Here is a 72089-nt window from a genome sequence, read left to right as displayed (position 1 = left end):
AAAAATCACTTGGATTCCTCTACATCAACAAAAAGAACATCGAAGAGGAAATCACCAAATCAATACCATTCACAGTAGCCCCCAAGAAGATAAAATACTTAGGAATAAATCTTACCAAAGATGTAAAAGACCTATACAAAGAAAACTACAAAGTACTAGTGCAAGAAACTAAAAAGGACCTATAGAAGTGGAAAAACATACCTTGCTCATGGATAGGAAGACTTAACATAGTAAAAATGTCTATTCGACCAAAAGCCATCTATACATACAATGCACTTCCGATCCAAATTCCAATGACATTTTTTAATGTGATGGAGAAACAAATCACCAACTTCACATGGAAGGGAAAGAAGCCCCGGATAAGTAAAGCATTACTGAAAAAGAAGAAGAAAGTGGGAGGCCTCACTCTACGTGATTTTAGAACCTATTATACAGCCACAGTAGTCAAAACAGCCTGGTATTGGTACAACAACAGGCACATAGACCAATGGAACAGAATTGAGAACCCAGATATAAATCCATCCACATATGAGCAGCTGATATTTGACAAAGGCCCAGTGTCAGTTAATTGGGGAAAAGATAGTCTTTTTAACAAATGGTACTGACATAACTGGATATCCACTTGCGAAAAAATGAAACAGGACCCATACCTCACACCATGCACAAAAACTAACTCCAAGTGGATCAAAGACCTAAACATAAAGACTAAAACGAAAAAGATCATGGAAGAAAAAATAGGGACAGCATTAGGAGCCCTAATACAAGGCATAAACAGAATACAAAACATTACCAAAAATGACAAAGAGAAACCAGATAACTGGGAGCTCCTAAACATCAAATACCTATGCTCATCTAAAGACTTCACCAAAAGAGTAAAAAGACCACCTACAGAATGGGAAAGAATTTTCAGCTATGACATCTCCGACCAGCGCCTGATCTCTAAAATCTATATGATTCTGTTAAAACTCAACCACAAAAAAACAAACAACCCAGTCAAAAAGTGGGCAAAGGATATGAACACACACTTCACTAAAGAAGATATTCAGGCAGCTAACAGATACATGAGAAAATGCTCTTGAACATTAGCCATTAGAGAAATGCAAATTAAAACTACGATGAGATTCCATCTCACTCCAACAAGGCTGGCATTAATCCAAAAAACACAAAATAATAAATGTTGGAGAGGCTGCAAAGAGACTGGAACTCTTATACACTGCTGGTGGGAATGTCAAATGGTACAACCACTTTGGAAATCTATCTGGCGTTTGCTTAAAAAGTTAGAAATAGAACTACCATACAACCCAGAAATCCCACTCCTCGGAATATACCCTAGAGAAATATGAGCCTTCACACAAACAGATATATGCACTCCCATGTTTATTGCAGCTCTGTTTACAATAGCAAAAAGCTGGAAACAACCAAGGTGTCCATCAACAGATGAATGGTTAAATAAATTGTGGTATATTCACACAATGGAATACTACACATCGATAAAGAACAGTGACGAATCTGTGAAACATTTCATAACATGGAGGAACCTGGAAGACATTATACTGAGTGAAATTAGTCAGAGGCAAAAGGACAAATATTGTATAAGACCACTATTATAAGATCTTGAGAAATAGTATAAACTGAGAAGAACACATACTTTTGTGGTTACGAGGAGGGGAGGGAGGGTGGGAGAGGGTTATTTACTGATTAGTTAGTAGATAAGAACTACTTTAGGTGAAGGGAAGGACAATACTCAATACAGGGAAGGTCAGCTCAAATGAACTGGACCAAAAGCAAAGAAGTTTCCGGGATTACCTGAATGCTTCAAAGGTCAGCCTAGCAAGGGCGGGGGGTTGGGGACTATGGCTTAAGGGGACTTCTAAGTTAATTGGCAAAATAATTCTGTTATGAAAACATTCTGCATCCCACTTTGAAATGTGGCGTCTGGGGTCTTAAATGCTAACAAGTGGCCATCTGAGATGCATCAACTGGTCTCAGTCCACCTGGATCAAAGGAGAATGAAGAACACCAAGGTCACACGATAACTATGAGCCCAAGAGACAGAAAGGGCCACATGAACCAGAGACTTACATCATCCTGAGACCAGAAGAACTAGATGGTATCTGGCCACAATCGATGACTGCCCTGACAGGGAACACAACAGAGAACCCCTGAGGGAGCAGGAGATCAGTGGGATGCAGACCCCAAATTCTCATAAAAAGACCAGACTTAATGGTCTGACTGAGACTAGAGGAATCCCAGCGGTCACGGTCCCCAAACCTTCTGTTGGCCCAGGACAGGAACCATTCCCGAAGACTACTCATCAGACATGGAAGGGACTGGACAATGGGTGGGAGAGAGATGCTGATGAAGAGTGAGCTACTTGTATCAGGTGGACACTTGAGACTGTGTTGGCATCTCCTGTCTGGAGGGGAGATAGGAGGGTGGAGAGGGTTAGAAACTGGCAAAATTGTCACGAAAGGAGAGACTGGAGGAAGGGAGTGGTCTGACTCATTAGGGGGAGAGTAAGTGGGAGTATAGAGTAAGGTATATATAAGCTTATATGTGACAGACTGACTTGATTTGTAAACTTTCACTTAAAGCAAAATAAAAATTATTAAAAAAAAAGATAAAGAATAAGGATGAATCTGAGAAACATCTCATAACATGGATGAATCTGGGAGGCATTATGCTTAGAGAAATTAGTCAGTCACAAAAAGAGAAATATTATATGAGACCAATACTATTAGAATTCAGGAAAAGATTTAAACACTGAAGAAAACATTCTTTAATCGATACTAGGGTGGGGAGGAAGGGAGAGAGGTATTCACTAACTATATAGTAGGCAAAAGTTGTCTTAGGTGAAGCAAAGAACAACACACAATACAGGGCAAGGGAGCACAACTGGACTAAACCAAAAGCTAAGAAGTTTCCTGAATACAACCAAACACTTTGAGAGACAGAATAAAAAAAAAAAACAAGTAGCAAGGACGAAATGGGCAGCTCCTGTCCAGAGGCAAGATGAGAATGCAGAACGGGACAGGAGATGGTTGAATGGACTCAGGAAATACGGAAAGGGGGTGTGTGCTGTCACATTATAGGGAGAGCAACTAGGGTCACATAACAATGTATGTTTTTGTATGAGAAACTAACTGGAACTGTAATCTTTCACTTAAAGCGCAATAAAATCAAACAAACAAAGAATTGGGCCTTGAATCTTTTCACCAAGTGGAAAGAGTCAGAGAAAATGCCTCCCAGTTTTGCATTCCCTAAGTGTCTGGCTTCCATCTGTGACATATTAAAAAGGGATCATGCTGTCTTCAGAAATGTCTGCCCATTGGAAGCTTTAATTAAGCTTGCAAGACGAAACAAGTGAAGGTGTTAAGGATAAAGGTAAAAATCATCGAACGAAATCTGGAGGGCATTGTGCTGAGTGAAATAAGTTAATCACAAATGGACAAATACTGTATGAGACGACTATTATCAAAACTCATGAAAAGGCTTGCACATAGAATGATACAATCTTTGACGGTTACTAAGGAGGGGAGGGGTGGGAAGGGAAAACCACCAACTAGGCAATAGATAAGTGCTGCTTTGGTGAAGGGTAAGACAGTACACAATACTGGGGAAGTCAGAACAAATTGACCAAGGTAAGGTCATGGAAGCTTCATAGACACATCCAAACTCCCTGAGGGATGGAATTACTGGGCTAAGGGCTAGCGACATCTTGGGGGACAGGTAGCTCAATTGGTATAACGTAGTTTATATTATATAGACAATATTCTACATTCTACTTTGGTGAGTAACGTCTGGGGTCTTAAAAGCTTGTGAGTGGCCATCTAAGATGCTCCACTAGTTCCACCCCTTCTGGACCAAGGGAGAACGGAGAAAATCAAAGACACAAGGGAAAGATTAGTCTAAAGCACTAATGGACCACAACCACCACAGCCTCTACCAGACTGAGTCCAGCACATCTAGATGGTGCCCAGCTACCACCACCAACTGCTCTGACAAGGATCACAATAGAGGGTCCTCAAAAGAGCTGGAGAAAAATGTAAAACAAAATTCTAACTGACAAAAAAAGCCCAGACTCGCTGGTCTGGGGGAGATTAGGAAAACCCGAGAGGATGGCCTCCGGACACCTTTTTAACTCGTAATGAAGCCACTCCTAAGGTTCACCTTTCAGCCAAAGATTAGACAGGCTCACAAAACAAAATGAGACTAAATGGGCACAAGAGCCCAAGGGCAAGGACAAGAAGGCAAGAGGGGACAGGAAAGCTGGTAATGAGGAACCCAAAGTAGAGAAGGGGATAGTGTTGACATGTCGTGTGGATGGCAAGCAAGATCACAAAACAATAAGTGTATGAATTGTTTACTGAGAAACTAATTTCCTCTGTAAACTTTCATTTAAGTGCAATAAAAAAAAAGTATTCAGAAAAGTTAAAGAAAAAAATGAAAGTCCAACAAAAGGCAAGAGGAATGTAGTTGGGAGAAGGGGATATATTTCATTAGAATTGGCAGATAAGGATTGAAATATACAAAATGAGCCATTCCGCCTACAACTCAATTGTTATATCTTAATCACGCTGTGAAATTCTACATCCCATTTACCATCCTGGGAAAGCTTTTCTCTGGGACAAATAACTGACTCAGAGAAACATTCTCCATCAACTAGCTGAGGCTCTTTCTATATTGCTATATTTATATGTACAGTTAAACCTGCAAACACCAGAACTCAATGGGGCTGCCTTGATTTTTCTGGGTCTTGCAAGTTTTCTGCCTTTGGCAGGTTGCAGCCACCACTTTTCTATCGCTCTCTATTTAGTGGAAAATATTTGCATTTTCCTTCTCTGAGAGGTTTCCACCTTATGCAGGTTCTGGCTTCCACAGAGTTTACTGTATATGTTTCTTCCCTTGAAAAAAAATTAACCAGTTCTTTGGGCATCACGTAAACACAAAGAACTTTAAACTGGTTAATACTAAATGGAGGAAATAGCTGAGAAAAACTAGATAGTGATAAATGTTATGAGTCTTGGGTAATCTACCTCTGCAATACGTTTTGAGTATATCCTCTGGTTTCTATTTTTGCTCTCCCAATCTTAGAATAGGGTCTTGTTGCCCAAGACATGGGTGGCTCTGGAAGATTCCCAACCCATCCTCAGCCTCCAGCTGTCCCCTCTTCTGGTCAATCCTTTTTCTACCTTTCTACCTTAGCCACAACCATTTCCCCTCAACTTTGGGACCACAAATTTAGAGGTCCCCAGCACTCCACAAAACAAAGTCCCAGATGCTCTGATGGAGCCAAGCTCTTCTATGGTCCAGTCCCAAGGTGCCTTCCTAGACCTCACTATTTACCCACAACAAATCACAGGGCTATTTCCAGTTTCCTGAAAAGCACCCTACACCTTCCCACTCTCTTGCCTTTTTGCACAGGCTCTAAGACAGAGGTCTCCAGGCTGGGGAAAATTCCACTGCCTCATGTAGCTTGCGTGGCAAGCCCTATAGCTTTGTATTAAAATACTGGCTCCCTTCTCCTTAACTGCTTCCCAAAACTAGAGGAAATTGGCAGAAACCAATTTAGATGCCATGTTCACATTCAGGAAAACATTTTACCTCATTAAATACCTCATACATAGTAACTTCCCAGCTCTGAGTGAAGTTTAACATTTTCTGAACAGGCAATGCATGAAGTTATATGTAAACCCCATGGTGCCTGTGTAGTATGATTAAGAATGTTGCTGATCTAACTTGTATGAACTTCCTACTTGTAAACCCCTCAAAAGTAACCTTCTCCTGCTGAGCAGCCTTGGTGGCAGCAGCCCTGACTTTTCCTTTCCTTGTGCAATGAAATAAAGATTCTTTCCACCCTCCCACCTGGACCTCTCATTTATTGGCTGAGACGAGTCACACTGAGCAGAACCTGGGGTTTCCACCTGACAACAGCTCTGTCTACTACCACACGGTTTTTGTTATTAAGAAGTGCCAGGCAATGGAGAATGATTAAATGCTTCAAACAGGATTTCACAACTGCCTTTAGAGAGGATTTGTAATCAATGGGGTCCCCACAAGTTCAGAACTGGGGTCTCAGGTTTGTCCAGAGATCACTGGGTTGTGGAAGAATTGGCTCACATGGCTGAACACTGCAAGACTGTGAACCTATCACAACCAAATAATAATAATAAAGCCCATTGCCATCGAGTTGATTCTGACTCATAGTGACTCTATAGGACAGAGTAGAACTGCTCCACAGGGTTTCCAGGGAATGGCTAATGGATTCAAACTGCCAACCTCTTTGGCTGGCAGTGGAGCTCTTAATCACTAGGCCACCAGGGCTCCTGAACCTGTCAAACTACCTGTCAAAGATTTTGTAGTCTTCCTCTCTGTTCCATGCTATGGATTGAATTGTGTCTCCCTAAAAGATAGGTTGAAGTCCTAACCCCTATTACCTGTGAACGTGACCTTGTATAAAAAGAGGGCCTTTGGAGATTTTAGAAGTTAACATGAGATTATACTGGAGTAGGGTGGGTCTTAATCAAATCTGTGTGTTGCCCTATAAAAGAGGTCAGGAAATGCAGAGGGACAGAGGAAAGATTGCCATGTGGTGATGGAGCTATGCTGCAGCTGCAAGCCAAGGAATGCCTGAGGCTACCAAAAACTGAGAGTAACAAGGGAGAATCTTCCCCGAGGGCCCTTAGAGAGAGCAGGGTCCTTAGAGAGAGCATGGCTCTGCTGACACCCTGAATTTAGCCTTCTAGTCTCCAAAACTGTGAGAAAATAAACTCGTTCTTTAAAGACCCTCACTTTGTGATATTTTCTTACGGCAGCACTAAGAAATTAATATACTTCCCAAGCAACTGACAGAGCCCAAAACAATGCAGGCACCTGGATTTCAGTAAATTCTTAATAAATGAAAGAATGTCCTTTTAAAATCAAAATAGCAGTTCACGACACTTCCTCACCATTCCTTTTCATGGGCACCCCATCCTGGAGGGCAAGTTCACACAGGAGATGAATTACAGATCAATGTCTTCACAGGTAGCCTGCACTGGAACAAAACTTAACACTCAGCTGATGGCCTTGTCTGCCTTTGACTCTGACTTGTCTTGGGGCCTGTTTTCTCTAGTTTCCTACTAGCCCAGGTCCTAAGAGCAAGTAGATGACTCTATAAATATTGGCTGAATGACTGAACACATCATCCATTATGTTCAATGGACAATGAAGGGTGTTTCATTTTATTTGCAGAAATTCAACATTTAAAAAATTAGAAAATGTTAAGGAAGGTTAGTCCTGCAGAGATTGTCTAATTTGAGGAGATGTGGTTTGGGGAGGGATGGATTTTAACCAGGGCATGTGTAGGAAGGGAACCCTGGTGGTGCAGGGGTTAAGTGCTCAGCTGCTAACCAAAAGATTGTCAGTTCAAACTCACCAGTAGCTCCACTGGGGAGACGTGGCAGTCTGCTTCCATAAAGATTACAGACTTGGAAACCCTATGGGACCATTCTACGCTGTCCTATAGTGTCACTATGAGTTGGAATCAACTAAACTAGATGGCATGCAACAATGGCAACAGTCTTTACTGGGGGGCAGTGGTGATTCAGTGGTATAATTCTCACCTCCCGTGCAGGAGACCCAGGTTTGATTCCTGGTTAACGCACCTCATGCACAGCCACCACCTTTCAGTCGGTTACTACAATGCTGAACAGGTTTTAGTGGCGCTTCCAGACTAAGGTAGACTAGGAAGAAAGGCCTATCAATCTACTTCCAAAAATCAGCCAGTGAAAAATCCTATGGATCACAGTGGTCTAACCCACAACTGACCATAGGAATGGTGCAGGACTGGGCAGGCGGTGTTTCGTTCCATTGTGCATTTGGTCGCCATGAGACAGGGAGCCAATTCAATGGCAGCTAGCAACAACAGTGGTTACCAGGGGCTAAGAGGAGGGGCAGTGTTTCATTCTGTTTTACATAGGGCCGCTATGAGTTGGAACTGACTCAAGCAGCACCTAACAACAACAAGAGAAGGGGAAATGGAGAGTTATTACTGAAGGAGTACTGAGTTCCTGTTTAGGCTGATGAAAAATATTTGAAAATAGTGGTGATGGTTGCACAACATGGTGAATGCAATTAAAGTCACTGAATTGAACACTTAAAAATGTTAAAATAGAACATTTTTTGTTATGTATATTTTACCACAAAAAAGTTTTTTAAAAGAGAGAAATTTCCTAAAATGTCATTGATCTTAAATAATGCTTTTGGACATACATTTGCTATTGACATGATTTGCCCTTCTTGAGCACCTTCATTGTACCTCTGGGAAACTAGGAGGAACATCAAAGCCACTTCACAGGTCTCTGACTATATTTGAAATTTGAAACAGGCCAAGGGAACATTAATTTATATTGTCAATCATCTCAAATCTGTCTGAGATGTAACTGAGGACAAATTATGAATAAATAATTAGCAAACAAACAAATGTAGCAGAATGTTAAAATGTACCTCCAAGGCACAGCAGATATGCAGTTCCAAACTGAAATGCCAGGCTGACAAGCAAATCTCAAAGGACTTAGCTGAATATTAAAATCAGTTACAATACTAATGAACCCCTCATCATTACAGGTTTAAAAGGGTGGGAGTGTGTGGAGAAAGGAAGGATTATGAAGGACACTTCTTTGGTGAAAGCAGGCCGTGAATTTCACTCCAAGGACAAAGAGTGGGGATGCCTGCCCCTCCCTAGAATGGAGTGAGAGAGTACAGAGAGGACACGTGAAAAGCTTACGATGGACCTCCTGTAAGGGAAGGAACAGGGGTTAGACATGTCTGATTCCTTCTGAGGTTTCTGAAGTTCTAGAGACTACCTGGCTGGCTGCTTACAGAGGAGTTTAAGGAAAAGCAGTTGTGCTGGATTGATCACCCCGAGTCTGAGAGGGAAAGACTTGACAGAATGTGATTGTGTGTAACACCTCTTCAACTGGGAGCACCTTTGGCAAACTGTCCTTAGCAGAGAGAAGTTGTAGGAATTGAGGGTTCCTTGGGTCTTCAGACTCATTATGATGGCTCTACATGCCCAGAATAGAACTGTGCTTCATAGGGTTTTCAAGACTGTGACCTTTTAGAAGAAGATTGCCAGGTCTTTCTTCCAAGGTGCCACAGGGTAGATTTGAACCACTGACTTATCATATCCTCCAGTTTTACTTCTTTATCTCCTCCAATATGTAAAGAATCCCATGAATATTCTACACTCACACGCAAAGGGTATTGAGGGAATGAGGCCTGGAAGAATTCCTTTTAGCATATGAGCATTAAAAGGGGTTATCTTCCATGTTCATCAGAATTCAATAGCAATACAAGTGTGAAATACGAATCTAGGAAAAGTGGAAGTTGTCAAAACTGAAATGGACCACATGAAGACTGGTATTCTAGGTATTAGTGAGCTGAAATGGACTGGTATTGGCCATTTTGAATCAGAAAATCATATGGTCTATTATGCCAGGAATGAGGAACTGAAGAGGAATGGCATCACAGTCATAGTAAAAAAGAACATTTCAAGATCTATCCTGAAGTACAACGCTGTCAGTGATAGGATAATAGCCATATGCCATCAAGGAAAGACAGTTAATACGACATTACTCAAATTTATACACTAACCACTAAGGCCAAAGATGAGGAAATAAAAAATCTTAGCCAACTTCTGCAGTCTGAAATTGACCAAAGATGCAATCAAGATGCATTGGTAATTAGTGGTGATTTCCAATTCAAAAGTTGAAACAAAGAAGGAACAGTAGTTGGAAAATATGGCCTTAGTGATAGAAATGACACTGGCGATCACATGATAGCATTTTGCAAGACCAATGACTTCTTCATTGCAAATACCTTTTTTTTTTTTTTTACTACATTTTTTCATCTGACCTTGCCAGATGGAATTACACAGGAATCAAATTGACTACATCTGTGGAAAGAAACAATGGAAAAATTCAGTATCATCCGGCCATCCATTGTTCATAAGGAAGTTAAAGTTGAAGTTAAAGAAACTTAGAACAAGTCCAGGAGAGCCAAAGCATGCCCTTGAATATATCCCACCTGAATTTAGAGAGCATCTCATGAATAGATCATTAGTGATCGAAGACCAGGCGAGTTGTAGAATCGAAGACCAGGCGAGTTGTAGGATGACAGAAAGCAAAAGGTCATTGAAAAGACAGTAAAGAAGGAAATGACAAAAACGAATATCAGAAGAGACTCTGAAACTTGCTGTAGAATGCAGTTAAAATGAATGGAAGAAATGAAGAAGTAGCTGGGAGAAATGAAGAAGTAGCTGAATAGATTTCAAAGGGCAGCTCGAGAAGACAAAGTAAGGTATTACAATGAAATGTGCAAAGACCTGGAGTTAGCAAACCAAAAGGGAAGAACATGGTTGGCATTTCTCAAGCTGAAAGGACTGAAGAAAAAATTCAAGCCTCAAATTAAGATTTCGAACGGTTCTATAGGCAAAACCCTGGTGGCTTAGTGGGTAAGAGCTACAGCTGCTAACCAAAAGTTCGGCAATTTGAATCCACCAGGCACTCCTTAGGAACCCTATGGGACAGTTCTACTCTGTCCTATAGGGTCGCTATGAGTTGGAATCAACTCGACAGCAGTGGGTTTGTTTGTTTTCGGTATAGGCAAAATATTGAACAACACAGGAAGCATCAAAAGGAGATGGAAGGAATATGTAGTCACTGTACGAAAAAGAATTGGATAATCAACCATTTTAGAAGGTAGCACACAATCAAGAACAGATGGCATTACCAGAAGAAGTCATTGAAGGCATTAGTGAAAAACAAGTCCCCAGGAATTGATGCAATGCCAATTGAGTTGTTTCAACAAACGGATGTGATGCTGGAGGTGTTCACTCACCTATGCCAAGAAATTTGGAATACAGCTACCTGGTTAACCAACTGGAGGAGATCCATATTTGTGCCCTTTGCAAAGGAAGGTGACCTAACAGACTGTGGAAATTATCAATGTCATTAATATCATACCCAAGTAAAATTTTGTTGAAGATAATTCGAAAGCAGATGCAGCAGTACATCAATATGGAACTGCCAGAAATTCAAGCAGGATTCAGAAGAGGACATGGAAAGAAGGACATCGTTGCTAATGCCTGATATATCTTGAGTGAAAGCAGAGAATACCAGAAAGATGTTTACTTGTGTTTTATTGACTACGCAAAGATATTTGACTGGTGGATCATAACAAATTATGGATAGCGTTGTGAAGAATGGGAATCCCAGAACAGTTAATTGTGCTCATGAGGAGCCTCTACACAGACCAAAAGGCAGTCATTCAAACAGAACAGGGGATATTGCATGGTTTAAAATCAGGAAATGTGTGCTCCAGGTTTGTATCCTTTCACCATACTTATTCAATGTCAATGATGAGCAAGTAGCCCAAGAAGATGGGCTATAAGAAGAAGCAGCACCAGCATTGAAGGAAGACTCATTAACAACCTGTAATATGCAGATGACACAACCTTGCTTGCTCAGAGCAGAGAACTTGAAACATTTACTGATGAAGATGAAAGACTACAACCTTAAGTATGGATTATACTACAACATAAAAAAAACAAAAATCCCCACAACTGGACCAATAAGCAACATTATGATAAATGGAGAAAAGATGGAAGTCAAGGATTTCATTTTACTTGGATCCACAATCAATACCCATGGAAACAGCAGTCAAGAGATCAAATGACATATTACACTGGGCAAATCTTCTGCTAAAGACCTTTTTAAAGTGTTGAAAAGCAAAAATGTCACTTTGAGAACTAAGGTAAGCCTGACCCAAGCCATGGTATTTTCAATTGCCTCTTACGCATGCAAAAGGATGCATTAAGAAGATCGAAGAATTGATGCCTTTGAATTATGCTGTTGGCTAAGAATACTGAATATACCATGGTCTACCGGAAGAACCAACACATCTGTCTTGGAAGAAGTACTGCCAGAGTACTCTTTGGAAGCCAGAATGGTGAGACTTTGTCCCATGTTCTTTTAACATGTTATAAGAAGGGACTAATCCCTAGAGAAGGACATCATGCTTGGTAAAGTAGAGGGCCACAGAAAAAGTGGAAGACCCTTGACAAGATGAATTGACACAGTGGCTCCAACAGTGGACTCAAATATAGCAACCATTGTCAGGATGGTCAGGACCAGGAAGTGATTCATTCTGTTGTACACAGAGTTGCTATGAGTTGGAACTGACTTGACAGCACCTAACAAAAATAGTGCTGCTTTTAAAAACAAAACACTAAACAATACTGTGGGGGATATGGCAATCCCCAATGACCCCCACCTCCTGGTATTCATGGTATCCCTTCCCCTTGAGTGTGAGAAGAACCTGTGTCTTGCTACTAACAAGTAAAATATTTCAATGGTCAAGAGATTTTCAGATGTAGTTAAGGACATCATGCTTGGTAAAGTAGAGGGTCACAGAAAAAGTGGAAGACCCTTGATGAGATGAATTGATACAGTGACTGCAACAGTGGACTCAAATATAGCAACCATTGTCAGATGGTACAGAACCAGCAAATCAATTGATTATGAAGTAATCTAAAGGGAGATTACACTGCGTGGGTCTGTCTAAAGCAGGTGAAAGCTTCTAAAGAGCAACTGGAACTGGACCTTCCCTGAGAGAGACACTCCCTTGCTGGTTTTGAAGAAGTTAAGATGCCAGAATGTGTTGTGGGAGAGTCTATGGTGAAGGCCATGTGGCGGAGGTTGTGGGCTGATCTCTAGGAGCTAAGATTGGCCACTAACAAAAAATGGAGAACTCAGTCATACAGCCATGTCTTAGTTTTCCTAGGACTTCTGTAACAAAATACCACAAAGTAGGTGGCTTTAAAGAACAGAAGTTTATTGTCTCACAGTTCTAGAAGGTAGAAGTTCAAATCGGGATATCAGCCATGTTGATTCCCTCTGAGGGCTTGAAGAGAGAAGCTGTCCCAAGCCTCTCTCCTAACTTCTGGTGGCTCTTGGAAATCCTTAATGTTCCCTAGTGTCATGGATTGAATTGTCTCTCCCAAAAATATGTGTCAGCTTGGTTAGGCTGTGATTCCTAGTATTGTGTGATTGTCCACCATTTTGTCATTTGATGAGGTTTTCCTATGTGTTGTAAATCCTATCACTGTGATGGATTAGCGGCAGTTATACTGATAAGATCTACAAGATTTGATAGTGTCTTAAGCCAATTTCTTTTGAGATATAAAAAAGAGAAGTGAGCAGAGAGACATGGTGAACCCATACCACCAACAACGCAGTGCTGGGAACAGAGCGCATCCTTTGGACTTGAGGTTCCTGTGCTGAGATGCTCCCAGACCAAAAGAAGGCTGATGCATCACAAGAACCTTCCTCCAGAGCCAACAGAGAGAGAAAGCCTTCCTTTGGAGCTGGCATCCTGAATTCGGACTTCTAGCCTACTGGACTGTTGTATTTCTGTTACAGCAGCACTAGATGACTAAAACACTTAGCTTGCATCTGCCTCCATAGTCATGTGGCCATTGTTATAGGTTGAATTGTGTCCCCCCAAAATGCGTGTTGTAAATCCTAACCCCTATACTTGTGGTTATAACATCATTTGGGAATGGCTTTTCTTTGTTACGTTAATGAGAAGTGTTAGTGTATGATGTGTGTTAAGTCAATCTCTTTTGAGATATAAAAGAGATTAAACAAGCAAGTGAGCAAGCGGAGATGAGGGAAGATAGATGCCATGACACACGGTTGCCAAGGGATAGATGCTGAAAAGAGATGAGGATTTTCCCCAGAGGTGACAGAGAGAAAGATGTCCCCTAGAGCTGGCACCCTGAATTTGGACTTCTAGCCCCCTAAACTGTGAGAAAATAAATTTCTGTTTGTTAAAGCCATTTGCTGTGGTATTTCTGTTACAGCAGCACTAGATAACTAAGACAGCCACCCTTCTTCTAACTCTCCATGTCTGTTCTCCTTTTTTATTAGACACACTCAGATGGAATTACTATCTACCCTAACCCTAATCTGATAGGAGCCCTGGTTGCACAGTGGTTAAGACCCCAGCTGCTAACCAAAAAGTTGGCAGTTCAAACCCACAAGCCACTCCTTAGAGATACTATGGGGCAGAACTACTGTGTCCTATAGCATCACTATGAGTCGGAATCAACTATACGGCAATGGGTTTCATTTCTAACACGGTATTACCTCATGTTAACTGATAACATCTTCCAAGACTCTATATCCAAACAAGGTCATGTTCACAGGTACCAGGAGTTAGGATTTCTTATCTTTTGGGGAGACACAATTCAATTTATAACAAGACACAAAAAGATGAATTTTGCCAACAACATCTGTGAGCCTGGAAGTGAATTCTTCCAAGTTAAGACTCCAGGTGAGAATACAGCACAGCCAACATCTTACTTGCAGCCCTGGGAGACCCTGAGCTAACCCATAACTGAAATCCTAACCCACAGAAACTATGAGATATAAATGCATATTGTTTAAAGCTCCAGACTTGAGAGTTGTTATGCAGCAATGGCCAACTAATACCTATGGATGAAAGTAATAGTTTATCTTCCCAAAGTAAATAATAGAAATTTACTATCTCAAATTGCCTTAAGAACATAAGAATAAAGGCAGTTCAGGTATTTAGCACATTTAAGTGTGGCAGTTCAGGTGTTTAGCACATTTAAGTGTATTTAAAAGAGTGGCCTCATTATACAAAAATGGATTGGACCATTGCTTCAGAACCCTATGCATTTCATTTTCCAAGAAATATTCCATCTCTCTTTGGTGTCCAAGTCCTCATTACCTTGCTCATAAGGTAGGCAGGCAGCCGGCAGAGACTGGCCTCCTGACCCGACTCACAGGTATCACGAATATCATCTTCCTATAATGGGACTCTTCCAAATTACACACTGATCCATTCCAGTCTTGTGACTTTCCAAATTATCTGTATCAGAACACAACCCCTAAGAAACATTTCCAGGCAAATGGTACACTATAAAACATAACCTAAATTAACTTGGCCATAGGCTTCATACCGTGTAGGTGGATATTTGCTAGTTAATATTTGCACAACTTATTACCACTTATTTTGTATGTTTAGACAGCTTATCTCTCATTTGTCCCCGTAATTAGCATTTTATTTAGATGCAGTCTTTGCTCTCTGGCTTATTCCCTCAGGCAGGGGCTTGGGGCAGTCACTTGTCATGTACTTGTTTATCAGGCGAATGACTTGCCTATAGCTGCCTTCCAGGCTGCCTAAGGCAGTGAAGATGTATTCTGGAATAAGTCATAAAAAGAAAGTCATAGTTAACATATTTTCCTTTTCCTAAGACTGTCTCTTTCTACCTGTTTGTCAAAACACCAAATTTTTCCTCTTTCAATTGCTTTCTTTAATAGTGTGCAAGGACATCACCCTTATCAATATGCCCAGCGTCGTTTCATATGTATATATACATAATCTGCCAGGCGCTCCTTAGAAATTCTATGGGGCAGTTCTACCCTATTCTATAGGGTTGCTATGAATCCGAATCAACTCGCTGGTAGTGGGTTTATGTATATATATATATATATACATATATATATACACATACATATATCTTTACTCTTGTTCAGATAAAAAATTTCTAGAGAAGTTATAGGGTAGAATACATGTTCAGTAAAATTATGCACGGGTCAAAGTTTATTTTGGGACAATTTATTCCTGATCCCTTTTCTGTGGGAATCCCTTTGGCATACCCTTGGGGACCTGACTTCTTCAGTGTAACAAAGATTGACGTTGAAGGTGCAGGAGTCCCTGGAGACATCTGAAAAGACAGGTGCAGAATTGGCCCTCAGAGTCCACCAAAGTTTTACTTGGATAGTGTCTTGGGCTGGGTTTTAGAGAGAAGAAAAACCAGTGGAGAATATAGAGAGAGAGAGGTAGAGATTTTGATCCAATCCTGTGTAGGTTTCACTCTTCATACATACTCCTTTTGGGGTAGGGTTGGGATTATGACAGTAAAGGAGATCTTTCCCAACTAATAACTTGAGGTACCCCATGGTATGTGTGCAGAGAACAACTATCACATAGTGTCAAGCTTCTTGAATGGGACGTACCAGACACCTGAAGATAGAGACTGCCTACAACCACATAACCATCAGGAAGGGGAACTAAGGCCACCTATATCAACATAACTATACTATTTTATTAGAAAATTATTGTCCAGAAAGATAAAGCTATAAGCCAGTGAATAACTTTCATTGTTCGTTTCAGGAACTTTCCCAAACTCAATTTACCTAAAAAATAGACTTCCCAAACAGCTCCTTTTCTGGACATTCACTTGACTGGGCAAATTGATGGTTTATCAACCAACAGTTTACTTACCAAGACTTGCTTCAAGACCCTTGCTGGGCTGTTTTCCTTGGTCCTGAATGAATATATTATAAACTTTTCCCAATCTCAGTTAAATCCCTTCATGAAAAGAGTCATCTTAAACCCCTAGAGTCCATCTCCCCAAACCCATAAATATGCAACCTAACCTCCCCATCCTGAGACACAGCTTTACTCTGTCAGGATGGTACCCTCCTTCACTGCAGATGGTAATAAACTTGGCCTTGCTGGTTGGCATTTGTCACACACCAAAATTAGCTTCTAATGAACAATGAAGGCTTTGGATTATTCCATAGGTCAATTTTTACCTAACAACTTCTGCAGAATATGAAAAACCTTGAAGGAAACATCAGAAATGCAAAGTAACTTCACTCTTGCCTTCCTCTGATCTGTTACTGCAGACAGAATCATCTTTTTAAAAACAAACTGATGAGATTGCACTTTCAAGTGTCTCTCAGTGTCCTTAGGATCTCTGCATGTCCTGGTCTCAGCCTCTCCATCTTGGTCATCCAGTGCTGCAATCACAGAAAAGCCACAAGTGGATGGCTTTAACAAGGAGACATTTATTCTCTCACAGTCTGGTAGGTTACAAGTCCAAATTCAGGGTGTCATCTCCAGAGGAAGGCTTTCTTTCTCTGTCAGGTCTGGAGGAAGTTCCTTGTCACCCTAGCAGCATTTATTCCAAGATTTGAAGGACTCAGTTGGGCTAGGGCAACCATTAAAAAAAAAAATTGCCATTGAGTCAATTCTGACTCATGGTGACACCATGTGTGTCAGAATAGAACTGTGCTCTGTAGGGTTTTTAATGGCTGATTTTCTGGAAGTCATTCTCCAGGTCTTTCTTCCAAGGAGCCTCTGGGTAGACTCTAACCTCCAATCTTTCAGTTAGCAGCAGAGCATATTGGCCATTTATACCATGGAGGGGCACTCATCACATGATTATCGTGGTCTGATGCCAAGTCAGAGGGCAGGTGTGGTCTGACTTGATCCACTGAGAGCTGACCTCAAGTTGGGTGTTGGTCACAGAGAGCAGGGGCAGAGCTCATTGTCTCTTGTCTTTCCCACAGCCTAGTCTCAATGTCGTCAAAGGAAGCATCAATCTACTAATCATATTTACCCCCTTCACCTCTGAGCTTTAGCTATCCTGTGACCCAGGGCTCTTTTTCAGTCACAAAATTTTGGGGAGATTTGCTTTACTGAAAGTTTTCACTGAGATCAAATGACTTATAAATGACTCTCTGAGCACTTATTAAAAAAGGTAACCTTTTCTTGTCATTGTATATGAATGTGAATGCTTTTGACTGTGTATAACACAACATTCAACTAAAAGTCATTTGAACAAACAAGGACCTTTATCATCTGTGGTGGCAGAAGTTTGAAGGAAGGCAGTTCAGCAGGTCAATGATGCCCATGAGGCTAAAGGTTTTCTCTTCTTTCTCCTTTGCAGCCTCAAATTACCGGGATGTTGTCCCTTATGGCCGCCAAATGACTGCTCCATCCCTGAGCATCACATCCTCTGTTGACAGTGTCCAAAAGTAGGAAGGCAGTTGTGGACAAATTAAATTTCTCCAAGTTTTTCAGTGTTGCTGTGAAAAAGCCCACTCTCCTAAGACTCTTCCCATGCCATGAGAATTAGATCTATAGCCATTTGTCTAGTTAATTGTCCAGATCCAAAAGCATAATAATAATAATAAAGAAAACCTTCTCATCTCCTCTAGAGGACCAAATGGTTACAGCCTAGTGTGGGAACCAGGTTGAACTCCCTGAGTGCCAGAAAAACTGGAAAGGCCAGGTTGTTATTAGGTGCCATTCAGTAGATTTTCACTCATGGTGACTCCGTTGCGCATGGGGTCACCATGAATCAGGGGTTGACTCGATGGCAGCTAACAACAATAACAACAGTAGTTGTCTAAGTTATCTAGTGCTGCTATGACAGAAATACCACAAGTGGACGGCTTTAACAAAAAGGTTATTTTCTCACAGTAAAGTAGGCTAAAAGTCCAAATTCAAGAAGTCAGCTCCAGGGAAAGTCTATCTCTCTCTGTCAGTCTTCTCATCAATGTCCCCCCAGATTAGGAGCCTCTTTGTGCAGGGACCCCAGGTCCAAAGGATGTGGTCTATTCCCAGCACTGCTTTCTTGGTGGTATGAGGTCCCCCTGTCTCTCTGTTGGCTTCTTTCTTTTATATCTCAAGAGATTCCCTCAAGACACAATCCAACCTTTTAAATTGAGTCCTGCCTCACTAACACAACTGCTACCCATCCTCTTTCATTAAAATCCTAGAGGCAGGATTTACAACATACAGGAAAATCACACAATACCAGCCAAATTGATACACACATTTTTGGGGGGACACAATTCAATCCATGACAGTGTTGGAGGAAGGCTATACTAGAAAGGGAGAAGGGCAGAGGACTGGTGCTGTGTAGGCAATCTATATCATTGGCCACATGTTGTTCATATCAACAGAGACAAATAGGTCTTTTAATAGTCTATGTTTTTAGTCCATTTTGGACAATTCATTACTCTTTGTGCATGGTTCAGCAATACTAAATTTTATCACTCATCCCAGTTTAATTTCTGTCACATCAAAAATTACACAAGGAAAATTTGCTCTGACAGAAGAATACGATATTGGCGGAAACAGTGGTGATGCAACTACTCTTCTGAACAGACCCGGGCTAGTTGCAGGTCTCCTGGGCCCAAGCTTGCAAAAACCAAGCCAAAGACACCTTTTCTGTCTTGGCAGCTGAGTTCTGTTTGTATCTATGGTCAGTTCACTAACCCAAGATTAGCTTCTAGCAACTGCGACATCATTGCTGTGTGAGACGTATGTCTCCCAATCAAAATAAAATAATTCATGCGTTAGTTTATTTATGTCAGAAGGGGCTCAGAATAGTGCTATAATTTACTGATATCTGGGAGTTTCCCTGTACTTCAGTTGTGATCTGAAGTGCACACAAATCACTAGGTTTGCCTCACCCTGGGCAAATGCCTGTGTTTCTCACAAAGGAAGAAGAGAGAAAGTTTGACATCCTCTCAGAAGAACTAAAACAAAGAACTTGGTAACCCAGGAAAACACACACTCACCCACACATGAGTGTTCACAAGTACTCTCACACAGTCATACTCTTACCACAATTTTGTGAGTTAGAGCCACCTGCCACAAATAGCCAATTCTTGAGACAGGGGTGAGGTAGGTAGCAAGAGCTTTATTAGATACACCAGTATATGGAGACAGAGGGCAATGATCTCCTCCTAAAGTCGTCTGTCTCACCAGACTACCAATCGGCTCAGGTTTTTAAGGGATAAAGGAGCCAGAAGTTTTGGGGACTTGTGGACTGTGCAGCACTTTCTTCTGTTTGGTTTTAGTGGTAATATCTCAAACATGTTGATCTTTTCCTGCCATTATCCCACTAGCTCAGGGGGGTAGCTGGCGCCATCCTTCCTCTTATTTGACAGGCTGAGATCAATATCACTTGCTTTTCACAGTCCTAGAGAAAACATTGGTTAACACTTAACCATTTGGTAAGCTGACATCAGGATCTTACATGGAGGCAAGGATGGGCTGGGGAAGGGAAAGAAGAGAAAAAATGGCTCAGGTATGGTTCAAGATATGGCTGAGCAGCCTGTTTCGACACTGTCACATACACATTATCGTAGATTGAACTGTATCCCCCCAAAAATATGTGTATCAATTTGGCTGGGCCATGATTCTCAGTATTGTATGGTTGTCCTCCATTTTGTGATTGTAATTTTATGTTAAAGGAGTTAGGGTGAGATTGTAACACCCTTACTAAGGTCACATCTGTGATCCAGTGTAAAGAAGTTTCCCTGGGGTGTGGCCTGTACTACCTTTTATCTCTCAAGAGATAAAAAGGAAAGGGAAGCAAGCAGAGAGTTGGGGACCTCATACCACCAAGAAAGCAGCGCCGGGAGCAGCCTTTGGACCTGAGGTTCCTGTTCTGAGATGCTCCCGGGCCAAGGGAAGACTGATCACAAGGACGTTCCTCCAGAGCCAACGGAGAAAGAAAGCTTTCCGCTGGAGCTGGGGCCCTGAATTCTGACTTCTAGCTGACTGGACTATGAGAAAATGAACTTCTCTTTGGTAAAGCCATCCACTTGTGTTATTTCTGTTATAGCAGCACTAGATGACTAAGACACACATGCTCTCACACTCACACACATTCACGTTCTCTCTCACAAGGTCACTAATGCATATATGCTCTCACTTCCATTCATGCTCTCTCTCACACATTCTCACCCTCTCATACTCCCACACACTACCTCACACAAATACACACAATTACCTCTCTCACACTCAAACACACTTATAAATGTTCACTGTCACACACACACTCACACTCACACTTATACACACACTCTCTCTCTCTCATATACACCACATTCGAAGCCACCAATAGAAGGGCAATGCTGTGGCCCAAATTACTCTTTTTGAACATATGCCAAATTTCTTCTGCTGCCCTCATCACTCAGATCTGAATGTAATATACCAGGTATAATTTGAATAAATTAAAAGAGAACAGACCTATCATCTCACTTTTCTTGAAAATATATTTCTGTTCATACAGCTTAGCATAAAATTTATTCTCTGATGCCTCGTATTATGTCTGTCTTCTTCTAAAACCTCTGGCTTTGCTTTGATGTTTTAATCCTCAATGCTATTGTAGCCTTTGATATTCATCAGTAAGTGCTTCCAGTCCTCTTTGCTTTCAGCAGTTCTACTTTGTCCTGTGGGATCACTATGAGTCGGAATTGACTCAACAACAATGTGTTTGTTTTGCTTTTGTTCTTGTTTTGGGGTGAGTGCTTTCATCTTGTAGCTCTGTAGTAAGTCTTCGAAAATGCACCATGCTGTCTGGAGGTGTTGACCTTTCAGCAAGGAAGCACAGGTACGTCTTGTTTGCTCACTAATGGGAAAGGAGTAGTGGTCATTGTGTTGGAGGTGAACTGGAGCAGATTTACTTCTTTGCACGGCTTTATTAAGGGGGCCTATGCTGGCAAGCCAGGCAGCTCCTCCTACTAAAAAAAAAAAAAAAAAAAAAGGTTGCTTTTGAGTAAACTCCAACTCATGGCGACCCCATATGTTGGAACAGAACAGAGTTCCATTGGATTTTCTTGGCTGTAATCTTTATGCAAGCAAATTGCTAGGCCCTTCTTCTGTGACACAGATTAGGTGAGTTTGAACCACCTACCTTTAGGTTGCTCCACCAGGGACTTTTTACTCCTGGGATTTAGCACAGAACAGTAAGTCCATCTACCTTCAACTCTCCAGTTACATTCTTCCCCATCACTCTTTTCTCCTCCCTTCCCTCAGTTTCACCACAGGAGTGATTCCAGGGTCTGACTGGAAGCCCACCAGCCTCTATCAACTGCCTCTTTATGTCCCCTTTGCTGTAAAAAGCGTGGGAAGAACCAAAGCCGGCTTGAAACTCCAAAGGGTTTCGCCAAATGATTCTAACACTTGTCTCATAGGTTGTGGCCAATGTTTTGCAATAATTAGAAGAAATCATAAATGGTGGCAGATAGGTTTGTACCATGTCTCCTGTGGCTGTGTATGTCTGGGTTTCTGCACTATGGGTCTGAAAGAGGATAAAGAAAGTTGGGAGGACAGGCAGCTTCAATAAGCATCTGTTGAGTGTTCCAAAACCTGTGATTATTCTAGTTTGCAGAGGTAAACATAGATGAGACCAGACTCTTTACACAAGGCATTCAGGGAGTGAACAATAGAACAGTTGATGTAGAATTCCTACCCAGTGGAGAGAAAGACCTTGAACACTAGACCAATTTAAACTTGGGGATCTAGAAGCTAGTGTTGGCCCAGCCCTACCACTTACCCACTGTAGCTTTTGGAATGGCATGGTGGAGATCTACCACAGCAACCTTGCTATATAAAACCAAAAATACAAGTTGTTGTTGAGAGGATTCCGACTCATGGTGAGCCTATGTGTGTCAGAATAGAACTATGCCCCACAGGGTTTCCAGTTATTGGTCTTTTAGAAGTAGATCACCAGGCCATTCTTCCAAGATGCCTCAGGGTAGACTTGAGCCTCCAACCTGTCAGCTGAGCACATTAACCATTTGCAGCACCCAGGATACCACCTTAGTATACAGATGGAGTAAATGCAGAGAAAGGCCACACTGCTGGCAAGAATGATTATGGCCCCTGACCAGGACTAGTGCTAGTTCTTCACTCCCCACTGCCTCCTTTCACAGAGAGGGGCTAGAGAGGCATGGAGTTAAACCTACTCTGTGATCTGCCCATTGAGATACTTAAGATAAAAGTACAGCAAGTTAGTATTAAAGAAAACTTTTTTAAGGTTGAAAAGTGAAAAATGCTGTATCCTGAGACCAGGAGAACTAGATGGTGCCCGGCTACAACTGATGACTGCCCTGACAGGGAACACAACAGAGAACCCCTGAGGGAGCAGGAGAACAGTGGGATACAGACCCCAGATTCTCATAAGACCAGACTTCATGGTCTGACTGAGACTGGAGGGACCCCAGTGGTCATGGCCCCCAGACCTTCTGTTGGCCCAGGACAGGAACCATTCCCGAAGTCAACTCTTCAGACATGGATTGGACTGGACAATGGGATGGAGAGGAATGCTGGTGAGGAGTGAGCTTCTTGGATCAGGTGGACACTTGAGACTATGTTGGCATCTTCTGCCTGGAGGGGAGATGAGAGGGTGGAGGGGGTTAGAAGCTGGCGAAATGGACACAAAAAGAGAGAGTGGAGGGAGAGAGCAGGCTGTCTCATTAGGGGGAGAGTAATTGGGAGTGTGTAGCAAGGTGTATATGGGTTTTTGTGTGAGAGACTGACTTGATTTGTAAACTTTCACTTAAAGCACAATAAAAATTATTAAAAAAAAAATGCTGTAAAACTATTTATTGATATTATGTAAACTAAAACATAACAAATCAAAACCAAATAAGTGAAAAAACTAAGCAACCCACCAGTTCCCTCCCCTGCCCAACCACCAAACGAACACATAAGTTTAATTGTACTGAAGTCAACTTGTGTTTAAAAAATAGAATTCAGCAGGATAGGTCAGCAAGTCGACAGAGCATGTGGGTGTTACTGCCACCCATAAATCAGCCTGAACCTTCCAATTATACTGCGCTTTCCTAATTTGTGAAATGGGCATAAAAATAGTTCCTAATTCATAAGGCTTTCCTTATAATACTTTACAAAGATGTCACTTAGAGGACTTGGGTGTGCCTGACCCAAGCCATGGTCTTTTCAGTCACCTCATACGCATGGGAAAGCTGGACAGTAAATAAGGAAGGCTGAAGAAGAATCAACGCACTTAAGTTATGGTGCTGGCGAAGGATATTGAATATATCATGGATTTCCGGAAGAATGAATAAATCTGTCTTGGAAGAAGTACAACCAGAGTGCTCCTTAGAAGCAAGGTTGGCAAGACTTCCTCTCACTTGTTTTGTACATGTCATCAGGAGGGACCAATCTCTGCAGAAGGGCTTCATGCTTGGTAAAGTAGAGGATCATCAAAAAAGAGGAAAGCCCTCAATGAGGTGGATTGATACAGTGGCAGCAACAATGGTTTCAAGCATAACAACGATTGTGAGTATGGCACAAGACCAGGCAGTGTTTCGTTATATTATACATAGGGTCGCTATGAATCGGAACCTAACAACAACAGCAACAAGGCTTTTGTGGCAATAAAATGAGTTACACATATAGAGCTCTGAAAATAGGTCTTCGTACATAGTAAGAGCATACGGTTGTAGGTATTATAGTTATTTTAAGTGGAATATTTCTTTATATTCCCCATATGTACAAAAGCCTCTTATTCAAAGGATTCCTAATCTATACCTTTTTTTATTACAATTGTTTATTTGGTTATGTTGTTGTTGTGTGCTGTCAGTTCAATGCCAACTCATAGTGACCCTCTAAGACAGAGTAGAACTGTCCCACAGGCTTTCCAAGGGTGTAACCTTTACAAAAGCAGGCTGACACATCTTTCTCTGGTGGGTTTGAACTGCCACTCTTTCAGTCAGTAGCTGAGTGCTTTAACCTCTTTGCTACCAGGGCCCCATGGTTATAGTTTCTTTATTTCTTCATATTGTATGAGAAATATTTGCTCTTGGTAGAAAGTTCAGAAAAGAGAGAAATGTTTAAAAAAAATTGTTCATACATTTTTGTTGTATTTTATTTTAATCTTTCTATATATGCGTTATATACCGTTAAGAGTTGGAATGACTCATCTGCAACTAACAACAACAACATATTATATTTTACAAAACTGGGATCATATGCTTCACTTTTGCGTAATATTTTAAAATCTAGTATTCTGTTCTGAAATGTTTTCTAAGTCAATGAGTGTCTTTTGAAAATAAGTGTGACTTCAATTCTTGCATAGTATTCCATTGTATACATTCACGCTCCTCAATCTTGAGCGTGCCTACATATAACAAATGCCGATCACTAGGCCTGTACTGGGCCTGAGATGCTACATCCAGTGCCCAGGTGATGTGCATGCTGCTGGTCCAAGGACCATACTTAAAATAGCAAAACTACACCAGTTGTCATTGAGTTAACTCTGACCAATGGCAGCCCCATGTGTGTCAGATTAGAATTGTGCTCCATAGGGGTTTCAGTGGCTGATTTTTTTGAAATAGATCAACAGGACTTTCTTCTGAGACACCTCTGGGTGGACTTGAACCTCTAACCTTTTGGTTAAAGCCGAGCGTGTTAACAGTTTGCACCACCCAAGAACTCCAGCAAAACTATAGATACAGCATAATTAATGTAAATAATCACTTATCGTTAGATGTATCATCAAAAATTTTTTGATGCTTTAGAGCACTCTCTAACGAGCCTTGTATACAAATCTTTTCCTAATTTCCTGGGTGTGGAATTGGTAGGTCAAAAACTTAAAATTTATTGTCAAATGCTCTGATCAATAATGTGTACATTTATGGTTCCACCAGCAACATAGAGAGCTCTTCTACTTAGCAACTAGAAAGTCCCTGAAACCTGATTATAAGTCCATCTGTCTAAGGCCCCAGTGATACCACCTGTTTTAGCTTTCCATTGTTGCATAACAAATTATCACTCTCATCAGCTTAAAACAACACCCATTTATTAGCTTGCAGTTCTGTAGGTCAGAGTTCAGCACACTAAGAGATGGATTCTCAGCTCAGAGTTTCATGAGGTTGAAATCAAGACGTTGGCAGGGCTGGGCTTGCATCTGGAAGCTCTGGAGGAGAATTTGCTTCCAAGTTCATTCAGGATTTTGGCAAAATTCACTTCCTCAGGGTTGTAGGACTGAGGTCCCTGTTTCCTTGTTGGCTATCAGATGGAGGCTGCCCTCAGCTTCTCCAGGCGCTACCCGCATTCCTTCCTATGAGGCCCCTCCATCTACAAACAGCAACAATGAGTGGAGTGCTTCTTATACTTTGGATCCCTCTGTCTTCTCCTTCTACCACTAGCCAGAGAAAGCTCTCTGATTTTAAGGGCTTGTGTGATTACATTGAACCCACCAGGATAACCCAGGATAATCTTCCTACCTGAAGCTCAACTGTGCCATATAACATAGCATCATGGGAGCGATATTTCATCATATCCACAGGTTCTGGGAATTAACGATAACTCATGATATTCACAGATTCTGGGGGACCATTTTAGAAATTCTGCCTGCCATAGCACTCAGGAAACCCTGGTGGCAGAGTGGTTAAGAGCTATGGCTGTGAACCAAAAGGTCAGCAGTTCAAATCCACCAGGTGCTCCTTGGAAACTCTATGGGGCCGTTCTACTCGGTCCTATAGGGTCACTATGAGTCGGAATCGACTCTACCACAATGGGTTTAACGGGTTATAGCACACAAATAAAATCTGTTACTTCCTCAGTTTTAATTGGTTCTGTTCTCCTGTAATAGTTTTCTACCTCTGCATCCTAACATTTTCAATCCTGTGTTGCTTTTGTATTTATCTGACATGATGGTGTTAATGATGTTCTGAAGGCACTCAGAATACAAGCCAAAACCAAGAAAATGCATCATAGATTAAAAAATGATGTGATGCCCATGGTTATTATGACTATGTTAAACTGTTAACAAATTCTTAAGTGGTGGCCAGAACTGCTATACTTATGCTCTGAGGTTTAGACTTGACTGTTTAATTTTGAAGGTTCATTAGGTTGGAAGCGGCAGAAGACCAGTGTCTTAGTTTCAGAGTGCTGCTATAACAGAAATACAACAAGTATGTGGATTTAATGGAAAGACTTTTTTTTTTTTTCCTCACAGTTTAGGAGGCTAGAAGTTCAAATTAAGGGTGCTGGCTTAGGGGATCCTCTCTTTATCCACTCTGAGGGAAATTCCTTGTGTTTTCAGCTTTTCTTCCTATGTTCCTTGGTGCTCTCCACATGGAGACCTTGCTTGCTTCTCTGTGCCTTATCTTCTCTTTCTATATCTCAAAAGTGATTAGCTTGAGACTACAACCTGCCTGACATGGCTTCATTGACACAACAAAGAAAATCCTATTCCCAAATGGGATTACATCCACAAGTGTAGGTGTTAGGATTTACCACACATATTCAATCCTTACAATTCAATCCACAATATCCAGTCTCCCAGCATTCCTGGGATCTGACCCGTTCCAAATTAATGACATTTCCATATTTTTGGAAACTAAATCCAAAATAATGAAGCTTTGGATGTTCAGAGATAGTATTCTTGCCATCCATGCAGGACACCTGGGTCTTATTCCCAGCCAATGTACCTTGTATACAGCCACCACCTGTCTGTCAGTGTAGTATTACATATTGCTACGATCCTAAGCGGGTTTCAGTGGAGTTTCCAGACTGAGACAAACTAGGAAGAAAGGCCTGATGACCTATTTCTAAAAATCAGCCAACGAAAACCCTATGGATTATGATGGTTGGACCTACAATCAATCATGTAGATGGCGCAGGATGGGGCAACGATTTGTTCCATTGCTTATAAGGTCACCATGAGTTGGGAGCTGAATTGATAGCAGCTAATTTTTTTTTTTTTTTTTAATAACAGCAATGAAACCCTGGTGATGCAGTGGCTAAGAGCATGGCTGCTAACCAAAATGCTGGCAGTTTGAATCCACCAGCCACTCCTTGGAAACCCTATGGGGCAGTTCAACTCTGTCCTATAGGGTTGCTATGAGTCAAAATTGACTTGATGGCAGCAGCTTTGTTTTTTGTTTTTTGCTTGTAATAACAGCAACAAACCCTAGATAACGAACTGATTGAAAAAGGATGTTGTTACACATAAAACCATTATTATAGATTGAATCGTGTCCACCCAAAATGCGTGTCAACTTGGGTAGACCATGAGTCTCAGTATTGTGTGATTGTCCACCATTTTGTCATCTATTGTGATTTTCCTATGTTTTGTAAATCCTACCTCTATGATGTTAATGAGGTGGAATTAGAGGCAGTTGTGTTAATGAGGCAGGATTCAATCTACAAGATTAGGTTGTATCTTCAGTCAATCTCTTCTGAGATATAAAAAAGAGAAGCAAGCAGAGAGACAAGGGGACCTCACACCACCAAGAAACAGCACTGGGAGCACAGCAAGTCCTTTGGGCCCAGGGTCCCTGTGCTGAGATGCTCCCAGACCAAGGGAAGATTGATGACAAGGGTCTTCCCCCAGAGCTGACAGGGACAGAAAGCCTTCTCCTGGAGCTGGCACCTTGAATTTGGACTTCTAGCTTCCTAGACTGTGGGAGAATTAATTCCTGTTTGTTAAACCCATCCAGTTGCGGTATTTCTGTTACAGCAGTTTAGGTAACTAAGACAAGCATATACACATGTGAAGAAACAAGTTACCTATTAAGTTTCATGCTGTGCTTTTTATCATGAGATGGGGCCATCTTTACATCACCAACTGTGAATGCTATCACCACATGCCACACACTGCAGGCAATTGTTCTTCACTGGTTAAAAATGCACGCTTGTGCAAAATTCTTTTTGAAATAATGCATTTGTTTGCCTCCCAGAAAGTGAGAGGCTTCTCTGTAAAAGAGTATCCATTTTACCACAGCTTAATTTTTAATCAGCAGTAGAAATTATTACTGAAAGAAACTTGGTTAATTTGAGCAAAGAAAAATTATATCTCAATTTGAGTGAGGCTGAACATTTTTATGCTAATTAGCCATTTATGTTTCCCCTTTGGTGATTTGGTTCTTACCCATTTTCTATCGGGTTGTAATCACTTTACGTATTCAGAGTATTAACATTTTATCTAAACTATTTCTGATATACATATGTTGTTTAAAGTCACTAAGTTTGTGGTCATTTGTTTTAGCAACAATAAGAAACTAATACAGGTGCTCACTGTGGAGATATAAAGGAATAGAAGACATAATCCACAGTAAAACCAAAAAAAGAAAAAACATTACCATTGAGTTGGTTACAACTCATAGCTACCCTATAGGACAGAGTAGAACTGTTCCATAGGGTTTCCAAGGAACAGCTGGTGGATTCAAACTGCCAACCTTGGTTAGCAGCCAAAGGCTTAAACCACTGTACCACCAGGGCTCCTCAATCCATACTAAATTACTTACATAGTTGTAGTTCTAAAAGCAAAGCAAAAGTACAAGTATTTAAGGGAAAAATAACAGATGATGAGTGCATGTTTTGAGAATAATAACTGACGTGGAAGCCTGAATCTGAGTATTAATTGCCTGCAGTTCTTGCCTTAGTCATTGTTCCAAGTCCATTCCTGCTTCATAAATGATGCCCAGAGACAGGCCAGGGCATACTGGACTGCTCAGGGTTCTGCCTTCATCCTTGACAGGTGGTCTGCTGGGCTCACCCTCGCTCATATCTTGGTGTTCCTCCAAATCAGTATCGCTAATTAATGATTCTGTCATTGGGGGGGCCTAAGTGCAACATCGAGGGCAGCGGTAGTTCAGCGATAGAGTTCTCTTCTTCCACGAAGGAGACTCGGGTTAGATTTCTGGTCAGTGCATCTCATGTGCAGCCACCACCCGTCTATCACTGGAGGCTTGTGTGTTGCTGTGATGCTAAACAGGTTTCAGCGGAGCTGCCAGCTAAGATGGGATAGGAAGAAGGTCTTGGTGGTCTACTTCCAAAAATCAACCAACGAAAACCCAATGAATCACAATGATCTGACCTGCAACAGATCATGGGGCTAGCAACATTTTATTATGTTGGGCATGGGGTCACCGTGAGTCAGTGACCAACTCAACAACAGCTAACAATAACAGTACATCCAGCATCAGGGAAGGGAGGAGGTCACTGGTTATCTCACAGCACATGTGCGGGGGTGTGGTTTCAGTTGGTTTGTCTGAAAAACATTGGTACGCACAGAGATTAGAAGGAAACATGATGGCGATGGAGTGCTCACAAGCTTGCCTGCAATCTGCTGTCTAAAGTTGCCCTGGAAAATCCTTCACTGGCACTGCTCCCAGCTCAGGGCCTGTCTGTTTCCTAACTGGTCTCACCATGAATAGTCATGCACAAGTTTTGTGTAGACATATGTTTTCATTTCTCTTGTGTATATACCTAGGAGTGGAATTCCTGGGTCGTATGGTGACTCTGTCTAACCTTTTGAGGAACTTTCAGACCGTTTTCCAAAGCACTTGCAGCATTTTTACTTTCCCACCAGCAATGCATGAGCGTTCCAGTTTCTCCACATCTTTCCGACATTCATTATTGTCTGCTTTTCAATTATAGCCGTAAAAAAAAAAAAAATTTTTTTTTTTTTTTTACTGGGTGTGAGTGGTATCTCTTTGTGGCTTTGATTTTCATTTTTCCTATTGTCTAATTATGTTGAACATCTTTTCATGTGTTTATTGGCCATTTGCATATCTTCTTTAGAGAAATATCTATTTAGACCCTTTGTCCATTTTTTAATTGGGTTATTTGTCCTTTTATTAACAAGTTTTAAGAGTTCTTTATATATTCCAAATATAAATCCCTTATCAGATATTTTATTTGCAAATATTTTTGTCCATTCTGTCTTTTCACAATCCTTGTAAACCTAAGCCTTTTCACTCCTCAGGCACTCCTTATCACTGAAGAAGACCGTTAAGAGAACTTCAATTTTCTGAGGTCCTGTTTGATCTGATCTCCTCTTAATTGCCCATCTGACCTCATCTCTTACTGCTCCTCAGCTCACTCACCCCACTCCAACCATTCAGGCCTCCTGATGGTCCTCAAACTTTCTAGGAATGTTTATAACCCTGGAACTTTGCATTTTCTGTCCTTTCCCCAGATATCTGCACGGTTCCCTCATCTCCTTCAGGTCTTTACTCCATGACAGTTTTTCAGAGGAGCCTTCCCTGTCCACCCCTTTTTAATTGGCAACCACCTCTCTATCCTGGAGTTCCTCCTTCCTGTCTTTGCTTTTTTTCCTCTGTAACACTTATCACCACTGATGTAAGACGTATCATTCTTATTTACCTGCTTATTTTCTGCCCCCCCTTAGTAGGCTATGATTCCATGAAGTCAGGGTTTCATCTCTTTTATTCATTGTTGCATTCTCAAACATCTAAAACAGGTTCATAGGATTTGAAGTAATAATTGTGCTCCTGAAAATCTGCAAGGACACCTGAGTTTTGACGTGCAAAATAGTTTAAATTCAACTGAGGAACCCCCTTCCTAAAGTAAGTATGCACTTTTTATCGCATAGCCTGAGAAAAAGGGGCTCTTCCAGACCTGTCCTTTCATACTTTTTCATAGAATTTTTTTTGTTTTATTTTTAAGTGAGTGCTATTGAACCATTCAAAAGAGACAATTTTTATAATCAAAGAAGAAGGGAGGAAAAAGAAAATGAACATATGAGATAGATAGGGAACCTTAATTTGCCCTCATGCTATAGATGGAAGTGATGGTGTTACATTCTTGGCCAATCCTGAAAACCAATTATGAAAGTAAACATAAATGGTTTTCTGCCTCATGGTTCAGAAGCACGTCTGTATGTTTGTTCACTGAATTGATGTGGTGTTTTTTGCCCCCTGATTTGGAAACCAAACCCATAAAGCAATTTAATCCTCTCAATTTACTTATGTTGCCTATTGCCCTAACCTATAATGAAACCAGCAACTGGATTTATAATTCTGTAATTTTATGGTAGAACAGCAGCTGCAATACTTTGCCTACGCATCAGCCATTTCCCTTCGCTGTGTATAAACACTTAGCAGCCTGCCAGTAGGACCCTCTTTCTTCTCATCATTTGATATGGATTGAATGGTGTCCTCCAAAAGCTTGTGCTGAAATCCTAACCCCTGGATCTGTGAATATGGCCTTGTTTGGAAAAAGGATCTTTCTTTGAAGATGTTATCAGTCAGGTTTATACGAGGTCATACCAGAGTAGAAAAAAAAATACCAGAGTAGAGGAGGTCCTAATCCCATCTGCGTGGTATCTTACAAAAGAGACACAAACAGAGGAAGAATGGCCATGTGATGATGGAGGCAGACACAGCTATAAGCCAAGGAACACCAAGGATTGCTAGGGGCCACCAGAAGCTAGAAGAGAGGCATGGAACTGTTCCTGTCTCAGAGCCCTTGGTGGGAATCGACACAGCCGATACCCTGATTTAGACTTTTAGCCTCCAGAACTATAAGACAATAAATTTCTGTTCTGTAATTACAGCAACCCATTTTGTTATGGCTGCCCTAGGAAATTAAGCACCATTTCTTGATCCAGCTTGATTTTTTTCATCCGGATTTTTTCCCTCCAACTTTGCAGCAAAGCATCACATCACTTCACCTACCTCCTCTCTTCCAAGGGCCAGGGGAGAAATCCTTCAAGTTACCACTTCCACTGCTATCACCTAATTCAAGTTATCATCATTTCTTGCCCAGGTTATTGCAGCAGCCTCTTAGCTTCCTAGTCCTAAAAACCAGTAAACAAGTCTATTCCCCACTTAGTACCCAGAGTGATCCTTTTAAAACCGAAGTCATATCACATCACTCATCAGCCCCAAACTCTCCATGGGTCCCCATTTCTTTCAGAGAAAAAACCTTCACCTTTACAGAAGCCAAACCGACCCACTCACTCACATCCTGACCTTATGTTCTTTTTGCTATCCCTTGAATGTGCCGGGCACAATCCCACCTCAGGGCTTTTATACTGGTTACCCCTTTGCCTGGAAAATTCTTCTTCCAGATACCTGCATGGCTCTCTTCCTCACCTCCTTCAGGACTTCATCCAAATTACACCCTGCATGAGGCCTTCCCTGACCACTGTATTTAAAATTGCAATGTCACCTCCAGCCTAACACTCCTTATCTTATTACATATTTTACTTATGTTGTTGATGGTCTGTGACCACCATCCCCCTCAATATATTATAAGGTAAATGAGCTCGGGGTTTTCAGTCTATTTTATTCACTGCTGTTCCCAAGTGCCTGACACATAGTAGACACTCAATATTTATTGAATGAATGAATTCAGTCAATGAACGTATGTATGTATGATGTTGGTTGCCTGTGTGGGTAACAGCTATAATGGCTCCTGACTAGCTTTCCCAGAACCAATGAAAAAGATGTGGGCAGACATCTAAGGGATACATGGACACAACTGGAATAGCCTCTCAAGTCCTGGGCTCACCTCCAAAAGAACCTCAACCAAAAGGAAAAAAAAAAAAAAAACAGTTGCCTTTGAGTTGATTCTGACTCATGACAACCCCAGGTGTGTCAGAGTAGAACTGTGCTCCATAGAGTTTTCAATGGTTGAGTTTTTGGAAGTAGGCCCCCAGGCCTTTCTTCTAAGGCACCTCTGGGTAGACTTGAGCCTCCAACCTTTTGGTTAGCAGCCAAGTGTATTAACCATCTGCACCACCCAGGGACTCCTAACCAGAAGGCATAAGGCAAAATTGGCCATGGATGAGTTGCAATGTAGCCCACAGTTCTCTTTCCTGATCCCAGGAATGATCAGAGAACACCAGTGGAAATAAAGGATACCCAACTAGGGGACAGATCCATACTGCAGTTCTTTCAAACTTCACCTTTGGCAGTTGAGTGAGTTAAAATTACAGGTTTATTTCAGTGTCTTCCATGGAACAACTCCTATTTCAATGACAAGAATGGTGAGAGTTTTATTTGGGACACTCATCTCCAAGTATTTTGAAAATCATTCAGTTTATAAAAGTCCAGTTGGTCAGTTGTATTTTGGTCTCACCGATCCTGCCATCTTTTAGAGGATATCTTCAGCCAGAATTGAGGGACCTATCCTGGATTTCTCAGTGAAAACCACTCAGGTTAATATCCCTACTTTGCACCTACTGTGCATGAAGGGTGTTACAGTTCTCCCTCTGTTCTGCAGATGCTTAACTATTGAACAGGAATTATCTAAATCCCTCGTTTAAAGAATACTTGGCTTTCTCCATCCTGGTTGATTATGTAGCACCTATGTCCTTCCGGGAAACTCTGGTGGCATGGTGGTTAAGAGTTTGGCTGCTAACCAAAAGGTCAGCAGTTCAAATCCTCCAGGCAGTCCTTGGAAACCCAATGGGGCAGTTCTACTCTGTCGTATAGGGTCACTATGAGTCAGAATTGACTTGATGCCAAAGGGTTTGTTTTTTTTTGTTTTATGTCCTTTTTTTTTTAATTAATTGGTACTAGAGCTTGGGGGCGTACCCTCAAGCCAAAATGTCAGTCTGATTGTTCCAATAAATTTTGTGGTCTCCAGGAGAGTTAGAAGATCTTCCCAAAGGAGTAGCTGCCACCATAACCATCAGAAGTGAACCTTTCCCTCTCTCCCTCAGCCTTCCATCACTCTGCAGAAAGAAGGCAGAAACTGTGAAAGGTGAGTGAACCCTTAAAATGAGAATGAGCAGTCTAGGTCTTACTTGGCACTTGCCCTGAAGGTCAGTAAAACCTGCTAAGATTTCATAAGCAAGTGTGAAAGCTCTCCTGGCTCCTCATAACTCTGACTGTCAGTCCCTTTAATACTTATTACTTATCAGTGTGTTCTTATTTCACCATGCCTGGGAATATGTCTTAAGGTTCCTGGGTGGTGTAAACTGCTTGTACTCAAATAGTAACCTAAAAACTGGAGGTTTGAACCCACCTAGTGATGCCTTTCTTGGCCTGGTGATTTGCTTATGTAAAGATTACAGGCAAGAAAACCCTATGGAGCAGTTTTACTCTGTAATACAGGCGGTCACCACGAGTTGGAATCAACTCGACGGCATGGGTTTGGTTTTTCGGTTTGGTCCCATCTCTTATCGCCACAGTGAGCTTGTAATTCCTCAGGGGCAGAGACCACATCTTGGCATTCTCTGCTTTCCGTTGAAGTGCCCACCAAGCCCAGCACCATCTTCCCCGTGGGTACCCAGCAGATTCCTGTTGAATTGAACCTGCCAATGTCCTCCACCCAGCCCTGCATACTTCCTATTCCTGCAGACTCACTGTGGCATATCATGAAAATATGGGGGATATGCAGAGTGAAGGAGAAGCATCCTTTCACATGAAGTATATAAAATGATTGAGGGGCAGAGCTGAGACTGGATTTTTCCATTCTGGGTGGGCCATTGCCTGATTTTTTACTGAGCTCAGGGACCTTAGGTGATTTCCATGCAGTTGTCTTCCGTACTCCTCTAAGCAACCCTCCACATCCAGAGAGCTTCCCAAGAAAGTTGCCATCTTCTTGTCTTCAAGGAAGGAAGGGCTTTACCAGCCAGTGAAAACCCTACAGATCGAATTGCTCCAATCCACAACCTATTGTGGGGATGCCATGAACCAGGGCCAACTCAATGGCAGTTGACAACAAAATCTTGCCTTTAAAGACATGAACCCGAAGTCCATAGAAGCCAAATTATTGGCATAATACGATAATACCATTTGGTTGTGAGGCTGGCACTAATTTTAGGCTCCACTTTTAGATTCAGTCCCCTTAACCGTACTGTTTTTTTTTTTTTATTGTGTTTTATGTTAAATTTTATAGCTCAAGTTAATTTCTCACTCAAAAATTTGTACACATATTGTTTTGTGACATAGGTTGCAATCCCCACAATGAGACAGCACACTCTCCCCTTCCACCCTGAGTTGCCTGTGTCCATTTGTCCAGTTTTAGTCCCTTCCCACCCTCTGGTCTTCTTTTGGACAGGAGGTGCCCATTTGGTCTTGTATATTTGATTGAATGAAGAAGTATGTTCCTCCCATGTGTTACTTTTTGTTTTATAGGATTGTCTAATCTTTGTCTGAAAAGTGGGCTTGGGGAATGGTTTCAGTTCTGGGTTAGCAGAGTGTCTGGCAGCTATAGTCTCAGGGATTCCTCCAGTCTCAGTCAGACCAGAAAGTCTGATCTTTTGTGTGTGTGTGCATGAATTTGAATTCTGTTCTATATTTTTCTCCCAGTCTGTCCAGAACTCTCTGTTGTGATCCCTGTCAGGCCAGTCATTGGTGATAGCAACCCACCCTCTAGTTCCTCTGGTCGCAGGCTGGATGAGTCTCTGGTTCATGTGATCCTTTAGTCCTTTGGGCTAATATTTTCCTTGTGTCTGTTTTTCGTCTTTCACCTTTGCTCCAGATGGGATGGGACCAATAGATGTGTCTTAGATGGCCACTCACAAGCTTCTAAGACCCCAGAGACTACTCAACAAAGTAGGACGAAGAACATTTTCTTTATGAACTATGTTATGCCCATTGACCTGGATGTCCCCCAAGACTATGGTTCCCAGTCCCCAGCTACTCTGTCCCTCAACCTGTTTGGATGTGTCTAGGAAACTGCTTGGATTTTACTTTGGTCCTGTTGTGCTGACTTCCCCCTTATCCTATGTTGTCCTTTCCTTCACCAAAGTTGACATTTGTCTACTATGTAGTTAGTCAATTCCACTCCCTCTCCCTCCCCACAATCTTAGCCATCAAAGAATTTTTTTGTGTGTAAACCTTTCCTTGAGTTCTTATAATAGTGATCTCATACAATATTTGTCCTTTTGTGACTGACTTATTTCACTCAGTATAATGTCCTCCAGATTTATCCATGTTGTGAGATGTTTCTCGAATTTATCATTGCTCTTTATCGTGACATATTATTCCATTGTGTGTATGTACCATAATTTGTTTACCCATTCATCAGTTGATAGGCATTTAGGTTGTTTCCATCTTTTTGTTATTGTGAACAGTGCTGCAATGAACATGGGTGTGCACATGTCTATTCATGTTGAGATCAGTTAGGAAACAGACAGGACCTGAGCTGAGGGCTATGCCAGTAAAGGATTTTGCAGGACAACTTTGGAGAGCAGTTTGCAGGCAAAATTGTGAGCCCCCCCATCCTAATCTCCCTGCTTACAGATGTTTTTCAGACAAACCAGCTGAACCAGGCCCCTATGAATGTGCTGTGAAATAATTGGTGACTTGAAGTTAAGCCTGAGCTCTGAGACTTATACCAAGAAACTAAAAATCACTGGACTTCAGAAGCAGGGTTCATCTGCTACTTGCGTGCTAATTCCTAGCCTGGCTCCACAATAAATATACATGCCACTGTCCAGGAAGTTAGTGAATATGTATGACTTCCCCTTTCCTGAGTAACATAAAAACTTCCTCCAGCCCTTTGTTTGAGGAGACGGTGCTTTGAGACCAATCTCCTTGTCTCCCTACTTGCTGCAAGTAATAAACTATGTCTGCTTTTAGTCTGCTTGATTCTTATTCTTACCAAGAGTACAAGCAACAAATCCACTGCATTTCGTAACAATGTGACTGCTCTTATTTCTCTAGGGTATATTCCTAGGAGTGGGATTGGTGGATCATATGATATTTCTTTTTCTAGCTTTTTAAGGAAGCGCTGTATCATTTTCCAAAGGGGCTGTATCATTTTACATTCCCACCAGCAGTGCATAAGAGTTCCAATCTCCTGACAACCTCTCCAACATTTGTTATTTTGTGTTATTTGGATGAGTGCCGGTACTTTTGGGGTGAGATGGTATCTCATTATAGTTTTGGTTTTCATTTCTCTAGTGGCTAATGATCTCGAGCATTTCCTCATGTGTCTGTTGGCCATCTGAATGTCTTCTTTGGTGAAGTGTGTGTTTATATCCTTTGTCTATTTTTTTAAATTGGATTATTTTCCTTTCGTTATTGAAGCGTTGAAGTAGTTTGTAGATTTTAGAGGTTAGACCTTCATTGGATATGTTGTAATGAAAAATTTTTTCGCAGTCTGTAGGTTCTCTTTTTACTCTTTTGGTGACATCTTTGGATGAGCATAAATGTTTAATTTTTAGGAGCTCTGTTATCTAATTTATCTTCTGGTGTTTCTGCATTGTTAGTTATGGTTTTCATAACTATTCATGCCATGTATTAGGGCCCCTAGTGTCCCTATTTTTTCTCTCATGATCTTTATCCTTTTAGATTTTATATTTAAGGCTTTGACCATTAGTATAGAATGAACCATATTAATTTTTGAAGTTTTTTTTCCTTTCTTTTTAATCTTCTCATCCCTTTCAAAAGTCTAACTTGGTCTTCCAAGACTGCCTGTTTTGTATTCACACAGACATTTTGTTACCTTATGGTCTGCAGTCTGTTCTGAGACCCACAGAATGAACTCAATAAACATGGTGACACATAAAAGCTGCTGGGGGTATGCTGAGCAGGAGTCCTGTGTGGATTGACAAATTATTCATGACAGGTGAGCACAGCATCCTGTGTTCCCTCAACAATGAGCTGGACCTTGGCAGATCTAAGGAAGCAGCTGTCCTTATAATTTGTTTTTTCTCTTAAGTGTCTTTCAAGTTTATTCTCCTTTCCTGTTAAACATCCTTCCTCTTATTTCTTTAATTTTGTTTCTTGAGGCTTAAAATTGTACTTGGATCTTTGAACTGTCTGCCCTTCAGGTCATAAATATTTTTAATTTTCAGCCAGTTGTAAGTGTTGCCAAGTATATTAGTTTCCTAGGACTTCCATACAAAGTACCGTAAACTTAGTAGCTTATAAGAACAAAAATTTTTTCTCTCAGTATTCTGGAAGCTAGAAGTCTGAAATCAGCCATACTGATTCCTCCTGAGGCTCTGAGGGAGAATCTGTTCTATGCAACTCTTCTAGCTTCTGGTGGTAGCCAGTGATCCTTGGTGTTCCTTGGTTTGTAGATGCATCGTTCCAATCTCTTCCTCTGTCATCACATGGTTGCCTTTCCTCTGTATCTTTTCTCCTTTTTTATAAGGACACCACTCAGATTGGATTAGGGTCCATACTACTGCAGTATGACCTCAAGTTAACTGATAACATCTGCAAAGACCCTATTTCCAAACAAAATCATATTCACAGGTATCAAACAAAAAAACAAATCTGTTGCCATCAAGTCAATTCCGACTCATAGCGACACTATAGGACAGAGTAGAACTGCCCTGTAAGGTTTACAAGGAGCAGCTGGTGGATTCAAACTGCTGACCTTTTGATTAGCAACTGACTCTTAATCACCCTGCCACCAGGGCTCTTTATTCACTGGTACAGGTGGTTAGAAATTCAACATATCTTTGGGGGACACAATTTAACCCATAACACCAAGAGTTTGGTTTTGTTTTTAACAGTACAGTCCAACAGAATTTATTCAGATTTCACTAGATTTACAGGAAACCCTGGTGGCGTAGTGGTTAAGTGCTATGGCTACGAACCAAGGGGTCGGCAGTTTGAATCCACCAGGCGCTCCTTGGAAACTCTATGGGGCAGTTCTACTCTGTCCTATAGGGTCGCTATGAGTCTGAATTTACTCGACGGCACTGGGTTTGGTTTTGGTTTGGTTTTATTTGTGTGTCTGTGTGTATACATAGTTCTGTGCCGTTGTATCATATTTAGTTTTTAGTACTATTGCCACAATCAAGGTGCTTCACAACAAGCTACTTGTGCTCATGTCGTTCTCTTCTAGCCCAATTCCCATAGCCTCTACACCTGTTTCTAACCCACGCTAACTATTAATCTGTTCTTCATTCCTATATTTGTTATTTCAATATCATCATATAAATGCTATCATACTATATAACTTTTTTATTTTTTTTGCAATTTAAACTGTTCTTAAGTGTTTAATTCAGTGCATTAATTACAATCACAATCTGCTAGACTACCAGCTGAAAGGGTGGTGGTTTGAACCCACTCAGACATGCCTCAGAAGACAGGCCTGGTGATCTGCTTTCAAACAGAAAGCCTTGAAAACCCTATGGAGTAGTTCTACTCTGCACACGCAGTTGTTATGAGTCAGAATTGACTCTACAACAACTAATAAGAGTCTGTTTTAAACAGATACAACTTCTTGGTTTGAGCCAGAGGCTGGTGATGGTTTCTGCGGAGGAGACAGTGTCACAGGACTCCAGAGGTCAAGAGTTTGGTAACTACATTGTTGTACACTCAGTCAAATCCCTCAGCAGAAAGGCTAGAGCTCTTCCCGCGGCCAGCCCTACACAGTGATATTATGTCCCCAAGTCCAAAGAAGAACATATTCCAAAGGAGGAGAAGTCAACAAGAGGAAAACTCTGACAGAAATAAAGCTTCCTCAGCCTTATTTGTAGGAGTTCTTTCTCAAATAGAAGTTTGTGCTATATGGTTATCACACATTCCAAAAAAACCCAAAACCAAAGCCATTGCGATTGAGTCAATTCTGACTCATAGTGACCCTATAGGACAGAGTAGAATTGCTCCATACAGTTTCCAAGGAGCGCATGGTGGATTTGAACTGCTGACCTTTTGGTTAGCAGCCATAGCACTTCGCCACTATGCCATCAGGGTTTCCTGTCACATCTTAGCACATGGAAAATCCAGAATCACAAAGCTCAAGCAGATGAGCTGCATCCTGCTTATGAGTTTCTGGGTGATTCAAACAGTTAAGCGCTCAGCCTCTAACTAAGAGGTTGGAGGTTCGAGTCCACCCAAAGGGGCCTTGAAAGAAAGGCCTGGTGACCTACTTTAAAAAATTCAGCCATTGGAAACCCTATGGGCCACAGCTCACCTCTGATATGTATAGGGTCGTTACGAGTCAGAACTGATTCAACAGCAGGGAGTACTGGTGCTTATGAGTTTCCCATCAGTTGATACACTGTGCAAAAAGTCAAGAACTGCCTTCTTTATATTCCTTCCCTGGGAGATCTTTTAGCAACAGCCATTCTTAAATCACAGCCTGTTTTTGCCAGGTATGTGTGCACTGTCAACGTGGAAGAGGGCTCAGTGACTTTAAGTTGCAGCATTATACATAACACATTTTATTTTAAATTTTTAAAATAAAAAGTGGAAACAACTCAAATGTCCATCAACTGATGAATGGGTAAATAAAATGTGGTATAGCTATACAGTAATGGGATCTCTGCTGGTGCAATAGTTAACAACTGGGCTGCTAACCAGAAGGTCGGCGGTTCAAACCCACCAGCCACTCATCTGAGGAGGAAGATATAGAGGTCTGCTTCCATAAAGATTACAACTTTAGAAACCCTGTGGAGCAGTTCCGTTCTGTCCTATTGGGTCACTATGAGTCGGAAATGACTCAACAGCAACATGTTTTTTTTTTTTTTCATATCCATAAAAAAACCCGTGGCTGTCGAGTCAGTTCTGACTCGTAGTGACCCTATAGAACAGAGTTCAACTGGCACATAGAGTGTCCAAGGAGGGCCTGGTGGATTCAAACTGCCGACCTTTTGGTTAGTAGCCGTGGCACTTAATCACTACACACCATGGATAAACCTTGAAAACATTAAGTGAAATAAACCAATCAGAAAAGAACACAGATTGTATGATTCAATTTATAAGAAATATTTAGACTAGGCAAATCCATATTTGCCTATTTTCGGAGAAAGAAGGTAGAGTAGTGGTTGCCAGAGGCTTGAGGGAAAGGTCATTGGGAGTGACTGCTCATAGGTATGGAATTTCTTTTGGGGATGATGAAGATGCTCTAAAATTGATTGTGGTAATGGTTGCACAACCCTATAAATACACTAAAAACCATTTAATTGTACACTGTAAATGGGTGAATTATGTGCATATAAATTATTTCTTAATAATAATAATAAAACCCATTCCCATCGAGTTGATTTTGACTCACGGCAACCCCATGTGTTACAGAGTAGAACTACTCTATAGGATTATCTTGGCTGTAATCTCTACGAAAGCAGATCACCAGGCCTTTTCTTCCAAAAAGCTACTGGATGGGTTTGAACTGACAATGTTTAGGCTAGTAGTTGAGCAAAAAATCATTTGTGCTAACCAGGGGTGGATTATCCAACAGGCAAGGTAAGCATGGTGTTTACCTTGCTTATCAGATCATCTGCAGTGAACAATTTCACATTTTTTCTCCACATCAAACATTCCACTTCTAGGTATGGCTGGCATCTGTCTTTCTCCCAGCCCACAGCATCTTTCTAAAGAATCAAAGCCTCCTTTCAAATTTACAGTCCCTGACAGGAACAGATTACCCAATCAGCAAGGTAAGCTCGGGCTTACTTGTGCTTACTTACGCGTACTTACTAATCTGTAGTGAACATTTTCACATCTTCGATGTGTTGAGATGTAGCGAAACCCATGTGAAATTGTTCATTGCAGAATAGTAAGCAAGCACAAGTAACCCCATGTTTACCTTGTTTATTGGGTAATTGGCTCCTGACACCACCCAGGGACCAATTTCTTAATAAGGATGTTAAAAATAGAACAAAAAGGGCTGCTCTGTGAAGAATCTGCTACAGAGGTGCCATCGTGGGTGGTGGGAGGAGAGATGAGGGGTCAAGAAGCCCAGTGAGGAGACTGTTGCATGGATCCGCCTGGTGGTGGCTTGGACCAGGGTGGTAGTGGTAGAGGTGGGAGAAACGGTTGGGTTCTGGGTACATTTTAGTAGCAGAGCCAAGAGGATTTGCTCACAGGCCAGCTGTGGGTGTGAAGGCTGTGGGCTGTGCTATTGCTACACTGTGAAGACTTGGGTTCACTGAGACGGACATAGGGGGTAAATCTGTAAATGAGCAACTCCAGGGCCCACCTATGGGCAAGGAAGTTTGCTAGGTGCCTGGGAAATGCAAAGCAGCCTAGACCCTAGTCCTTGGTCTGGAAGGTTACCATTTGACTAAGTTACCTAGCACTGTTGTAACACAAGTACCACAAGTGGGTGGCTATAAAGAACAGAAATTTATTTTCTCACAGTTCTGGAGGCTGAAAGTCCAAATCAGGGTCAAAGCCATGTCGATGTCTCCCTTGTTGGTAAACCAAAAAACCAAACCAAGCCCATTGCCATGTGGTCAATTCCAACTCATGGTGACCCCATGTGTTACAGAGTAGAAATGCTCCATAGGGTAATCTTTATGCGAACAGATCACCAGGCCTTTCTTCTGTGATGCCACTGAGTGGGTTCAGACTGCTAAGCTTTAGTTTAGTAGTTGATTGTAAACCATTTGCAGTACACAGGGACCAGTAATTGATTGTGAACCATTTGATTCACCCAGGGACCAGTAGCCTCAAGCATTTCTTGGCTCTTTGGTCTTCACACAGCATTGTTTTTCCCAGTATATGTTTTTTCTGTATCTAATCTGTTCTTGTTATAACTCAGCAGTAATTATATTTAGGGCACACCCTACACTGATATGGTCTCACTAACATAACAAATGAAACCCAATTTCCAGATAGGATTACATCCCCAAGGTTAGTATTTCAACACATATTTTCAAGGGACACAGTTCAATCCATAACACCATCACAGTACAGATTTCAACATAGGAACACAGAAAAAGTTTAAGAAATTTTAGTAAATGCTCCAGGCAACACCAGAGGAGAGCTTGAAGGCCATGAAATAATGTTGACCATAAGAATTCAAATATATGACTTTGGGTTGAAATACCCCCGGGGGGTGGGCAGAAAGGAGAAAGAGCTATGGAGAGAGCCCCTAAAGTACAGGGATGTGGGGACATGGAGAAGAGGGAGGGAGAGACAGAAAAACCCACATGTTTAGGACCCAGGAAACAGTTTTGGCTGAAGATAATTTCACATGGAGATGTTGACAGGAGTAAGGTTGGGAAAAGTAGAAGACAATTCCCTTTGAAAATACAGAGAGGGAAATATTTTGTCATCATTTGATCAGAAGAATGAGCAAAACCAATTTTGTTCCAGATTATAAACCAATTGCACTCTTGCGAAAGATTGACTTTTAGAAAGACCGACTGGCTTGCTCCGATTAGGGGGCTGTAAACAACGCCCTGACAGATTGCTTGGAAAAGAGATGTAGTAATGAGGGTCAAATATTATTATTAAATCCATGTGGAGGGGAATCAGGAGGAGGGGGACTCACTGCTAATTATGGCAAGAAGGCTGAATTACAAAACAACCAGAGGGGCTTTTTTTTTTTTTTAACAGATGTTTGAATTCAATACGTTATAAGACTGTCAAAGAGGCACACTAAAATCATTAAATATGGTGAGGCTACATTTGGAATTAACTACATACAAGGGTGCCATGTGAATTTTTTAGTAACTGAAAACTCTTTTTTCATTTTAGATTTTTTTCCTCCTTGGGAAAAATACATACCTCACTCTCAGGTATTGATAATCATGTTCTCTGTGGCCCAGAAACTGGGAGTCCATGGGTGGTGCAAATGGTTAAGCACTCGACTACTAACTGAAAAGTTGGAAGTTCAAACCCACCCAGAGTCATTTTGGAAGAAAGGCTTGGTCACACCCTTGAAAACTATGGAGCAGTTCTGCTCCGCACACGTGGGGTTGCCATGAGTCAGGATCAAATCAATGGCAATGGGTTTGGGTTTTTTTTTTTTGTTTTTGTCCTAGAGCTAGGCTGCCTCTGCTTAAATCCCAGCTGCATGCTTGACTCCCATTTAATTTCTCTGTGCCTCAGTTTCTTCATTTGTAAAATGGGGATGATGGTAAGATCCATACCTAACTCATGGGGTTGCTGGGAGGATTGATTGAGTCAAAGCACTTAGAGGGGTTCCTGAAGTTTGTAAGCGTTTATTAAGTGTTAGCTGTGAACCAAAAGAGGGTCTGACTTTCTGTCTATTCCTCATTTCTGCTCAGTTTTATTATAACTAAGCAGTGTGTTTCTCCTTTATTATAAACTTCTTTGTGACTCCAGTTGAAGGTTCAACCATCTTTCTGTGAGGAGGGGCTACTTTCCTTTCCAGAAGACTGATTAGTGTCTGGAGGAGGGATGAAAAAATCTCAGGCAGGGATGGGGCTGTGAGCTTATTGGTTGATCTCTCAGTACAAGGCTCAGTGGAGCTCCTAGAGGCCTCGGCTAAGTGTTGGCCTGTGACAGTAAGCACTGGCTCAGAGGAAGAGCTGACAGGTATGGTTTTCAAACTGATTGGGCAATTGCTTTTGATCAACTCTTAGGTTGAATTGTAAGAGAGTGCCATTTTTATAGGTCAAAAATGATTGTATATTAGCAATTTCTTATGGTTCGACCTAACATTTAGGGTTTCCAACCACGGCTGATTAATCCAATAAAAGTTAAAAGAAAACCAAGCAGTTGCCCTAGAGTCCACTCTGACTCATAGCTACCCCATGTGTATCAGTATAGAATGGCTGTATAGGATTTTCAAGGCTGTGACCTTTTGGAAGCAGATTGCCAGGTGTTTCTGGGTGGGTTTGAACAGCCAACTTTTCGGTTAGTAGACAAGTGCTTAAATATCTGCGATACCCAGGGACTCCTTATAATAGATATAAATAGTTACATCACTCACTACTTTTTAGCAGTAGCCACCAACATCACCAGGCTGCTTTAATGAGTCCCTGGGGAAGAAAGAAAATCTCATTCTAAGCCCATCTCAAATTCCTGACTAAAGTGCCTTCTACCAATCACTTACTAGGGGCCTCTATGTGCGAGGCATAAGACAATACTTAACCACTAGGTATACACGTCTAAAGTAATTTAAGTTTCCTCATTACCATCATCATGATGGACAACGTACCCAAAAATCCCACTGCCCCTATAGGGCAGACTAGAACTGACCCATAGAATTTTCAAGGCTATGGAAGCAGACTGACACATATTTCTCCCACAGAGCGTCTGGTGGGTTATAACTGCCAACTTTTCAGTTAGCAATCAAGCCCTTAACCACTGCACCACCAGGGATCCTTGAATGGATGACCTACAGGAGTTAACAAATATTCCTAAGTATTTTTGAAGGTCAAAAAAGGACCTCAGGTGGAATATAAAGTGAAAAGATGGTGCCAAACTTATGCATAGGCAGACTCAGGAAACATCTTTGGTATGATTTGGATACATGAGAAAGAAAAAAACTTATTGCCATCGAATTGATTCCAACTCATAGCGACCCTATAAGACAGAGTAGAACTACCCCACAGAGTTTCCAAGGAGCACCTGATGGATTTGAACAGCTGACCTCTTGCTTAGCAGATGTGGCTGTTAGCCACTACACCACCAGGGTTTCCATGAGGAAGAAAAGAGAGGGCTAAAAAACCTCCTTGACCCAAAATGTCTCTCCTTATCTCACAGCGCCAGCAGAAATTCCTAGGGTTAGCCCATGTCTTGGTTATCTAGTTCTGCTATAACAGAAATACCACAAGTGGATGACTTCAAGAAACAGAAATTTATTTTCTCTGACTTTAAGAGGCTAGAAGTATGAATTCAGAAGGCTGGCTCTAGGGTAAGGCTTTCTCTCTTTGTCAGTTCTGGAGGGAGGTTCTTGTCTCTTCAACTTCTTTGGGACCTGCATTCCTTGGAGATCTTCATGTGTCTTGGTATATGTTCTTGGTGGCAGTAAGGTCCCATCCCTCTCTGCTTGCATCTCTCTACTTTTATCTCTTGTAAGATAAAGAGTGTGACTCAAGCAAGTGTGGGACTTGAGTAGGAATGTGACTTAAGTAAGGGTGTGACTCGAGTCATACCCTCCAATAAGGGTGCAACTCAAGATACACTGAACACTAATCATGCTTCATAGAAGTTTTAGGATTTACAACACATAAAATGGAGAATAGTTACATAGTATCACAAAGTGAAGGATGGTTACATCAGATCACAAAATGGAGGATACTATTGGGAATCATGACCTAGCCACGTAGACACATATTTGGGGGACACAATACAATCCATGACAACTCAGAATTAACATGATTGAGAAATTATTATCTATTCTAGTCTAGCCTGGGCTTCTCTTGTTCACCTTTAGCTAACCTGTCAGTCCTCTTCTATTCCCATGCCACTCTTGCCTGGGGTTGTTCAGCATAGAATTGGCCGATTCTTCCTTCAGGGCTTTTATGAATAATTGCAGAAAGTCATTAGACTTTGTTTCTCAAAAGCTAGAAACTGAATCTTTTCTTCAAGACTCATATTCTATGGAAGATTTTGCTTCCCTTTAACACACTCTGCCAAATACTGGTATATCCAGCCTTAACAGTTAATCAGTCAGGATAGGCTAGGCTATGCTGCAATAGCAAATAACTGCAAAGTCTCAGTGACTCAGACAACAAAGACTTATTTCTTGCTCAAACTTCATGGCCATTACAGTTCAGGAGGCACTTCTGTGCAGTCCATTTTCACTGAGACATCCAGACTGGGAGAGGCTTCAACTCTGTACTTCCATAATTGCTTAGGCAAGAGAAAGAAAATGTGGCAAATTACATACTGGTTCTTAAAGGTTCCACTCAAAAGTGACATATGTCCTTCTTACAAGTCACATGACCACATGAAGCAATAAGAAACAGCAGAGAAGTGCAATCAACCATGTGTACAGTAATCAGAGCATTGAGACTATCTGGTAAAGAGAAATAATGGCCACTACAAGTGGGCAATGGTATGCAGGCATAATGCTGTGGCTATCTCTCTGTGTACTCTATCCTACAACCTAGTTTGCTCAACTTGTTGCACTTTGTTGGGCTTTCTGGGAAGAAGGAAGGAGTTGCATTCTGTTTCCTTTGTTAGAAAGAGATCTTATGTGACTTCTGATACTCAGTTGTATGGGCACCATAATATTTCCTGTGTAACTTTGTGAAATATCAATATTTTGTTGTTACGTTGTTGTTAGGTGCCCTCAAGTCAGTTTCGACTCAAAGTGACCCTATATACAACAGAATGAAACACTGTCCAATACCTCACCAGCCTTACTCTCACTGCCTGTTTGAGCCCATTATAGCTGCCACAGTTTGAGCATATTGATGTGTCAATCCATCTAGTTGAGGTCCTCCTCACTTTCCCTGACCCTCTACCATGCATGATGTCCTTCTCCAGGGACTGGTCCTTCCTCACCACATGTCCAAAGTACGTGAGATGAACTCTTGCCGTCTGTTATGGATTTAATTGTGTCCCCTAAAAATGTGTGTCGCCTTGACCATGATTGCTAGTACTGTGTGAATGTCCACCATTTTGTCAACTGATGTGATTTTCCTTTGTGTTGTAAGCCCTATCTCTATGATGTTAATGAGGCAGAATTAGAGAAATTTATGTTAATGAGGCAGGATTCAATCTACAAGATTAGGTTGTATCTTGAGCCAATCCCTTTTGAGATATAAAAGAGAGCAATGAGCACAGAGACAGAGACGGGGGACCTCATACCACAGAAAAATGTAGTGCCAAGAGCAGAGTGTGTCCTTTAAAACCAGGGTCTCTATGATGAGAAACTCCTAGAACAGGTGAAGGTTAATGACAAGGATATTCCTCCAGAGAGAGAAACCCTTCCAGTGTAGCTAGTGTCCTGAATTCAGACTTATAGCCTCCTAGACTGTGAGAGAATAAACTTCTGTTTGTTAAAGCCATCCACTTGTGGTATTTCTGTTACAGAAGCACTAGATAACTAAGACACCATCCTTGCTTCTAAGGAGATCTGGCTGTACTTCTTCCAAGACAGATTTGTTTGTTCTTCTGGAAGTCCATGGTATATTCAATATTCTTTGCCAACATTATAATTCAAAGGCATCAATTCTTCTTCCATCTTCCTTATTCATTGCCCAGGTTTCACATGTATATGAGGCAATTGAAAATACCACTACCTGAGTCAGGCCCTCCTTAGTCTTCAAAGTGACATTTTTACTTTCCAACACTTTTAAAAAGTCTTTGGCAGCAGATTTGCCGAACGCAATACGTTGCTAGATTTCTTGACTGCTGCTTCCATGGACGTTGATTGTGAATTGAAGTGAAATGAAATCCTTGACAACTTCAATATTTTCTCTGTTTATCAGGATGTTGCTTATTGGTCCAGTTGTGAGGATTTTAGTCTTCTCTATATTGAGTGTAATCTGAAGGCTGTACTCTTTGATCTTCACCAGTAAGTGCTTCAAGTCCTCTTCACTTTCAGCAAGAAAGGTCGTGTCATCTGTATATCACAGGTTATTAATGAGTCTTCCTCCAGTCCTGATGCTGCATTCTTCCTCATATAGTTCAGCTTCTCAGATTATTTGTTCAGCGTACAGATTGAATAAGCATGGTGAAAGGACACAGCCCTGGTGAACACCTTTCCTGATTTGAAACTACGCAGTATCGCCTTGTTCTGTTTGAATGACCACTTCTTGGTTTACTTACTGGTGTCTCATGAGCATAATTAAGTGTTCCGGAATTCCTGTTCTTCACAATATTATCCATAATCTGTTATGATCCACACAAGCAAATGCCTTTGCATAGTCAGGAAAACATCTTTCTGGTATTCTGTGCTTTCAGCCAAGATCCATCTGATATCAGCAGTGATAGGCCTTGTCTTAGTCATCTAGTGCTGCTATAACAGAAATACCATAAGCGAATGGCTTTAACAAAGAGAAATTTAGTTCCTCACAGTAAAGTTGGCTAAGGTCCAAATTTAGGGTGTTGGCTCCAGGAGAAGGCTTTCTGTCTCTGTCAGCTCTGGAGGAAGGTCTTTGTCTTCAATCATCCCATGGTCAAGGAGCTTCTCTCAGGCACAGGGGTCCTGGGTCCAAAGGACACGCTCTGCTCCTGGTGCTGCTTTCTTGGTAGCATGAGGTCCCCCACTCTCTGCTTGCTTCTCTTTCCTTTTATCTCTTGAGGGATAAAAGGTGGTGCAGGCCACACCCCAGGGAAACTCCCTTTACTTTGGATCAGGGAGGTGACATAAGTAAGGGTGGTGTTACAATCCCACCCTAATCCTCTCAACAAAAAATTACAATCACAAAATGGAGGACAACCACACAATACTGGGAATCACGGCCTAACCAAGTTGATACACATATTTTGGGGGGACACAATTCAATCCATGACAGCCCTCAGCTTGAATTTCTGGCAGTTCTCTGTGGATATACTGCTGCAACCACTTTTGAAAGATCTTCAGCAAAATTTTATGTGTGTGATATTAATGACGTTGTTTGATAATTTCCACATTCTGTTGTATCACCTTTCTTTGGAATGGGGACAAGTATGGATCTATTTCAGTTGGTTGGCCAGGTAGCTGTCTTTCAAATTTCTCAGCATAGACGAGTGAGCACCTCCAGTGCTGCATTTGTTTATGGAAACTTTTCAATTGGTATTCTGTCAATTCTTAGAGACTTGTTTTTCACCAGTGCTTTCAGTACAGCTTGGACTTCTTCCTCAGTACCATCTGTTCTTGATCATATGATACCTCCTGCAATGGTTGAATGCAAACCAATTCTTTTTGGTACAGTGAATCTGTGTAGTCCTTCCATTTTCTTTTGATGCTTCCTGCGTTGTTCAATATTTTGCCCATAGAATCCTTCTATATTGCAACTTGAGCCTTGAATTTTTTCTTCAGTTCTTTCAGCTTGAGAATTGCAGACTGTGTTCTCATCTTTTGGTTTTCTAACTCCAGGTCTTTGCACATGTCATTATAATACTTTGTTTTTTCTTCTTGAGCCACTTTTTGAAATGATCTGTTCAGCTGTTTTACTTCATCATTTCTTCCTTTTGCTTTTGCTAGTCTACATTCAAGAGCAAGTTTCAGAGTCTTTTGACAATTTGGTGTTTTCTTTCTTTCCAGTCTTTTTAATGACCTTTTGCTTTCTTTATGTATGATGTCCTCAAAAATGAAGAGGACTTGAAGCACTTAGTGATGAAAATCAAAGACTATGGTCTTTAGTATGTATTACACCTCAACATAAAGAAAACAAAAATCCTCACAACTGGACTGATAAGCAGCAACATGATAAATGGAGAAAAGATTGACATTGTCAAGGATTTCATTTTACTTGAATCCACAATCAGCACCCATGGAAGCAGCAGTCAGGAAATCAAACGATGTACTGTATTGGGTAAATCTGCTGCAAAACACCTCTTTAAAGTGTTACAAAACAAAGTCACATTGAGGACTAAGGTGCTCTTGACCCAAGCCATGGTATTTTCAATTGCCTCATATGCATGCAAAAGCTGAACAATGAATAAGGAAGACCAAAGAAGAATTGATGCCTTTGAATTGTGGTGTTGGCAAAGAATATTGAATACACCATGGACCACCAGAAGAACGAATAAATCTGTCTTTGAGGAAGTATAGCCAAAGTGCTCCTCGGTACCGAAGATAATGAGACTTTGTCTCACATTCTTTGAACCTATTATCAGGAGGGACCAGTTCCTGGAGAAGACCTGGAGAAGAACATAATGTTTGCTAAAGTAGAGGGTCAGCGAAAAAGAGGAAGACCCTCAAAGAGATGGAGTGACACAGTGGCTGCTACAATGGGCTCAAGCATAACAATGATTGTGAAGATGGCTCAGGACCCAAGTAGTGTTTTGTTCTGTTGTACATAGGGTCGCTATGTGTTGGAACCAACTCAATGACACCTAACAACAACAATGCCTATGATATTGATCTTTATGCATTCCATTTCATTTCTGATGGCTTCCAATTTTCCTAGACTCATACTTCATACATTCCATGTTCTGATTATTAATGGATGTTTGCAGTTGGGTTTCTTCTCATTTTGAGTGATGCTACATGAGCAAATGAAGGTCCTGAAACCTTTACTTCATTCAAGTCATTAAGATCGATACTACTTTGAGGAGGCAGCTCTTCCCCAGTTGTATTTTGAGTGCCTTCCCACCTGTGGCGCTTATCTTCTGGCTCTGTATCAGACAATGTTCATCTGCTGTTCATGAGGTTTTCATTGGCCAACTTTTTCAGAAGTAAATTGCCAGGTCCTTCTTCCTAGTGTCTTAGTCTGGAAGCCCTCTGGATCCTGTCCACTATGGATGACCCTGTATTGAATACCAGTGACATAGCTTCCAGCATCACAGCATCACGCAAGCCACTACAGTATGGCAAATTGACAGAGTGGTGGCAACATACATTAGCAATATTTAACTCAACATCACTGTCTTAGTTGTCTAGTGCTGCTATAACAGAAATACCTAAAAGTAGATGGCTTTAACAGAGAGAAATTTATTTCCTCAAGTAAAGCTAAAAGTCCGAATTCAAGGCATCAACTCCAGGGGAAGGCTTTCTCTCTCGGTCAGCTCTGGAGGAAGGTCCTTGTCCTCAATCTTCACATGGCTGAGGAGCTTCTCAGGTGCAGGAACCCTGGGCCCAAAGGACACACTCTGTTACTGGTGCTGCTTTCTAGGTGGTATGAGGTCTCCTACTCTCTGCGTGCTTCTCTTTCCTTTTATCTCTTGAGGGATAAAAGACTGTGCAAGCCACACCGCGGGGAAACTCCCTTTACTTTGGATCAGGGAGGTGAACTGAGTAAAGGTGGTGTTACAATCCCACCCTAATCCTCTCAACAAAAAATTACAATCACAAAATGGAGGACAACCACACAATACTAGGAATCATGGCCTAACCGAGTTGATATACACATTTTTTGTGGGGACATAGTTCAATCCATGACACTCACTTATAGCTATTTTCCATGGAACTATATCCCAAACTTGGTGACTCACGGTCTGTTTTAGCCTAATAAATCTCTGAGAATTCTGCAGGAAAGAAATCTCTTCATCTTGGCTTAACACAGCATTTCCTAAATTTATTTGATCAAATTTGTATTGCCAAATATTTTATTTTTGATTGGGATATCTCCTAACCCCATGTAATGTGGTGCAGTGTAGGAAGTATTAACTAATCATTCAGCTTTCTGTATGATGTGGGCTGGGCAAGCAATGGCTAAATGACCTAAAGGAAAACCTGAAATGGGAAGAATAAAGATACCACAGTGTGACTGGTCAGCTCACTACCCAGAATTCTGATTGGCAAAAAAATTGCTATGAATGTCTAATTTCAAAAAAGCTGAAAAATACAGATAAACAAAACTAATGAAAGCTGGAAAGAAGACAGGGAAGAGGGCAGGGAATAAAGAGGAAAGAAATACGTATCCATGGAACATCTCTTGGTGCTGATGCTCACATCCCTTACTCATTTAATCTGTGCATCACCTTGGAAGTAGGTTTGTTATTTCCACTTTCTGGCTGAGGAAACCGAGACTCAGGACCATACAATTGGTAAGTGGTGGTGCTGGGACTGGAGCACTGATCTGTCTGACTCTGACTCAGAGACAAGAAAGCAATGGCTTTCAGCAGATAACAAGGCAGCAAAAGAATTGTCTTCAGAGAAGAGGCACACCTGGCTCCTGGAGGAACGTGGTGGCCTGAGACAGTTGAGGTATGGACAGACAGCCCACTGACCACAATGCTTTCCAATATTTTTCAGGTAATTTTATAGGTGGAAAATGATTGTACCTGTGAGGCATCTTGGGATAAATAGGAAAAGGCTGCTTGAGACTCCTTACAGGTCTGGCGGCTCTAGACATCCCAGACCTCTGCCCAGCTCCCCTATAGACTGCAGGGATCACTACCTAGGCATGTCCATACCCCAGGGGCTGCCCACCAGACAGGCGTGATACCCCAGTGGGAAGCTCTGTCCTAAGTGGGTTACTATATTACACCATAGCACCATCCATGAGAATGACCTATTTCAAAGTGAAATAGAGTTCAGAATACCCTTGTTTTTGTAGGCATGCATGTGTGAGCATAGGTTTATTGATTGATAATGAGAATTGTTAAAATACAAAGTGTTGTATTTCCATAGGCTTTTCTTTTTAAAATAAACCTTTCATTTGGAATAATGTTTAGATTTACGGAAAAGTTGCTAAGGTTGTACAGAGAGATCCCATATTGCCCTCCCCCCATTCCAGTTCCCCCTAATGTTATCATCTTACATTACCAAGGTTCATTTGTCAAGTTTAAGAAACCACATGAATATATTACTGCCAACTGAACTAAGCATTCTTCAGACATAGGTTTACTTATAGATGTTTGCAATGCCTTCCTCCTTCTCAATTGTTCAAAGTAGTTATTAAAGATCTTAGGTTTTATATCTTCCATTCTTGAAAACAATACCATTACCTGGTTTAAATCACCTGCCTGAAATTTTCCGGAACTCATTTAACTCTGAAAGAATACTACATATTATTATCAAATGTGTGCTTTTATCTCCAGTAGTTTGGGCAGAAGAACTAAGCAACAACACAATAGGCCCTCATCATGACAATTATAAACAAACAAAAAAAAAACTTTTTGCCGTTGAGTTGATTCCAACTCAGAGTGACCCTACAGGACAGAGTAAAACTGCCCCATAGAGTTTCCAAGGAGTTCCTGGTGGATTTGAACTCTCGGCCTTTTGGTTACCAGCTGTAGCACCTAACCACTATGCAACCAGGATTTCCATTTGGGTTTAAGGAATGCCTAATCACATTCTTTATCAGACAATTTGCATACTAGTTTAACCTCATTAAATCCAGCATGTCTTTAGGATTTCTTTCTGGATCTCTAGTTTGTGACGTGAATCTTTATATCATTATTCCAACAAGAAAAAATATACTTTAAGTGTGTGTTCAGACTAATGATGGGATAGAAAGAGGAATGGGCTCTTTCTCCCTTCATTCACTCACAATTCATAGTTTGACAAAGACATTTTGATCCAAGTAATGTATAACTAGCTGAAACTCTACTTCGATTGTCTTGATCTAAAAAAAAAAAAAGTTTTTTAGAACAGTTTTACTTTGGGATTTTATTGATAGGTTACGAGTTTACGATAAAACAAAATAATTTGAAATTTAAAAAAAGTTAAAAAAGAAGACATTGTTGTTAGGTGCTGATGAATTGGTTCCAACTCATAGTGGCCCTGTGTACAACAGAACAAAATACTGCCGGGTCCTACACCATCCTTAAAATTGTTGCTATGTTTGAGCCCATTATTGCAGTCTCTGTGTCAATCCATCTCTTTGAGAGTCTTCCTCTTTATATCTGACCCTCTACTTTACCAAGCATGATGTCTTTCTCCAAGGACTGGTCCCTCCTGATAATATGTTCAAAGTATGTGAAACTAAGTCTTGACATCCTCACTTCCAAGGAGCATTCTGGCCGTACTTCCTCCAAGACTGATTTGTTCATTCCTCTTAAAAAAATAAATAAATAAATAAGTAGGCTCGTAAGCTGAAGAAATATGAAAATATGGGTCATATTCAAAATAAATTAGGAAAGTTAGTTTTTATGTTAAGTGCTCAGCTACTAGCCCAAAGATTAGTGATTCAAACTCACCCAGAGGCACCTCAGAAGACAGACCTAGTGATCGGCTTCCATAAGGTCACAGTCTTGAAAGCCCTATGAACCACAGTTCTACTCTGACACACATGGGGTCAGAATCAACTTAGGACAGCTAACAACAACAGCAGTTTTTAGATTAAATGACTACACCCAAGAGAATTAATAAATTAATTGATGTCTATGTGGGGAAGTCTTCTGGCGGTGTGATACAACACTTGTCTTCAACATTTTCAGTTTTACTCTCCAAATAGATATCAACGACACCCAAAATATCACCACCAGCAACACTAATAAACACAGGTAATAACAAGTATGTGCTAACTATGTGTTAGGTCTTGTGCTAAGTATTCTACATTAATATCCAACTTAATTCTCCAGGAGATAAGTCTTATAATGAACTCATTATTGTAGGAGGAAACTGAGGCACAGAATCAAAATGTACCCAAGATCACAAAGGATTGGAGCTAAAATTCAAACCCAGGTTTTTGACTCCATTGTCCAGACCCTTAACCACAGAACTTATGCATGGTTTAAAACAGGAATTGCTAGAGGGTGTCTACAAGCACCCTGACAGGCTCAAGCGATGATCAAAATCTTGCAAAATGAAATGTAACGCGGTTAATGGTAAGAAACTACACTCGCATCCTTATACTCTTTGTATAATTATTGAAAGAAGGGGGAGTTATTCAGCAATGACACTGTTATGGATTGAATTGTGCCCCCCAAAATAAGTGTGGAAGTTCTACGCCCATATCTGTAAATAATACCCTGTTTGGAAATAGAGGTTTTCTTTTTTTATGCTAATGAGGTAATGCCAGATTAAGGTAGGTCCTAAACCTAATCACTAATAAGCAGTGTGTTATAAAAGGAGTAGAGCAGACACAGAGACACACACAGGGAAGACAGACACCAAAGAATGCCAAGGATTGCTGGCAGCTACTAGAATCTGAGGTCGACAAAGAAGGACCTCCTCCTAGAACCATGCCCTGAATTCTGACTTCTAACCTTCTGAACTGTGAGAAAATATATTTCTGTTCTTCAAAGCCATGCACTTGTGGTATATCTGTTACAACAGCACTAGGTAATTTAGACAAATATCTCCAAGAAGACTAGAGGTTCTAGTTGGCAGCATTTTTGCAGTGAGTCTACTGTATGATTTGACCTTTACAAAAGCAGACAGCATATGAGAAAAGGCTTTATAGCTCATGAATCATTACAAATTTTCCTATGTGTCCATGCATTTTGCACTAATAGACATTGATTCTAAGAAGGAGGGGGAATTTGAGCAATTCTCCTTGGCTCTTGACTAGAGCCCTCCCCTCTCCAGCCTGTCCTGGGGCGGCACATTCTGGGCTCCACACTTAGTAAATTAAGGCTCAGAGAAACTAGACCACATTAGAGAAGCGTCTTCAGGTCAGTGAAGAAGTTAAGCCAAAGTTATACGAGGAAGATTAAAAGACTCCTGAGGGTGAGTACTGTTTTCAAACAGCTAAAGAAGTTCCTTGAGGAAAGGAAATCAGGCTTGTTACCTGTGACTGCAAAGTCTGAACCAGAATTAATGAGCGTTAAAAAAAAAAAAAATTTTTTTAGATGTGGGAGGGTGGATTTTGGCTCTATACAAGGGAGAAAGAGTAGATTGTTGTTGCCCAGATCAGAAAGGGCTGCCTGGCAAGGTAGAATGTTCAGCCACACACTGGGTGAGCTCATGGTGGAGTGTTTGTGAGAGCCATGGATCCTAGGCTCTCTAGACTCACTCCTATCATTAGAGACAGGCTGTCAGTGCCATTAAACAAATCTATCAAATCAACCAGTTTATCTGAACCTTTGCTACATCCAGAAACAAAATCTCTCTGTCCCTAATTCAAAGAATAAAGTTTTAGATATATTTAATAGTATTTCTTCTATAATACAATAGTTTCGACTAATACGAGGTTAAAAATCTAAAGTTTACTAGAGAAAAATAACACCAAGAGGTGCGCACTTAAAAAACAAAAACAAAAAATTGGCCCTATGTGGCATGTGTTCAATTTTTCTTTTTAAGGGGACAAGAAAGCATATAATGTATCCTCGGTTGATAGTTAACCCAAGACAGGATATCACACTTTCTTCTAATTCACAGTTCCTTCTTTCCAGGATGAGGTGAAAGGGACATTCTACATTTGTTCAAAAGTGTTTTGGCTAAAAGGAGGTAAGGAAGTGAATTTAGTATAGTAAAGGGCTCAAGAAAAACAGCTCCTCAGTGCAAATCAGGAAGAGTTATTAGAAGCTTTTTTCCAAAATACAATAGCCAGGTGTTCTCCACTTGGTGCCAGGTTAAATACTCAGTCCTTGTACTCAAAAGGAGGCCACTATGTGAGACAGCATCACAGACATGGAGATAGTAGACACAGCATACTCACCACTGCGCATGTCAGAAGCTGCAGGAGGGTGTTCTGTAGACGTGGCTGTTGATTATGTGTTCTGCTTAATTGCAGGGAACAGTCACATAAGTAAAGACAAAGAACTTGAGGGAAAACTACTGTTTCAAAAACGATTCTTACATATCAAGAATTCTCTTCCAACCTGCCCTTCTCCAAGTATCCATGTAAACTGAGATAGCCTTACTGACGTTCAGTGAACTAAAAGCATGGGGTCTAAAGTACTACAAGGACTGCACACATATGTTCTCTTAGTTTACATGGCTCAGAGAGAAGGGCTATAACCACAGACCAGAAACTCTCCAAGGGGAGAAAAAGAGGAAGGAAAAAAGTAAAGTTTGCCTAGCACCAAGCCTCCAAGCTTGAGCAGACAACTGAAGTTTTGGTTCATTACCCTGTAGAGGACAGTTCAGTTCTTCAGTGTTTCAAATTCATTTCACAAATAGTATTGACTCCAGGTGCCAGCTCTTTATAGAGAAAGGTACTGTGCGAAATGGAAAGGAATCCCTCTATGATTCTTAGGGAGTGTCTTAGTTATCTAATGCTGCTGTAACAGAAGTACCACAACTGGGTAGCTTTAAAGAACAGAAATTTCTTTTCTCACAGTTTAGGAGTCTAGAAGTCCAAATTCAGGGCACCAGCTCTAAGGGAAGTCCCTCTCTCTGTTGACTCTGGGGGGAGAATACTTGCCTCAACTTCTGTAGCCTGAATGGTCCTTGGTTCCTTGCAAATTCCACACGGCATCTATCTCCCACCCACTCCCATCCCATGTGTGTGTGCATCTCCGTGTCTATGCTGCTCCTTATAACTCAGAAATGATTAGGTTTAGGACATGCCCTACAATGATATGGCCTCATTGACATAACAAAGAAAGCCCTATTTTCAAATAAGATTGTATCCACAGGTATAAGGGTTAGGATTCCAACACATATTTTGGGGGACACAACTCAACCCGTAACAAGGGGTAAGGAGGTGGGGCTGAAAATCAGTACACTTTGCTGTTATTTATCTTAGTCTGCTTCATTGACTGTCTCATATGTGTGCCATTGTAATCTAGGACATGACTCCTTTGTTATATCTTGTAATCAAGAGGAATTTGAGGATAAGAGTTGCCACAACTTTGATCCTCACCCGAATCACCTGACTCCTTTCCAAGGTTGAAAGTCCTGCCATACACCTTGGTTCTCAGCTGAGAGGAGATTCAGCAGATGGAGAAACTCAGTGGGTCCTGCCTTTCATAACACATGGTGAAAATTACTGTATGCAACAGACATCAGGAATTCATAAAATGTAGAATAAAGCACCACTTAAAAACCAATTGGCTTGCTTGGCTCCCTGTAGACTAAAAAGTATTCTTTTACTGATTTTAGATTCAAATCAATTAATATCACAGGATTTCATTTGGCTTGAGCAACAGCGATCATTCCTTTCATTTATTTATTATTTTCAGCCACTTCCATGTGGAAGCTGAAATGACCATCTCTCCAGGCATGTGTCCCAACTAAGTTTCTTTAAAAAAAAAAAAAAAAAACTTTTTTTTTTTTCTGAATACAAAAGCAATGCATGTCTGTTGAGTAAAAAACAATCATAATGATTACAGCTATTGTTTTTGAGTGCTTTCTATGTGTCTGACTGTGGCATTTCATATGGATGTTTGTATGTCACCCTTACAATTCCAGGGCTTCAAACCAGTTCTTCCAGGTTTAATCATGGCTGAGGAAGTGACAAAAGAACAGACTCAAATTTAAAAATTTAGGTGAATTGGAACCATAACCAGAATGGGAAAAATTGCGGGGCAGATCCCTCCTGGAAACTTAATCTTCGCCTTGGAATACAAGGGCAGCATATGCACTGCATAGCAACCGAATCTCTTGCCCATTGGATTTTGCCCAGAGTTGGAAACCGTGGTGTCCCACTCGTAGACAGTGGCCAATCATGCCACTTGGAATGTGTGTCACTCTCCTCAGTCCTGGCAATAATCCAATCTCATGCATCAGGCTCCTAAAAGGGTTCACTATGCCTCTTCTGAGTCTCCTATTCCAGGGCTTTGGGCTTCAACCCACAATTTTTTCCACTGTGGTTATGGTTCCGGATCATCCAAATTTGAATCTGTTCCAGTTTTGCTTCGTCAGCCATGACTGAAAGATTGGTTTGAAGCCATGCACAATTCACAAAGATAGATATTGTTTATTCCTAATTTATAAATTAAAAAAACTGAAGTTTAGTAAAGTTCAGAATTTGGCCATGGCCACACAGTGAGCAGGACTCAAACCTAGGCATTCTAGTCCAAATCAGCACTCTCATCACCTTATTAGATGCTACAAAGTAGAAGAAAGCACATGAAAGTCACTCATATACTACCATGAAGAGACAACTACAATTATAGCTTTATAAATATTCCAATAGTTTTTCCATACATCTATTACTGACAAAAGATTTCATGCCACACAGGTATTTTGCAGCTTGCTCCTTCCTCTTCTCCCTCCACCCATTTAGTAATATGTCTCAAACATCTATCTGGGTCAATACACGTAGATCACTTACATTTATTTCCTAGGGCTGTAGAAACAAAGTACCACAAACTGGATGGCTTAAAACATCAGAAATTTGGAGGCAGAGCCAAGATGATGCAAGAGACAGACCCTTCCGGCTAGCCCTCTTTACAACAAAGATCCAAAAAAAACAGTGGAACGAGTATATTTGTGACAAGGTGGGAGTCCTGAGCTTCAAAAGCAATCTTAGAAAATGAACTGAGGGGCAGGGGGTAGAAGAGACCGTTCAGAAGCGGAGAGGAGTTCCCGGACCTGAGTCACGGCAAGCCCTCAGGCACCATTCCCGGAGCCACTGCAGAGGCAGGCTGGTACTAGTGTTAGGCCGCAGTTTCCACAGGGAGAAGCAGCCGCCACACAGCCTACTCACACCTCCGGAACCAGAGGAGAACAGCACTCTTGGCAAAAGCTAAGTACTTGCAAATATTTTAATGTGGCCCCCACCCTCGAACTGGCTTCAGAGGCTGAAGTCCCTGGTTGAGCTCTAGGTTGAGCACCTAGAGCCATCCTCCTGGCCTTGGGGAAGAAAAAATTTGCATCTGGCGGAAAGATAATTTGCTTGCTCCACTAACCAGGGGAGCTCAGGACAGAAGCAGCTCCTGTCCAGGCATAAACCGTCCATCGACTTCGAGCATGTTTCCCTTCTGCAAAGACCTGTGTGGCCCTATTTCCAAGAGAACAGGCCCTTGTTGGCAGACTCCAACCATTTCAGCCATGCGGTGGAAAGGTGGGAGTCTGATATTTGACATTGCTTTGCCTATTAAGCAAGGTTCTCACCTACCCACATCAGGGACCTAAGGACTGGTAGCTCCACTCAGGTAACCCAGCCACCCGCAACAGGAGTCCAAAGGTAACTGGTACCTCCCAGTTCTTACAACCAAAAACTTTGGGTGCCCATGGTCCATCTGCACAACCCACCCACCTGCACGCTCGCTTTCCTCAGAGACACTCAGCCCCCTGCCTTCTTTAGAGCTTGACCTCCTGCTGCAATCAGATACCAGTATAAACACCAATCACCCCTGCCCCTTTAAGACTGTAGGACAGAGCCTGTACCACACACTTGATGATCAGCTACCTGGAAACCTGAGCTGAATTCATACAAGAAAACTGAATGGACTCCTAGACTGATATACCTGATAACAGCTCTAGCCAACTGGGGCCAGGACGTCAGAGCTCCAAAGGCAAAAATAATCAAGCTAGCTCACTCAAGCAACCCATAGGGGTATACCAAAACAAAACAAAGCAAGAAGCTACGACACAGTAAGCAAGAATAAACTGATACAATAACTTATTGATGGTTTGGAGAAAACAGTCAATCTCAAGTCACATGAAGAAACAGACCATGATCACCTCAACAGGCACTCAAAACAAAGAATCCAGGGATCTTCTAGATAAAAGTGTTTTCCTGGAATTACCAGATGCAGAATACAAAAGTTTAATATACAGAACCCTTCAAGACATCAGGAAGGAAATGAGGCAATACACAGAACAAGCCAAGGAACACACAGATAAAGCAACTGAAAAAATATAGAAAGTTTATTCAGGAACATAATGAAAAGCTTAATAAGCTGGGAAAATCCATAGACAGACAGCAATCAGAAATTCAGAAGATTGACAATAAAATTACAGTAGACAACTCAATACAAAGTCAGGGGAGCAGAATTGAGCAAGTAGAAGCTAGAATTTCTGAACTTGAAGATAAATCACTTGGCATTAATATATTTGAAGAAAAATCAGGTAAAAGAATTTTAAAAGATGAAGAAACCTTAAGAATCATGTGGGACTCTATCAATAGAAATAACCTACAAGCAATTGGAGTACCAGAACATGGAGGTATAACAGAAAATGCAGACAGAATTCTTGAAGATTTGTTCGGAGAAAACTTCCCTGATATCATGAAAGATGACAAGATGTCTATCCAGGATGCTCATCGAACTCCACATAAGGTAGGTGTTAAAAGAAAGTCACCAAGACATATTATAATCAAACTAGCCAAAACGAAACATAGAGAATTTTAAGAGCAGCTAGGGATAAACGAAAAGTCACCTACGAAGGAGAGCCAATAAGAATAAGCTTGGACTACTTGGCAGAAACCATGCAGGCAAGAAGGCAATGGGATGACATATTTAGAAAATTGAAGGAAAATAATGGCCAGCCAAGAATCATATATCCAGCAAAACTGTCTCTTAAATATGAAGGTGAAATTAAGACATTTCCATATAAACAGAAGTTTAGGGAATTTGTAAAAACCAAACCAAAACTACAAGAAATACTAAAGGAAGTTCTTTGGTTAGAAAATCAATAGTATCAGGTATCAACCCAAGGCAAGAACACTGGGCAGAGAAACCAGAAGTCAACCCAGACTGGGAAATCCAAAAAAACAAAGCAATATTAATTTCTGACAAAATAGGCTTTAAAGTTATATCTGTCATGAAGGATAAGGAAGGACACTATATAATGATTAAAGTGACAGTACACCAAGAAGATACAACCATATTAAATACTTATGCACCCAATGACACGGCTGCATGATACATAAAACAAACTCTATCAGTATTGAAAAGTGACATAGACAGCTCCACAATAATAGCAGGAGACTTCAACACACCACTTTCGGTGAAGGACAGGACATCCAGAAAGAAGCTCAATAAAGACACGGAAGAGATAAATGCCACAATCAACCAACTTCACCTCATAGACATATACACAACACTCCACCCAAAAGCAACCAAGTATACTTTCTTTTCTAGTGCTCATGGAACATTCTCAGAATAGACCACATATTACATCTTAAAGCAAGCCTTAGCAGAATCCAACACAATGAAATATTACAAAGCATCTTCTCTGACCATAAGGCCATAAAAGCGGAAATCAATAATAGCAAAAGCAGGGAAAAGAAACTGAACAATACCCTGCTCAAAAAAGACTGGATTATAGAAGACGTTAAGGATGGAATAGAGAAATTCATGGAATCCAAAGAGAAGGAAAACACTTCTTATCAGAATCTTTGGGACACAGTGAAAGCAGGGCTCAGAGGCCAATTTATATCAATAAATGCACACATCCAAAAAAAAAGAAAGGGCCAAAATCAAAGAATTATCCCTACAACTTGAACAAATAGAAAGAGAGCAACAAAAGAAACCCTTGGGTACCAGAAGAAAACAAATAATAAGAATTAGAGCAGAACTAAATGAAATAGAAAACAGAAAAACAATTGAAAGAATTAACAAGATCAAAAGCTGGTTTTTTGAAAAAATCAACAAAATTGTTAAACCATTGGCCAAACTGACAAAAGAAAAACAGGAGAGGAAGCAAATAACCTGAATAAGAAAGGAGATGGGCGATATTACAACAAACCCTACTGAAATTAAAAGAATCATATCAGATTACTATGAAAAATTGTACTCTGACAAGTTTGAAAACCTAGAAGAAATGGATAAATTCCTAGAAACACACTACCTACCTAAACTAATACAAACAGAAGAAGAACAACTAAATAGACCCATAACAAAAGAAGAGATTGAAAAGGTAATCAAAAAACTCCCAACAAAAAAAAGCCCTGGTCCAGATGGCTTCACTGCAGAGTTCTACCGAACTTTCAGAGAAGAGTTAACACCACTACTACTAAAGGTATTTCAGAGCGTAGAAAAGGACGGAATACTACCCAACTCATTCTATGAGGCTACCATCTCCCTGATACCAAAACCAGGTAAAGACATCACAAGAAAAGAAAATTATAGACCTATCTATATCCGTTATGAACGTAAATGTAAAAATCCTCGACAAAATTCTAGCCAATAGAACTCAACAACGTATCAAAAAAATAATTCACCATGACCAAGTGGGATTCATACCAGGTATGCAGGGATGGTTCAACATTAGAAAAACAATCAATGTAATCCACCACATAAATAAAACAAAAGACAAGAATCACATGATTTTATCAATTGATGCAGAAAAGGCCTTTCACAAAGTTCAACACCCACTCATGATAAAAACTCTCAGCAAAATAGGAATAGAAGGAAAATTCCTCAAGATAATAAAAGGCATTTATACAAAGCCAACAGCCAATATCACCCAAAATGGAGAGAGCCTGAAAGCATTCCCATTGAGATCAGGAACCAGACAAGGATGCCCTTTATCACCGCTTTTATTCAACATTTTGTTGGAGGTCCTAGCCAGAGCAATTAGGCTAGATAAAGAAATAAAGAGCATCTAGGTTGGCAAGAAAGAAGTCAAAATATCTGTATTTGCAGATGACATGATCTTATACACAGAAAACCCTAAGGAATCCTCCAGAAAACTACTGAAACTAATAGAAGAGTTCAGCAGAGTATCAGGATACAAGATAAACATACAAAAATCAGTTGGACTCCTCTACACCAACAAAAAGAACTTCGAAGAGGAAATCACCAAATCAATACCATTTACAGTAGCCCCCAAGAAGATAAAATACTTAGGAATAAATCTTACCAGAGATGTAAAAGACTTATACAAAGAAAACTACAGTACACTTCTGCAAGAAACTAAAAGAGACCTACATAAGTGGAAAAACGTACCTTGCTCATGGATAGGAAGACTTGACATTATAAAAATGTCTATTCTACCAAAAGCGATCTGTACATTTAATGCCGCTCCGATCCAAATCCCAATGACATTTTTTAATGTGATGGAGAAACAAATCACCAACTTCATATGGAAGGGAAAGAGGTCCTGGATAAATAAGGCATTACTGAAAAAGAAGAACAAAGAACATGGGTGTGCACCTATCTGTTTGTGTAAAGGCTTTTGTTTCTCTAGGATATATTCCAAGTAGTGGGATTGCTGGATCATATGGTAGTTCTATATCTAGTTTTTAAAGGAAGCGCCAAATCAATTTCCAAAGTGGTTGTACCATTTGACATTCCCATCAGCAGTGTATAAGTGTTCCAGTCTCTCCACAGCCACTCCAACATTTATTGTTTTGTGTTTCTTGAATTAATGCCAGCCTTGTTGGAGTGAGATGAAATCTCATTGTAGTTTTGATCTGCATTTCTCCAATGGCTAATGATCGTGAGCATTTCCTCATGTATCTGTTAGCTACCTGAATGTCTTCTTTAGTGAAGTGTCTATTCATATCTTTTCCCATTTTTTAATTGGGTTATTTGTCTTTTTGTAGTTGAGTTTTTACAGTATCATGTAGATTTTAGAGATCAGACGCTGATCGGAAACCTCATAGCTAAAAACGGTTTCCCCGTCTGTAGGTAGTCTTTTTACTCTTTTGGTGAAGTCTTTGGATGAGCATAGGTGTTTGACTTTTAGCAGCTCCCAGTCATCTAGTTTTTCTTCTGCATTGTTAGTAATGTTTTGTATACAGTTTATGCCATGTATTAGGGCTTCTAACGTTGTCCCTATTTTTTGTTCCATGATCTTTATCGTTTTAGACTTTATGTTTAGGTCTTTGATCCATTTTGAGCTCATTTTTGTGCATGGTGCGAGGTATGGGTCTTGTTTCATTATTTTCCAGATGTTTTTTTTTTCTTATCCAGTTATGCCAGCACCATTTGTTAAAAAGACTATCTTTTCCCCAATTAACTGACACTAGGCCTTTGTCAAATATCAGCTGCTCAATATGTGGATGGATTTATATCTGGGTTCTCAATTCTGTTCCCTTGGTCTATGTGTCTGTTGTACCAGTACCAGGCTGTTTTGACCACTGTAGCTATATAATATGTTCTAAAATCAGGTAGAGTGAGGCCTCCCACTTTGTTCTTCATTTTCAGTAATGCTTTACTTATCTGGGGCTTCTTTCCCTTCCATATGAAGTTGGTGATTTGTTTCTCCATCACATTAAAAAATGTAGTTGGAATTTGGATCGGAAGTGCATTGTGTATATAGATGGCTTTTGGTAGAATAAACATTTTTCCTATGTTAAGGCTTCCTATCCATGAGCAAGGTATGTTTTTCCACTTATGTAGGTCTCTTCTAGTTTCTTACAGTAGTACCTTGTAGTTTTCTTTGTATAGGTCTTTTCCATGTTTGGTAAGATTTAGTCCTAAGAATTTTTTTTATTTTATCTTCTTGGGGGCTACTGTGAATGCTATCGACTTGGTGATTTCCTCTTCGATGTTCTTTTTGTCGATGTAGGGGAATCCAACTGATTTTTGTATGTTTATCTTGTAACCTGAGACTCTGCCGAACTCTTCTATTAGTTTCAGTAGTTTTCTGGAGGGTTCCTTAGGGTTTTCTGTGTATAAGATCATGTCATCTACAAATAGAGAAACTTTTACTTCTTCCTTGCCAATCTGGATGTGCTTTATTTCTTTATCTAGCCTAATTGCTCTGGCTAGGACTTCCAGTGCAATGTTGAATAAGAGTGGTGATAAATGGCATACTTGTCTGTTTCCTGATCTCAAGGGGAATGATTTCTGGCTCTCTCCATTTACGATGATGTTGGCTATTGCCTTTGTATAAATGCCCTTTATTATGTTGAGGAATTCTCCTTCTATTCCTATTTTGCTGAGACTTTTTATCGTGAATGGGTGTTGAACTTTGTCAAATGCCTTTTCTGCAGCAATTGATAAAGTCATGTGATCCTTGTCTTTGTTTTATTCATACGGTGTATTACATTAATTGTTTTTCTAATGTTGAACCATCCCTGCATACCTGTTATGAATCTCACTTGGTCATGGTGAATTATTTTTTTGATATGTTGTTGATTTCTATCGGCTAGAATTTTGTTGAGGACTTTTGCATCTAAGTTCATGAGGTATTTAGGTCTGTCATTTTAAAAAAAAAAAAATTTTTTTTTTTAACTGGTTTCGGTATCAGGGATATGCTGGCTTCATAGAATGAGTTTGGGAGCATTCCGTCCTTTTCTATGCTCTGAAATACCTTTAGTAGTAGTGGTGTTAACTCTTCTCTGAAAGTTTGGTAGAACTTTGCAGTGAAGCCATCCGGACCAGGGCTTTTTTTTGTTGGGAGTTTTTTGATTACCTTTCTAATCTCTTCTTTTGTTATGGGTCTACTTAGTTATTCTACCTTTGCTTGTGTTAGTTTAGGTAGATAGTGTGTTTCTAGGAATTCATCCATTTCTTCTAGGTTTTCAAATCTGTTAGAGTACAATTTTTCATAGTAATCTGATATGATTCTTTTAATTTCAGTTGGGTTTGTTGTAATATCGCCCATCTCATTTCTTATTTGGTTTATTTGCTTCCTCTCCTGTTTTTCTTTTGTCAGTTTGGCCAATGGTTTATGAATTCTGTTGATTCTTTCAAAGAATCAGCTTTTGGTCTTGTTAATTCTTTCAATTGTTTTTCTGTTTTCTATTTCATTTAGTTCTGTTCTAATTTTTATTATTTGTTTTCTTCTGGTACCCAAGGGTTTCTTTTGTTGCTCCCTTTCTATTTGTTCAAATTGTAGGGATAATTCTTTGATTTTGGCCCTTTCTTTTTGGATGTGTGCATTTATTGATATAAATTGGCCTCTGAGCCCTGCTTTCACTGTGTCCCAAAGGTTTGGATAGGAAGTGTTTTCCTTCTCTTTGGATTCCATGAATTTCTCTATTCCATCCTTAATGTCTTCTATAATCCAGTCTTTTTTGAGCAGGGTATTGTTCAGTTTCCAAGTGTTTGATTTCTTTTCCCTGCTTTTGCTGTTATTGATTTCCGCTTTTATGGCCTTATGGTCAGAGAAGATGCTTTGTAATATTTCAGTATTTTGGATTCTGCTAAGGCTTGCTTTATGACCTAATATGTGGTCTATTCTAGAGAATGTTCCATGTGCACTAGAAAGGAAAGTATAGTTGGTTGCTGTTGGGTGGAGTGTTGTGTATATGGCTATGAGGTGAAGATGGACGATTGTGGCATTTATCTCTTCCGTGTCTTTATTGAGCTTCTTTCTGGATGTCCTGTCCTTCACCGAAAGTGGTGTGTTGAAGTCTCCTGCTATTATTGTGGAGCTGTCTATGTCACTTTTCAATGCTGATAGAGTTTGTTTTATGTACCTTGCAGCCCTGTCATTGGGTGCATAAATATTTAATACGGTTATATCTTCTTGGTGTATTGTCCCTTTAATCATTATAGTGTCCTTCTTTATCCTTTAGGATGGATTTAACTTTAAAGTCTATTTTGTCAGAAATTAATATTGCCACTCCTGCTCTTTTTTGATTGTTTTTTGCCTGATACATTTTTTTTCATCGTTTGAGTTTTAGTTTGTTTGTGTCTCTAAGTCTAAGGTGTGTCTCTTGTAGGCAGCATATGGACGGATCATGTTTTTAATCCATTCTGCCACTCTCTGTCTCTTTATTCATGCATTTAATGCATTTGCATTCAGTGTAATTATGGATAGGTATGAATTTAGTGCTGTCATTTTGATGTCTTTTCTTATGTGTTGTTGACAGTTTCTTTTTCCCACTGAATTTTATGTGCTGAGTAGATTACCTTTATATATTGTCCTTTCCCCATATTCGTTGTTGATTTTTTTTCTGCTGAGTCTATTTTTTTCTTGCATTTTATTTTGATGTGTGGGATAGTTTGTCTCCTTTGTGGTTACCTAATTATTTACCCCTATTTTTCTAAATTTAAACCTAACTTTTATTTCTTTATATCGCCTTGTCTTCTTCTGCATATGGAAAATCTATGACTGGATTTCTTAGTCCCTCTTTATTGTTTTAATATTGTCTTCTTTTACATAATAACATCGCTGTTACTCTGTTTTGAGTTTTTTTTTTTTTTTTAAATATTGCTTTGTTTTTTTGATTTCCCTGCCTGGGTTGATTTCTGATTACTCTCCCCAGCGTTCTAGTCTTGGGTTGATACCTGATATTATTGATTTTCTAACCAAAGAACTCCCTTTAGTATTTCTTATAGTTTTAGCTTGGGTTTTATGAATTCCTTAAACTTCTGTTTATCTGGAAATGTCCTAATTTCACCTTCATATTTAAGAGATTGTTTTGCTGGATATATGATTTTTGGCTGGCAATTTTTTTCCTTCAAATTTTTCCATAAGTCATTCCATTGCCTTCTTCTCTGCATGGTTTCTGCCGAGTAGTCTGAGCTTCTTCTTATTGGCTCTCCTTTGTAGGTAACTTTTCATTTATCCCCAGCTGCTCTTAAAATTCTCTATCTTTGGTTTTGGCCAGTTTGATTATAATATGTCTTGGTGACTTTCTTTTAACGCCTGCCTTATGTGGAGTTCGATGAGCATCTTGGATAGATATCTTGTCATCTTTCACAATATCAGGGAAGTTTTCTGCCAACAAATCTTCAACAATTCTCTCTGTATTTTCTGTTATCCCTCCCTGTTCTGGTACTCCAGTCACTCATAGGTTATTTCTATTGATAGAGTCCCACATGATTCTTAAGGTTTCTTCAATTTTTTTTTAATTCTTTTACCTGATTTTTCTTCAAATATATTAGTGCCAAGTGATTTATCTTCAAGTTCAGAAATTCAGCATTCCACTTGCTCAATTCTACTCCTATGACTTTCTATTGAGTTGTCTAGTTCTGTAATTTTATTGTTAATCTTCTGAATTTCTGATTGCTGTCTGTCTATGGATTTTTCCAGCTTATTAAAATTTTCATTATATTCCTCAGTAACCTTTTAAATTTCTTCAATTGCTTTTCTGTGTGTTCCTTGGCTTACTCTGCGTATTGCCTCATTTTCTTCCTGATGTCTTGAAGGGTTCTGTATATTAAACTTTTGTATTTTGCATCTGATAATTCCAGGAATGCACTTTCATATAGAAGATCCCTGGATTGTTTTGAGAGCTTGTTGAGTCAATCCTGGTCTGTTTCTTTATGTGACTTGATATTGACTGTTGTCTCTGAGCCATCCGTCTATAAGGTATCATATTAGTTTATTTTATGTTTGCTTTCTGTGTCATAGCGTCTTGCTTTGTTTTATTTTGATATGCCCAATTTGGTTGCTTGAGTGAGCTAGCTTGATTATTTTTGCCTTTGGAGCTCTGACATCCTGTACCCAGATGGCTAGAGCTTTTATCCAGTATATCAGTCTAAGAGTCCATTCACTTTTCTTGTATGAATTCAGCTCAGATATCCAGGTAGCTGATCATCAAATTGTGGTACAGGCTCTGTACTACAGTCTTAGAGGGGCAGGAGTGATTGGTGTAGGTACCGGTATCTGGTTGCAGCAGGGGCTCACACTCTGAACAAGGCATGGGGCTGAGAATCATCCTCCATATGTCTCTGAGAAAACCATGTCCCTGCTCCCTAGAGTGTACAGGTGAGTGGGTTCTGCATACAGACCATGGGCACCCCCATGTTTTTGGTTGTAAGGACTGGGAGGTATCAGTTATCCTTGGACTCATGTCGAGGGTGCCTGGGTGACCTGAGTGGAGCTACCAGTCCTTAGGTTCCTGATGTGGGTAGGAGAGAACCATGTTTAATAGACAAAGCAATGTCAAACATCAAATACCCACCTCTCTGCCACACAGATGAAACAGTTGACCCTATTCTCCTGAAATAGGTCCATACAAGTCTATGTAGAGAGAAAAAGTACTCAAAGTCCACAGACCGTTTATCCCTGGACGGGAGCTGCTTCTGTCCTGAGCTCTCCTGGTTAGTGGAGCTGGCAAATTATCTATTCCTCCAGTTGCAAATTTTTTCCTTCTCCAAGGCCAGGAGGATGGCTCTAGGCACTCAATAGGGCCTATCTCAGGCCCAGAAAATTCAGCTGCTGAAGTCGGCTTGGGGGCAGGGGGTGCAGTAAAACATACACAAGTACTTAGCTTTTGCCAAGAGCACAGCTCTTCTCTGGTTCCAAAGGTGTGAGTAGGCTGTGTAGCTGGCTGCTTCTCCCTAAGGAAACTGTGGCCAAACTCTATTTCCAGCCTGCCACTGCCACTGAGGGAATGGTACCTGATGGCTCCCGCGATTCAGGTCTGGTAACTCCTCTCCACTACTGAACTGTCTCTTTCTCCCCCTGCCCCTCAATTTGTTTTCTAAGCTTGCCTTTGGTGCTCAGGGCTCCTAGCTTGTCATAAATATACTCATTTCACTTGTTTTTTCGGGTCTTTGTTGTAAAGATGGCTCGCTGGAAGGGCCTGTCTATTCCGCCATCTTGGCTCAGCCTCCTAATCCAGTCAAGGCTATTTTAATTTTGAGTAGTATTGGACAAATTGCCTTTCAACTGGTTGTACCAATTAACATCTCAAATAACAGTTCATGAGGTTGTTTATTGTCCCTTTATTTTCTCTAATCCTAGGGAAAAACTATATTTCTTATTTTTCTGATCCAATATTTTTTTTTTTAATAATTCACATTTATTTGATTTGAGTGAGATTGAACATATTTTTGTATTTGTTGCTCATTTGATCATCCTTCTTGTATTTGGCAACCTTAGAATTGCTAACCATGCATGTGGACATGCTCAGTCAGATAACATATTAATTTCCCTAATAGCTGTGTTATCTTTGCAGATTGAACAAAAATAAAAGTTGAAAGATATATGGAGCTAATTGGAATTCACTGTTTACCAACATCCACTTTTTCCTAAATATTGTCTCTTCTGCTCTTCTTCTTAGTAAACCTTCCCTCCAAGCCCCCCTGAGAACCCAGTTGACCCTACAGCCCTCTCAAGTGATGATGTCTTCACTTCTGTGACTCTTATTTGTAGCACGTGGCCTGGAGGAGGGTGTGGTCTGTCTGCAGCATTTAATATGGTTAGTCACTTCCTCACTCTAGACTGCTCTTTGAGTCTCATGCCATCAGGCCGTGCCACTTATTTACCTTATTTCTTGCCATCATTAACTGACTGACAGTTAACTTTCCCTCATTCCTTGAAGATTTACAAGATAAAATAGATTTTAAGGCAAAATTAACCCGAAAAGACAAGGAAGAATATTGTGTAATGATTAAAGGGTCAACCTACCAAGAAGACATAACCTTAATAAATATCTACAGACTCAATGACAAGGATCCAAAATACATAAACTCTAACAGCATTGAAAAGAGAAATTGACAGCTGCAAAATAATACTAAGAGACTTCAAAATAGAACTCTACGTAAAGGACAGAACATCTAAAAAGAAAGACAAAAAAGGTACAGAAGAATGAAAGGCCACAATCAACCAACTTAACCTCATAGACAGAGAACACTCCACCCAGCAGCAGCAAAGTATACATTCTTTCCCAATGCACGTGAAACTTTATCCAGAATACACCACATAGGCCACAAAGCAACCATCAATAAACTCCAAAACAGCAAAATAATACTAAGCATTTCTCTGACCACAACACCATAAAAGTAGAAATCAACAACAGGAAGAGCAAGGAGAAAATGAAATACATGGAAAATGAATAACTCTTGCTTAAAAACAACTGGGTACTCCAACAGGGCTGGCATTAATCCAAAAAACACAAA

The sequence above is a fragment of the Loxodonta africana genome, chromosome 2 (genome assembly GCF_030014295.1).
Source record: "Loxodonta africana isolate mLoxAfr1 chromosome 2, mLoxAfr1.hap2, whole genome shotgun sequence".
Lineage (NCBI taxonomy): Eukaryota > Metazoa > Chordata > Mammalia > Proboscidea > Elephantidae > Loxodonta > Loxodonta africana.
This window is presented reverse-complemented; position numbering follows the sequence as displayed.